Below are 61,624 nucleotides of genomic sequence, written 5' to 3'. Positions count from 1 at the left end.
TGATCATTTTCTTAACTATTTTTTTGAACATTTTAAGCCTAATTTTGATCTTTTTTTAGGAAAATCTTTAAATTTTAATAAATTTGAAATATTGAAAAAAAGAAATTTAACTAAAAATGTGAAATCTTGAATTTTGACATAACGTGAAAACCAAAACCGAACCATGAAACCGTGGCTCTAACGGTTTAAAGGTTTGAAAGACTCTACAACTGTTTCGTTTGAGCTTGAATTTTTTGTAACTGTTTGGTTAAAACGGTTTCGTGTTTTGGAACGGTTTGAGTTTGATACTCTCGAACCAAACCAAATTGTTGCCAATTGTTACCAGCCTCATCAAATCTCGATGGCCACCTCCTCCACCCTACTGGCCACAATCATCTCCATCATCCTAATGTGCAATCCCACCTGGGCCATCGTAACACACACGCATGCACACACTCTGAAATTTTGAACCTTCCATTTTTCTTGGTAAGAAACAAATGCTCACTCTCTCGTTTGCATTCATCGTGATTGATGAATCGGCGACATCATGAGCTTATGTTTGCTTGATCGTACATTGAACACGTTATGTGGTCGAGTTCAAAGATGAATGTTGATGCTTCTACTAATCGTGATGTTTGACCATGGGAGGTATTATATCGTTTTCTTTCAAAGGTACATCAGGTATCACAATGGTAATTTTTGTGGGAGATTTTGACGAGTCACCTCTCGATGAGCGTAAAACCATATAGTAGACGGCAAATCAAGTAAAAAAAATGTATTTGCATTCCATTAGGAATTTGGTCATTGTCATGCCTATAAAGTCTCCTAGAGTTTCAGTGTGTTAGGGAAAATACCACCAATGTTTTATCAAGAGCATATTCAGAGTGCTCCTGATGACAAACTTAAGTCATAAAAAGTTTTATTGTAATTAATGTCAATCTTTACTACTATAACTTCCTGCTTATATAGATTTTATTGTAATATGGAACATGAAAGCAATCATTTGTTGGAAATCTGTCACATAGGACAATGCAATGTGTTACTGGCCGGCAAAGGAGTCCAGAGTGTGAAACGAATGAGTTATTTAATTATTAAAGAATGGTTGTAAGTAAGCTATTAGTGTGGACGGACGGACCGGAATCGATATGTCGTTCCGGATCCGGACCGATCTCGAACAGGTGTGGATGGCACCATTTTGTACTACAAACCGGAAACCTATTTAAAGGCCCGGATACAATGTAATGAGCAGCGGATAATTAATGAAGCTTAGTGTTTTGCATTCATTGTTATATCTTACACGTGTGATTATTAAGGACGATCTTGCTAAGTAACCTAATTAAGTTGGATTAATCGTTGAGCCTAATCCTCTTGCCGTAACACCCCTTTGGTGAAGTGTCTTCCATAGACACCCTGTGTTAGGCCATTGTCCGGCCCTAAGAGTTAACAGGGGGTAATTGGGGTGTTTACAATCACGAGGTTTTAGATGTCAAATTGTCTCAGACCAAAAAGAATGCCTCGTGGCAAAAGGAGAGGAGAGAGACTCAACGATGTTGTAAGAATACTTAGTATACAATACACATATAACTGTATGCTAAGTATTCTTCAAGTATTCTAACTAAAAAAAAGAAACTTAGAATACATATTTATATAGATAAAATATGTTAAATACTTCGAATACGTGTAGAATACTTCATATACGTAAATACTTCTTAAAAGTTTAAAGTTTTTTTTCAAAAATTTTAATTTCTTTTTTGAAATGTTAAATACTCGTTAAATACGTAGAATACGCGAAAAATTATGAAAAACGTGTATTGTAAAAGGTATTCTAGAATCTAAACGTAGAATACGCGGTTTTTAATTTGAGGGAGGGAGGGCATTTCAGGAATTAAGGGGAAATTTAGGCATATGGAGAGGGGTATCGTTTGGAATTAGGGCAAACGCTGTCTGCTCTGTTCTGCTCTGTTCTCTCTCTCTCTCTATATATATATATAAACGCACACACGCAGAAGACGAAAACACAGAATCAGAGAGAAGAAGCGTCAAAGAAAGCAGGAGAAGGAGAAGGAGAAGAAGAAGAAGAAGAAGAAGAAGAAGAAAACAGACAGACAGACAGATCGGAAGACATGGATGCCGTCGATTCCGTTATCTCTCCCATCAAAGACTTCGCTAAAGACAGTATACGCCTCGTGAAACGGTGCCACAAACCAGACCGTAAAGGTAAGCTCCTTCCTTCCTTCCTTCCTGATCGTCTCTTCTTCTGTTCGTGTACAAGATCTCCCTTGATTTCTGTGTGAATTTAGGTTTTTCTTTCCGAGGGTAAGCTTCTTTCATCCCGTTTTCTCTTTCTCGTTCCTTTCTCTTCTGTCTCCGTACTAGATCTGCTTGGTTTCTTCTTGTAAACTAGGGTTCTCATGTGACGGAAGATTCAGTCTTCTTTCATTCTGCTTTATTCTTTGGTTTCTCTAGAAGACCGCTATGAATTCTGTGGACACATAGATTTGTTTTTCTAAAGATTGGCGTTGTTCTCTCTCTCTGTCTTAGAGTTTGGCACACATATAACACATTCGAAATCTATGTACACAATTGGGTGTAAAACTAAGCTTATTGTTTCTTCTCTTTTTTAATTTCCTCATAGATCTCTCCTATAATCAGGAGTTTTTCCTGGAATACTCCTTAGATGTAGGTCTAGGTCCAGGTCTACATTGCAAAGTAAGAAATTTAGGTATCTTTTTGACCTGGTCGTATGCATTTCTGTTTGATATGTTGGACATATCTTTTAGTTGAGATGCGATCTTAAGCAGACATGAGATGAGTTTTTTCCTGCTCATAAGTTTGATTTGTGGTCTTGGATTTTGTCTTAGTCTCAATATAGGAATAAATTCAGTTTTTTGCTCTTCAATTCTTCTTATATTTCTTCGATCCCGAATCTCTTTCTGGATCTAATGTTGATTTGTTTTCTTGGATTTTATTTTAGTTTCACTGTAGATTAAACTGAGAGTCTTGTTTCTGAATTTGATGTAACATGCTTCTGGTCTTTATTTATTTTTAAGTTGGAAAAAGTATGCTATTCTATGTTTTAATATAGTGTGATTGTAATCGGGAGATCTGGGAACACAGGAACCACATTTGGGAGTTCTGGTGCTCTGGGACTTACATTTTGGGAATTATCCCCGGTTTAGCCAAACCAATTAGCCTTAATCGGTTTGGGAACAGGTTTAGCCCAAAACGGTTCCAGCCATCATAAACCGAGTTAAGGAACTCAAGCCAAAACCGAAGTGAACCAAAACGCCAAACCATTTAAAACGGTTTAATGGCTCGGTTCAGGCTTGAACTGAGCCGTTGCCGACTCCTAAGTATGGATAGTTGTGGCTACTCGGATAGACTTTCTTTGGTTATATGGGAACTATGCATGTGAGCACATCAGGTTTTATATGCCACAGTATATTAATTATATAGATCACACGAGTGGCTTTTGGTTGAAATGAAGCGGAAAATTGAAATTCTGCTTGCATCGGGGGTTATGTGGTTTTCCTTACTCCTGATGAGTGATAGACAAATTTCTCGCATTCCAAGTTTTCACCTCTTGGCCATGCAAACAGATTGACAGCATAAAGTGCTGGCTTTCGTGGATTCTGTTTTTACATGTTTTATGGATTGCTCGCTTATGTGGATTTCTTTTTGTGTGTTTTAGTTTTTTTAGGTCTTATGTGTATGTAAATGTTTTCTTCTGGTCATCTCCTGCGAATTACAATCAAAGTTCAGGCTCTCATGGGTTTTGTTTTTAATGTGCAGAGTTCACAAAGGTTGCTTTCAGAACTGCAATCGGGTTCGTGGTCATGGGATTTGTTGGTTTCTTTGTTAAATTGATATTCATCCCCATCAACAACATTATAGTTGGATCAGGATAGTGTTTACTCTACTCCGAATTTCTGTAGAATTTACTTTGAAATTTTAACCAGAGAAATGATAAGCTAGTAGCTACTATCTGATATCTATACTGCTTATGAGTCTCAGAATATAATTGTAAACATCGGAGTTGCTCTTAAAAGAGATTTTCTACATCAATTTAATTTCATGCATTGAATTTGTATAGTCTTAGGATTTGTGTATGGCTATTGTGTAGATGATAATGTGGATGAATTTATCTGTTTTGGGTTAATATATAAATTTTTAAAACTTGATCCCCACTATATTGGCTCGGGCATGGTTCCTGGTGCATGGAAGGAATGGTTGAATAAAAACTCCCTTAGGTGACACGGAAAGTAAAGCTCTGAGCATGTTTTCGAGGACATCATAGGTGTGAGGGATGCTTTGACATATCCAATTAGCTTAATAATTGGGATGGAAACAACCACCTCTGAGGAATGTTCAATTTCACATTATGAGGAGAAAGACCCTTGCCTAGGTTCGACACATTCTCTCCCATTACTTTGTTTCCTCCAATCTCTAACAATATTCACCTCGGTGTAGTGTATGTTGCCAAGTACTTGACATCTTCCTCTAGCCTAGTGAGTATACACCATTAGGTGTAGAATAGTTGAGGTATGGCAAGGGGTGGGGGGAAATGTGATGGAGGGGTTAGATTATTACAATTCTTAAAATCAGAAAGGGTAAATGCTTGAAGCAAGTGAGTGTTTGAGAGTTTTTTGATTTGCCATTTATTAAAGCTCTTTGACATAGAGTTAGGGCCCTTTGGTGGTGTTGAATGTTAAGGGACATGGCAATTGACAAGAAGGGTATTACTTGCATTAGTGTTGGGATCTTAAGATTGCCTCACAATCATTCATGTTGCATCAACAGTGAAGTTCATGGTAATGTTATGGGATATGGCAATTGACAACAAGGGCATTACTTGCATTATTGTTGGGATCTTAAGATTGCCCCACAATCATTCATATGGCATCAACGGTGAAGTTCATGGTAAACCATATGTGTTGACAATAAGCATAATGTAGCAACTGAAATTAGAGAAAATCATACCAAGATGGAGACACGACGTAAGAAAGTTTAAATTATAACAGTAGAAAAAAGGCTATGCTCGAGAGATTGCCCCAAAATTGTCTTAATTGTATTTCAATACTATGTTTTCTTTGCATTTGGAATGCAACCATAACACTTTGGGGTAATGTTGTGAATTTCATGGAAACTTGAAGGGACATGTTGGTAATATTAATAGCAAGATTATTGTTATTATGGAGCGTTCAACATAAATGCATCATACATATGATCTTCAACCAATTCTATGAGAGCATGCTGAATGAGGACAATTTTGTTGTAGAATTCAAAATGACTTCATGAATGTAATAGATGCAACGTATTGTCTCGTAGACCTCTCACTCATAATTATTGTAAATAATGTCGACTAGAGTGAGGGCATGCCACATAAAAATAACTTCACAACTTGTGTGATTAAGTTCAATTGATTCAAACAACAACAACTTTGTTAGAAATGTACTTAACTATATGGGGATGATTAAGACAACCACCCAACTAACATAATCAAACATTTGGGCACTAGCAATTGTATAATGTCTACTATAAAATTAAATGGAAACAATTAGACAATTCACATAATATAGACACCTAAGCGTCGAGACGAGGGTTGTCTCTCCTATTGATTGGACTTGATTCATATTGATTGTTATGTGTTGCACTTTCTTTGCTTGTTTGTTCACATAGATTTCTTGTAGCATCAACATGCCAGGTAATAAGACAATAGGATCAAAATTTATTGTGAAGAATGATGCCATGTCAACAATGATTGATGTGTGGTTGATTGGTTGCCATATCAACATGATCTTAATTGGATCTTGGAATTGACTAGATCTAATCATAACTTTCAAACAAATTGGAAAGGAAGGTGTTTCCCCCATGTTTGTGGTATCAATGAGTTGCCACACTAACAAAAATTTCGTTTAATTCCCCAGAGATAGCCATAAATTGATATTCTTGAGACATCTACACTTATTGTTTAATCAAGAAAACATGGAAACACCTAAATTGATGTGCATTTACACAAAAGAACCTCCACACTTCCCTCGAAGGTTTTCCAAAACACACAAATATTCTGGCTATTTACCAAGAAACATCCCTCTCCTACATTCACGGAAAAGCACATGAATACACATTACGAGCATTGCAAACTTAGTTTCTTATGTTAAAAACTCAGGGGTGTTTTGGTAAAAACACCCAACATTTTGGACACTACTAATGAGGGGATAACCGATAGTCTATACATCTCATGGGGTTTCCGTGTAGGTTTTGTATGGGGATACCCCTATTAGGGGTGCTCATGGCTAGAGCTACCAGCCACCCATCATACGAGGGGTTTGGTCTAGTAGGTTGTGAGAAATCGTAACACGATAAGGGGCATTTAGAGAGCAACAACAACAACAGAATAGAACAGAACAAATGCTCTACATGTTTTGGATAATTAACAGAATGCATACCCTTGAGAGCTTCTACAAAATTATGGAGAGTACCCTCCCCCCCCCCCCCTTTTCTCTTATGTCCATGTTACAGTTTTGTTTGTTTATTTGATTCTCTCTCTCTCTCTCTCTCTCTCTCTCTCTCTCTCTCTATACATACATACATACATATATATATATATTTATTGCCACTATTATTATTATTTTGTGATTTTGCTGTATGTATGTACTGCTTTTTCTTCTTCTTCTTCTTCCTCCTCTTCTTCTGCAGGTACTTGCTGCGAATTAGGGTTTGCAGAACACACACACACTCACGGTCGCTCGCTCGAACGAACGCACAACGTTTTTTATCTTCTCGTTGCTACTGGTTAGCTTCGTTTCTTTCTTTCTTTATGTTCGTGTGGATCTGATGTAATCCGCATTCTTCCTTTTCCTTATGTCTTCATCTTGAAATGGTTGATCCTTTAAAACAGTTTTAATTACTTACTAGAATATCGTTCTGAAGTTTAATTTGTTAAGAGTTTAGATATGCGTGGAGTAATTATAATAATTGATATCTAAAGAGTCCGAGTTTTTCTTGAATTAGTTATAATGTTTCATCTTTAAATATCGTCAAGTTTGTATTAGAACCTATCAACAAGGTCTTTTTTCTCTGTTAATAAAATTGATTAATTTCTGTTCGACCAAAATTATGGATTAATTATAAATTCCATTTTCGTTTTAAGAGTGTGAATTTGTGCTGGCTAGCAGCAAAGTTTAATATCTTAAGAGGGTGAAATATGTCTCGAGTAATTGTAAAGTTTTGTCTCTGAGGAGTGTAAATTCTGTATTTAGAGGCCATGGATCCTTAGGATCATCATCAATCGGGCACTGCTTATTTTCTGAAACGAAATCCCTTGAGCCTGTCCTTAAATGCAATCTATGTATACCTGAAATCTTATTTCAGATTTGATATGTTTTCTGTTATTCGAATACAAAGATAAAAGATAAGTTTTGTTATACCATTGTGTACAAAGTAAGTTTATGTAAGATTTAAGATGTTTTTTAATTCTTCAAGTATGAAGATTCTCGATATGTGTTATTATATCATTATATTATATTCATGAATTGGTGTACTAAAACTCAAACCATATGCATGGCCAGGTCCCTAATAGCAGCACTTTAATCCTAAAGGCAATATCTGAATAGATCATAGTACCAAGTGATAGATGAAAATTATTAGTGCATTACAAAAAATACGTTTGAAAAATACTTTTGAATTCATATAAATAACCTAATTTGGCACATGTCTTGAAGAATTAGCTGCTGAAATTTAACTTCTATCTATGGAAAATATGTTAATCTCTCTTTGTATGTGTATCTATATATGTGTAAAGTGACATATATTAGAGAGAGTGTAATTAGATTTGCTTATGTAAGATAACATGGTAATGTGAAGCATATTAGGGTAATGAGGAAGAAAACATTGTTTCATGTATACATGTAGTACAAGAGCATTCATATGTTAGGTGTATGTGGAAGTTTTTAAAAATTGATATACAGATGTCTATCCATATTTACAAAGAATGGACAAAACCCAACACAACTTCCTATTTCTATTAAACTCTATCCTTTTACGAAACTTGATCTTGATTCTTGTCTCTACTTCACAATATACTTGCACCAATTTTCGCATAGTCTATGGCATTGTGTTCGTCAATAGTCTACATAGTATGGAACACTCATTAATGCACTTGGTTTATGGCCAAAAGATGTTGACATTGAAATTAGTTCACCACATGTTATTTGGATTTGCCCTTGAAACATGCCTGAAGTTCTTCAAATGTGGTGATAAACATGTCAAACCATCATCACCTTTACCCAATTGTTATGACACACTGACTGGTTCCAAAAAGCTTGGCATCACCCTAGGTAGCTTTTTTTTATTACTACAACTAAACTGAGAAGATCACAAGAACAAATTTTTGAGTTTCAACAATTACAACACAATTTCCAGAAACATCAATCCACAATAGTGACATGGCTATGTACTGCTGCTGAAAAGCTTAATATAAGGAATGCGAAAATTCTACCATCATTATACTGATAGGTTTGAACAAATAACCTAAACTAGTTGCTCAACTCTACTTTTAGAAACCCGAAATTTTAAATCTATAAACAGCCAATAGAAACCCTAATTTCTATAAAACAGCCAATAGAAATGCTAATTTCTGTAAAACAACTGTCAGGCTATCTGTTGAACTAATTAGAGTTTCAGAATTTTACTAGAAAGATATTTATATTTTTTAAACAAAATTGTGTTTTAATCTTGGGGTCATTTTTAATATGGTATGTGTAGACACTCCAAGAAGCAAAAGCAAATTAATGTATCTTTGATCTGATCTCAAAGATGGCTGTGTCTTTGGTTGGTGATAAGCTCAAGTTCAGTCTATGGAGCAGTAGTGTTAGTGAGGGTTTCTGGCACTCTCTGGCAGATATGAAGCTTGACTCTCTCCATCTTGATGATAATCCTCTACAAATTCAGGGTATTATACTAATTTTATGATGTGACAACAAAATTCAACTTCAAACCATGTATCAAAGAATGCATGATCTGTGGGTATGGGCTTATTTGAAGGCTAGATTGATATTAGGTACAGTTAGATTGAAGTACTGAGTGCTTACAATCAAATGTGAAGGCTTCAATATATCCTGAACATCAATATTGATTTGAATGAGGTGTAACCACAGATCACATGTTCCTTTTCCCATCGCATCAAGCTCTTAATGGCATATAATGTATCAGATAATAGTACCCTGCTAAGCATATCAAACATTACTTCGTTCATTTCTCATGGTGCTAATGCTTAAGCAGGATTCTTTGCGCCAGCTCCTCATGAGCACTATTTACAGCTTCGGTGTGAGTCATTTCCTTCAAAAGAGGCTAGTGGACAAAGTGAATTTCGTTCTAATCATGGCAACCAAAACCAATGTTTTGTGCCTGGAACACTATACAATTCCAACACTCTAGATAAGTTTCGCACTCTTAATAAGAGAGAACTTATGAAAAAGGAGGCTGAGAAGGTGCATCTTCTTGAATCTTTCATAACTATTCGATGTTGTTGATTATTAATACTGATGGACTTTTCATCTTGTTTGATAACAGATCTGGGATGATATACTCTCAGGGCGTGCCTTGGAAGATTGCTCACTTCTGAATAGATTCTTCATTATTTCGTTTGCTGATCTAAAGAAATGGCAATTCCATTATTGGTTTGCATTTCCAGCTTTGGTATTACAGCCTTCAGCCACGTGCATCAACTTAAAACCTGCTTCACAGGTTTTGCAGGGAGAAGAGGTGCAATATTTTCTTAGTCATTACACCTGTTAGGTTACATTTTCGTTTATCATAACCATTTTTTATGTTCACATGTCTATGTTGCCAGAAGGTCTAGAAATACAACATTTTCCCTTGTCATAACCATCTTTGATATGCACAAGGCTATGTAGCCAGAAGGACGGGAAACCCATCCTAAAATGGGTTCGTCCAATATTTTATTCCATCTAAGAAAAAGGAAAATAGCACATTGAAAAATAAAATTTGTAAACAGCAAATGAATAATATGTATGCATGTGCATGAACGATCTTTGTTATCAAGTTTACAATTTTAAAGCTGGAAGTAAAAAGGTAATGCACTATGTAGGTAAATATACCATGTACAGGTGTGGTCTTCCAAATACTTCAATAGAGTTTAGGTATGTATTGTGGTCTTCTAAGTTGCAATGATGTATGTGTGTACTTCAAAATGTGTGGTACGCTAGAATCTCTCTTGAATTCGGGGAGGAAAGGGTGATCACAAAGTCCACAGCCACTATATTGTGTTTAATACTTCCCTTAATTACTATTGCAAGGGGCTTTCAAACGTCCTTTGAGGTTTGGGAGCATCATCCCTGTAGTGAAATATTTTTGCATGTATTTTCATGTAAAGAAAATTGATAAAGTAGCTTAAAATCAAAGAATTGTTTTGATGCAACGTTTTTTGAATTGTATACCATGAGTGTGTCATCCAGAAATGGAATTCATGATACACATACTTGAGTATATCAAAATATGCATATCAGTAAGAGAAGGAATGTAGCAAATTTTTTGTGCAAGACATGTATGTAATAGAACTGGAAATTTTTGTATGCCTAGAGAACAATGCCTAAGTAAAAGTGTGTAATGTGTTTGGTATGCTATCCTACACATAAAAGATATACAGTGCAGACTTGGCATGTTCTATATTCGTGTAATAGCTGAGAAAATAGATGCATTTTATGATGAAATTCTCATGTACTGAATGTTTTCTCTCTCTCCTCATCTTTCTTTTTTATTTCAGTATCTTGATGGAAAATTAAACACAGAAATAAATGGATTTGTTTTATTTGTTATTTTCTCAAAATATTAGATTTTTCTCCAGCTGGTTGGCTGCATGAAATTCCCTTATTTATCCAATTATAATTATTGCAGCCATATAAAGTTTCTGAACTCACTTTGTCTTCAAATAATAATGTTAAGCAAAGTCATTTCTCACTTGCATCAACTGAAGAGAGGGTTTTGAGGCCATATTATAGATTTATATATTTTCCTAATGTTGCATTGTAGGCTGAAGCCACCATGACGGCATGCCTAAGTTGGCGTGGATCTTCTCAATCTAGAGGTAAGTTAAGTGTTGCAATGTATGACACAACTCCGAGACATTCACGTTGAGCTTTCTCAGCATTTGCATAATGCTTAGGTTGCTTCAACTGTTCACCTATCATTTTTGTAGAAAACACACATTATTGCTGATTCAATGGTATACCATCATAGGCTGCCCATTTTTTCTTCTTCACATGGATGGTTCATCTGTAGAGGCGAGGCCATTAACTGGATGGCCTGATTGTCAACAAGATGGGAAGGTTAGTTTGGAAGATTGAATGGAGGCTTCTGTGAAACAAGAAATAGTATACTTAGCCTTTGATAATAAATTGTTTCAGGTTATGCTAGCTTTCTATGACCCATCTCAAGATCTAAAATTTCCTGGATGGCCACTTCGCAACTTACTTATTTTAGCTGCGATAAAGTGGCAATGTCAAAATATACGCGTTTTCTGCTATAGAGAGAAGAAAGGCCAGGCTGATTTTGATCGCTGCCTAATTGGAGATGTCATTATCCCAGGTGAATTGCTAGTTTGATTGATCAGTCAATTTCTTGCGGTATTATTAATCAAAGGATAGAAGCAAAAGGAATTAGCTTGCTTTGGTTGGAAAGATTATGCACGGCCATGATCTGGATGTACACCTCGGTTTAAATCATATATATATAGTTCTCGCAAACCCATGGAAACATTTTCTTGTTATTTGCATTTAGAGTTTCCTATTATGTTGTAGCAAGGGTAGAACTTCTGCTTGAAGATGTAGTCTTCTTTGTTTGCAATCACTCCACCAAAGAATTTTGTAGTATCCAACTCCATAACTTTTTTGATACTAGGGAATTTGATTATAAACAGATTTGAAAGGTCAAACAGAAGTGCCGGAAGCTGTGGGTTGGGAATATAATGTTCAACAGAAGGGACCACCTAAATTAGTACCTAAAATGGTGGATCTTGCTTCATCAATGGATCCTATGAGGTGCATGCCAGAAAGGTTGCCATGGATTCTTTGAAGTTTTTCTTGAATTAACTTAGTAAAGAATTTGCAGGTTAGCCCAGGATGCAGCAGGATTAAATCTTAGATTAATGAGATGGAGACTTCTACCATCTCTTAATATGGATTTGCTATCCAAAACAAAGTGTCTTCTTCTAGGAGCTGGCACACTAGGCTGCCAGGTGGCACGCGGTCTTATGGTATGCATTTTTTATAGATCTTGAAGCGATCCAGTTGATCTTAGATTGAATTTAATGATTGTACTATGTAACAAAAATCAGGCATGGGGTATCAAGCATATTACACTTGTTGATTATGGCAATGTAGCAATGTCAAATCCAGTTCGTCAATCACTATATAACTTCGATCATTGTTTAAATGGTGGGAGAGCAAAGGCTGAAGCAGCTGCTGAAAGCTTGAGGTGTATCCTGCCTGGTGTGGTAGTTGACCATCCCTCTTTTCCATTACTTGCGTATATTTTTCCTTCTTGATGTCTTCATATTTGTTTGAATATGTTTCAAAACATCACTCTTTATAGGATGCTACTGGAATTGGATTGTCAATACCCATGCCTGGGCATAGTGTATCGGAGAGTGAAGTTATGGATGTAATGGAGGCATGTGATAAATTGCACAAGCTTGTGGATGAACATGATATAATTTTTCTTTTGACTGATACTCGAGAAAGTCGCTGGTTACCAACTCTCCTTTGTGCAAATGCAAACAAGGTAAAATAAATCTGTTTTGAACATGCATGCGCATTTTTCAATTAAAAAGAAATGACTAAAATATATAGAATGTTTTTCTCAGATTGCAATCAATGCTGCCTTAGGTTTCGACACATACCTCGTTATGCGACATGGTGCTGGACCTTTTATACAAAATGCTGATTCAGAGAACAGGGAAGGATGTATAGACAATATTGACATAAATTCGGGAAAGACGAGGCTTGGATGTTACTTCTGCAATGATGTTGTTGCGCCAGAGGATGTGAGTAATCAGATTGAAAAATTGAAAATTCCTTCCCAACTTCTGTCAATATATTTTACAATATTGTCAAAATATTTAGGCCTCGTTATGGTCAAATTTGAAAGAAGAAGTCCTCTATTAAGCATGCCTTTGGTTTAAGGGAAACAGATTATTTTTTAGATCTATATGTTGCACTCTTCAACATAATATAATATGGTCATTCATTTGCAAGAACTTAATGAAACGGTCCTGGAATTTCAAACGCTTGCCTCAATTTGGTGTTTATATGAAGACAAGAATAGGCATTTCCTTCTTTGTCTTCCAAAACGCAGCTTGTGATCAAATTTTTGTATTTTTGTAACATATGGCAGCATTTCATCATTCCTTTTCCTAATAATTTTCGTTACTAAAGGGAGAGTGAATGACAATTCTTTTCTTTGAAATTTTTTCCTGATGAAACTTCCCATGTGAAATGTGTGCAGTCCACAGTGAATCGAACACTGGATCAGCAATGCACAGTGACCCGCCCAGGTGCAGCACCAATTGCTGCTGCAATTGCCGTGGAGCTTGCGGTCTCTCTTTTGCATCACCCATTGAGGCAAGTAACTCGTCGTTTCTTTTCTTCTAGATTACATGTGTAATTCATAGTAAAAATGGTCTTCAGGGAAAAATGCATGTTAAGAGAACTCAAATCTGATATTATATGCATTTTGTACCTAAATACATAATGCAGTTTTTCTATTTTCTCATAATATCCTATTATTTCATAGGTAGAAAGGGAAACACATTCGATTTATAACTAAAACTCTCCCTAAACCGTAAATCGAGCTCAAAACCTTATGACCCATGAAAAATCTATCATCTCAGATGAGTTAATTGATTTTGGTGGTTATCATGTGACATGACATAGCAATTAAATTCATCATTTACTTTTCACAGGATAAATGCTCCGGCTGACAAGGTTGACTCTATCCTGGAACAACCTCTTGGAATTTTACCTCATCAAATCCGAGGATTCATTGCTAATTTTTCTCAGATGATCATCGTTGGTACAGCCTTCAGTAAATGCACAGCTTGCTCAACTGATGTATGCATTACTTGTGATTCTCAAATATATGATACATATAGTGTAGAACATACTTCTACAGAGCAAACTTGATGGGTAATTACCAGAATACCCTTAATGTTTCAAAAATAACCAAAAAACATCCCTCTATACTATTACAGAGGGTGATTGGGTCATTTTTAAAACATAGAGGTATCCTGGTAAATATCTAAAACCTTAGGGGTGTTTCGATGTTTTGCAGTAAATATTAAAACCTCACATTACATCATCTGTTTTGATAATATAGATTATAGATGAATATCGGCGGAGTGGCTTTGATTTCCTTATGCGTGTTTTCAATAATCCAACTTATTTGGAAGACCTTACTGGCCTCACTGATCTACTCAGTGCAACTCAACAGATCTCCATAGAGTGGGATGATGAAGATTCTTTTGATGTTCTGTAAAAATTAGCAGTCTTCAATGATTGTATCCATATTTTATTCATTCATTGATACAATTTTGGGGAAAAAGTTCCTCATTCAGTAAGTTGAATAGAAATGTATAAAACTGTACACAATCCCCTCTTCATTTGTTAGTGTAGATTGATAATTATCAGGATTCAGAATCATTCAATTTAAAAGCCTTCTAATTTATTTACATGATGTAGATGTGGGTTGAAAAAGTTGAAACTGGCGATTATTTTGATGAAATTGTAAAAATGGTCTTATCAAGAAGAAGTTTAGGTGTTCTGTTTGAAGTGTCGAGACAATGCAATTTATCTTGTTCCTTTGGATGTGGTTAAAAGTACAATTAGACCTCATTATTTTGTAAATAGATCTCTCTCTCTCTCTCTCCACCATGGTAGAACAACAATGCCACCAAATACAATTATAGGGAGCCTAGTGTTAGAAGTATGGCTGTTTTACACCGTGGTCATTCTTGCTTTCATATATGGTGCAACCATATGGACTTCTTGTGTACACGTGACCACTAATTATGTTTTGATGGATTATATGTAGCAAAGTCAGTTCTAATAACAAGACTTGAGTTTAGAAGAATGCAAGATGAAGAAATGGTTTCGAAAATGAAAATGTGAAGATTCACCAATGATAAGTTTTCTCCACAACACCAACTTTCAAGACATCATATTACATATGTAGCCCTTCAAACAAGTAGTCCATACTTACCAATACATGTTAGAGCCCATCCCCTTGTGCTGATCTATACAGTCACTTTGATATAACTTAGTAACATCCTCCTTGATGTGAAAATGGGGCATTGGGGCATCGTGACTTTGATATAACTTAGTAACATCCTCCTTGATGTGAAAATGGGGCATTGGGGCATCAACTAGGAAACTAACTAATTGAGATGCAGCTCAACATGTCGTTGAGAGTGTGGTTGAAAAGTTTGGCCAATATGTTCTCCATTTACCCTACTGATGTACGAGCTCGCTAAAAGTGTTGGACGCAGAAGAAGAAGCATAGTGCTCAAAACACAAAAGAAGAGTGAAAAAACACCCACCAACTAGCAACCCAAAATGTGGGTGTCTCAGATGCTTGCTGCTATTACATGAACTGAAAGGAGAATAAAATATTGTGCACCGCCATTTATTATGCACTCACGATTTAACATGTACTAGCACACCCCTTTTCTCTTCCCTCTTTCACATTTCTCCCCTTTTTCTCCACACGCTTCCGCTCTTCCTTTTCCCATTTTCTACCTTTGGCCATGCCACATCACGACAACACTGGTGTCAAGCAAGAATCTCCCACTCTTATTGCAAGCTTGGGTTGGGATGCATGGCCCATAGGGAAGTAACAATAACGTGAATTAAGGATGTCTTGTGATCATCTCCATTGTCTTGGTAGCTTGTACGAAACTTAAAATTTATATTAAAGGTCATTGACAAAATGGGATCTACTCTAGTACATACATTTTCTATGTTAATTCTTTATGTTAAATCATCTGGCAATATTTACAACATATGAGTGAGAAAGTGTAAGCAAGGTTGCACATAAACGGACAATATGTAATGAGTTGATGGCATGTCAGTAGGTTGACCACATGTTGCAGTAATGCCCATTGATTAATATCAAAGATGAATTCAAGGTGTTTGAACTAATGAAGGTCAAGGATTCCAGCCTTTGGGCAGTCACCATATCAAGTGACACTCACATTGACAAACACTGATATATATATATAAGAAACACCCCCTTCTGTAAGAGAAAATTATCAATCATGTGCCTCTTGGTTTCAGAAATATTAATACTACCCCTGTTCTTGAGGTATAATGTGGATAATTCCAGAGTGCCAGGGGTAGGTTTTGTAATATACCATAAATTGAAGAATGCCCTTTTCTAAATGATTATTCATCACATGGATTGATTAAACCTATTCTCTGCAAATCAATGCTTTGGGTATCAACTAAACTTCACAGGTATTTGTTTGTTGTTTTGTCTCTGATCAGTCATTGGTTACTTTGTTTTGAATTGCTCTATCTATGAACAAAAATAGCTCCCCGAAAGGCTATAGATTTGATTCTATGCCTTGTATGAGGTCGTTTTCGGGTTTTTTTTTGAGATTACGGGCTCAGAGGAATCCATTGATTTCCTTGGAAATAACACCTGATTTTTCCCTCTAATGAAAATTATTTCAAGCAACTTGCAATAGACTCACGTGGAGAAAATAAATCCAATTCAATGGCTTGCATGTTTTTCACACAAAGATAGGGTTTTGAGAGCCGTTTGAGATGATGGGTTTAGAGGAATCCATTGATTTCCTTGAAAAAACACATGATCTGCCCTCAATCAAGAACCTCTCAGTCATATTGCAAAGATGTAGGGAAAGAAAAGAATCACTATATGCTAAAAATGTATATGCACGTATTTGCAAATATGGCCTTGATGATCAAAAGGCTCTTGGGAACTATATTGTGCCTATGTTTGTAGATTGCGGAAATGTTTTGGATGCATGGAGAATTTTCCCGAAGCTTTCACACCGAAACGAGTTTTCATGGACATCTCTATTGCATGCATTTATTGATTCTGGAGAAGAAAACCACGCTTTCAATCTGTATGAACAAATGAAGGAAGAGAATATTACACCAAGCAAGTTCACATTTCCAACTTTGATTAATACATGTGCAGTAACCCCCCTTGAACACAAGCACAGCGGTCTTTCTATACATACTGATATAATTAAAGAGGGTTATGAAGGAGACCTTTTCATTTGTAATGCTTTAATTGATATGTATGCTAAATGGGGTGCACTTATTGAAGCACAAGAAGTTATTGATGAAATGTTGGAAAGAGATCAAGTGTCTTGGACTTCACTGATGACTGGCTATATGGATAATGGCTTCGTTGATGAAGCATTAGCTTCTCTTGAACATATGAAACTAGAAGGTGCCTCCCCCGATGAGATCACATATGCTTCTTGTGTGAGAGCATGCAATAGTATTGGATATATAGAACACGGTCAAAGTTTACATGTTGAAATAACGATAAAAGGACTTGAAAAAGACATATTCATTGGAAATACACTCGTTGATATGTATGCAAGTAATGGATTGCTCATAGATGCACAAGTATTATTTGATGAACTTCCGGTCCAGACAGTGATTGCTTGGACTTCATTAATTGATGGATATGCAGAACATGGATATCAGGACAAGGCATTAAATTGTTTTGAGAAAATGCGATCAAGAGGTGTGAACGCTGACTCTATTACATATGTCTGTGGTCTGAAAGCATGCAGTGATTTAAGCTCACTTGGCATAGGCCAAGAGATACATAAAGATGCTTGCATAGAAGGTTTTGATAGAGATCTTTTCATTAGTAGCACACTTGTAGATATGTATGCAAAATCTGGTTTAATGGCCGATGCTCGTGATGTATTTGATGAGCTTTCAGTTCAAGATGTGGTTTCTTGGACGGCATTAATTGCTGGGTATGTTGAACATGGATTTAACGTGGAGGCACTTAAGACTTTCAACGAAATGAGAATGGAAGAGGTTAACCCAAACCTGGTCACATACATTTGTTGCTTAAAAGCTTGTAGTAATCTACAATCTTTGGATGAAGGATGGATAATACATGCTGACGTTGTCAAAGAAGGAATCGAAGTAGATTTGTTTATTGGCAATACACTAGTTGATTTGTATGCCAAGTGTGGTTCATTTATCGAAGCACAAGATGTATTTGATGAGCAACCATTCCAAGATATTGTATCATTGAATGCCCTTATTTCAGGCTTTGCTGAGCAAGGTTTTGGTAAGGAAGCATTATTGGTCTACATGCAAATGCAAGAAAAAGGTATTTCTCCTGATATTGTGACCTTTGCAAGCATTTTAAAAGCATGTGGAAACAAGCAAGCACTTGACATTGGTAAAAAGGTTCATTCTCAAATTTGTTCATCTCGATGCATCGATAATACTGACATGATCATCTCTGTAGCTCTTCTTGACATGTATGGAAAATGTGGAAGCATGTTTGAGTCACAACTTGTATTTGACGAATTGCCAAGAAGAGAGTTAATGCATTGGACTGCCTTAATAACCGGATACACCCGTCAGGGAAAGAGTGAATATGTCTCGTATTTGCTGACAAAGATGCAAGAGGATGGAATGAAACCAAATGAAGTGACTTTTCTCAATATTCTTACCACTTGTGCTCATAGTGGTCTTGTTGATGTGGGTCTTGAATATTTTGAGTCAATGAGAAAAGATCATGGAATCATGCCAGGTGTTAAACATTGTAATTGCATGGTAGACCTTTTCTGTCGAGTGGGTCGGATTCATGAGGCTGTGGAAGTGTTACTTATGATGCCTTCAGAAGAACCAGACCTTCCAGCATGGAGCACTGTGTTGGGTGCATGCTTGAAATGGTCTAATATTGATCTCGGTCAATGGGTGTTTGAATCTGCACTTAAAACATTTGGAAAAAATGCATCATTGTTCACTCTAATGTCAAACATCTATGCCAATGGTGAGATGTGGGAAGATAAAAGAAAAATTGAGGAGATGAAGCAGGTGATCCTTACAACCTCAAGGAACCTGAAAACACTTCAGACCAAGATTCATATCTAATTCTATTTCAAAATTTATGTAAATAAACAACTTGTGCAATCAAAAGGAAAGATTGAAGACGATAAATTAATGCAAACTAATTGGAGCTTCAGCAACTAGAAAATATTTTCAGTATCAATCTCAGAGATTGGAATCAATTACAAAGCATGGACAAGGCAAATAAAGACACAATATCCTATCATGGATGGAGGAGGAAATCTCATTTTTCCATTTCTCATGCTCCGTTTCTCTTGAGGATTTCATAAGCAGAAAACTGAGAAATCTAAACCTTGGAATTTCACCAAATACATGCATATATGTAACATGCTGTAAAACTTCAATTCAAATATTAGATGCCATCCTACTCTGATGTTCCTTCAATATATCGAGCAAATTCAATCTTTATTAATGCTCTAGAATGATAGGATTGTTAGAACCTTTGAGGTTTGTAGACCAATTGAAATCTCTTAATCTTGAAGGATGGGCTGATCCTTCTTTGCAATTCCCTATACATGCAACAATTTTTGTAAAAATGTTTGCCTTATTCTACTGAGGATGTATAACAGATTGGAGATCTCCAATTCATGTGAAATATGAAAATTTTCCACTACATGCTAACAGCTCAAAACAATGATTATTTTTACTACCAAACAACATTTAAGGAATACCATGACATTTTGTGTTGAAATGTAATGTGGAAGCATTGGTTTTATACACAGTATAAGAGGATATCCATATAACAAATGCTTGTGGATTCACAAAGCTGCCTTCTTTGAATTCCAAAAATAAATGTAATGGTGCGGTGGTAAAACTTTTGTGTTCAGTCTTGACCAATGGGCTTCATGTTACATTCAATAAAGGAACTCTTTAGTTTTAGTTTTATGCATACTTAACAATTTGTTCCTAAAAATACGTTTTATAGAATTATAACAATTGGCATGCTTTTAATTTAAAAATGTGTATTTGGTCAACATGATGGCATTGCTCATATTTGTGGTCATTCACAAAACAAGTAGTTTGACTAGATCTTTCCAGCATATAAGTTTATGCTTATCCTATGCTAACAAAACTCTCTCTCAAATACACACATGCATTTAGACCTCTTCCTATCTCTCAATCTTCTTATGCCACACGGACGTATTGTACAAACCCAAGCCCTTGCAAGTTGCACCCTTACAATTCTTAGTACTCACCAATCAAGGTACATCCAAATCCACACAACCTTCACAAACTTCAATTTTGGGTAGCCGTGAAACTTTATTCCACAATATTCGATGGCCCTTTACCACATTGTTTCCACATTAACTATCACTCACATATTGTTTGAGAATTAGATTTAATCAAATTGTGAAACATGAGCTCACTCATTATGCCTCTTCTTCTTGGATGTTTGTATTATCTAAAAACCTTGTTTAGGATCTTTGAAATGAGAAGCATGTTTCGTGGATGGATTTAAAAATAGTGGATCTAGATCAGTGATGGCTAAGAAAATCAATTAGACATTCATACGATAAGATTGAATTGGAAATGCGTATGGCGGCCAGGTTGGCCACATCCAAAAGAATTGATGCACAACAATGTATTATCATTGCGAGACCAGAAATAATGCTTGGATATATGAATAAAGAAAATTAGTTGATATAAAGGTTTGGTGGTAAAGCCTTTCTCTTTAAGCCCTTTGGATTGTGATTCAAGGCCTCTTGGGTGCATCATGGTTTTGGAAATTTTTGGGCTTACATGTGGGTAATTGAAGTGGTGGATTAGTGGAGAGGAGGATCTCTCTAAATTCAAGATTTGTTATTCATTTGGTTTCCCTTGTAAACATTTGAGTGCATAGGCTTCTATGAAAAACAATAACTAAAGGTCTTCTAGGATAAGGGAGAATTGGGATCTCACTATTATTGCATATTAAGCTAATGTGGTTAGCCAAACATATATCATAAATAGTTCAACAATTGACCAAGTTGTAGGCTAGTTGTACATATGGATGAGGTCCATAGATTAGAAAGAACAAGGCAACAAGCAAACATATTAGTGTGCAAAAAATGGACTAGAGTGGAGGATAAACAATTATGGAGTCATCCATTCTAAATAGTGATGTAGAGTTAAAGGTCGAGCCTATGAAGGCCAAAGTTAACATGATATTACCTAGAACCATCAGAATAGAAATAGACACAAGTTCATGGGGATAAACAAGGGTGGGGAGTTCATCACCAGATGGCTATTTTCCAAGCATTTCATAAACTTGGGGCTATATTTATGACCAAGGGTTTTTGAAAGTTTCGGCTAATTTGACTCGATCCAATAGGTGAGAGAACTCAAGAATAGCCTTTGTCTCATCCATTGGGCCAAAGGTGTTGGCATAGAGCTTTTTGAGGTGAATAAGAAGAGATGGGATAAATGGTGGGAACATGATAGCCCTCTCTCTATAAACTCGAAAGCTTGGAGCAACGAGTGAATACCTAAGAGCCATGTCCTTGGGTGGTTTACGAAAGGAAAAACACTTTTTACTTTTCCAAAGGAAGTAGGAGATAGGAAGGTAGGTACTATAGACCCCCCAATCTTTCTCGGAGATGTTCCCATTTGCATCGATTTGTTGTGTCCATTTAGGTTGATTTCGAGTGTGTGCCACAAGTGGAACTAGCCAACAAGTAGGAACTGGGGCAACAGTTCGGTTTTGACTTAACTGGTTTAGCCTTGTCTGAACCAAAACGCTTAAGCCTTTAACCGGTTTGGGAGTTTCCAAACTTGAATCGAACCGGTTCCAAAACAGGTGAAGGCTAGACGGTTTGGCCCAAATCGGTATGGTTCGTCCCGAGCCATCCCAAACGGAGCTCAAACTGGTTAAGGAAGTTGAAGCCTAAACCAAACCAAACCAAACGTCCACACCATGTGAAAACGGTTAACGGTTCGGTTTAGGCTTGAGCCGAGCTGTTGCCAATTCCTACCAACAAGAATGTAATTCAACAATATGTACATATGTACATAATAATGCAAGTTCATTGATATGAGAGAAGAGTCATTTCTTTTGGGAGGAGATAGGGTGTGAGCTCAAATCCTCATAAATGAGCTCTCCTCACCCACAGAGAGCTTAATTCCTTCTTTTCCATCCATATATTGTGTCAGTGAAGAAAGAGAGTCTTTCCAATCTAATCCATACGAAAACACAGAAAGGACGAGGCCGAAGAGGAGGTGGAGGAGGACCCACATCAGAAAAAAAAAAAATCATATATCTACATGGAGAAAATGCTCAGATTTCCTGTATCCTAATTTTTCTCCATGGACCCTGTACAGAGAACTGCCCTAAATTTTCCTTCGCCTTCGCCTTCATCATCGTCATCTTCGTCTCATGCTTTGTTTCTACACAATTTGTTGCCATCATCTACCATCCTATCAAATCGAAACAACCGTCTGGGTTTCATAAAGTTGGCCCCTCATGAGGATCTAACAAAGCGTCATTCAGCTTCTGCTTGTTCTTGTTCTTGTTCCTCTTCTAACCTCTCAACAACTAGACAAGAAAATCCACGTTCGCCTTTGGTTATCAAGGTACCTAAATAATTTATTTCCTCATTGTATGTGGGTTGTGCAAACTTCATTCTTTCTAAATTTTTTATATGAACAAAGTTCTCAAATGCTTGTAGTTTGATTTTGGCCGGGATATTTAACTATAATGTGATAGGAATACTTCTTTCCTTGCTAATTGATTCTTTTTATTTAGATTCTCTGTTCGGTAATTTTAGTAACTTTTAATTTTGAGGGTATAGGAATATAGTCGGTTGCAACATATTTTAAATTAAATGAGACAGGATTACCAGTGTAACGAAGTTTACTTTTTTAATGACGTATGATTACATCAATAATGATTTTATTGGGAGAGGTCCACAATGATGGCTATATTATCTCTAATGGGGTAGGAATACCACTGATTGCGATTTGTACTCTTAATGAGAGGAACACAATGATGGCTATATTATCTCTAATGGGGTAGGAATACCACTGACTGCGATTTGTACTCTTAATGAGATAAGAACACGATGGTTTGTGATATTTGATTGTAAAGCAGTAAAAACAAAATGGTTATGATATCGTTTCTAATTAGGTAGGCATACAATCAATATGATACTTAGTGATCTGTTAGACCCATGGTAATGGTAATAGTGTGAATGGGGTAGGGATGCGATGGTTGTGACGTTGTGTCTTATGCGTGATATATACTTGTAATGGGATATGACCATAATGGTAGACATATTATATTTAATGGTATGAATGTTAGGATAGGAGCAGAATGATGATGATATTTACTTTTTTATTGGATAGGAGCCCAATTGTGGTGGTATTCTACTTTTGATGTGATATGAACACGATGACAATGCGATATTACTTCTAATGGGCTGGGAACATAATAATTTGTCATATTAAATGGTCTATATTGTCACGTATTATGGAAGTTTGTAGGCTACTTCCTTGAAGTCATTTTAGATTGAAAATATTGTGTGATGAGAGTTTAACGGGTTAGGAACGGAATAGGTGTGATATTTAGTCTTGATGGCCTAGGCTGGTTTGCATGAGGAAAATCTGTGAGGATACTTTAGAGTCATTGAAGATGCAAGACTATTTGCTCAAAAGTAAAGGGGTAGGAAACAATTGTTGTGATATCAGTTTTAATGTTTGATATAATTGTTTTTGTTTTTAAATTTGCTGACTTGCCTGATTATCGTATCGGCAGCATTATTCAGATTGGGATGAAAGTGATGCAACTCCTTCAGAAGAACGCAATCTGAGTTCTCATGTTTTGATTGAATGCCGGAATGTTTATAAATCATTTGGAAGAAAAGAGGTTTTAAAAGGTGCTAACTTCAAGGTAAAGACACTAATCAATAATGATTTTTTTATATTAGTGTTTATATATGATTCTAGCATGGGTCTTGATGCACCTTGCTTTTCCTTTACATGCATGATTATCACACCTTGAGCTCTCATGAGAGTCCTTGGATGTTGACACTGGGTAAGATTTTTTTCTCCAGGTAGTGATGTAAGTTTGGACTGATGGCAATTCTTGAATGCAATGTTTGGAACTTTATAAATAAGATCTAACGCTTCAAACTTGGCAGTTGTTGGAATCAGCACTGCTAGCTAGTTATATCAACAAGATCAGAGTATGCTCGAGTGAGAGTGGCAGAAAATAGAATACTTAAATAGATTACAAGAGAGGAAGAGAAACCCAAAGATAGAATATTGTATTAAACAAAGATAACAAAGAACTTGGATAACGCTCAAGTTTTAATCAAGTAGCTATCACTTCTATTCAGTGAGGTGAGGTGTCCCTCAATCTATGTAATTATGTTCGCACAGCCTTGACAGCAAAAGTTATTTCGCATATAGGATTACTACATGGCTTTGCTACCGCATGAATTTTCAAGTTTCCATGGATCATTTGTATTTCTTTTTTAGGAGGATTTTCATTATGTTTCTAACTATTTATATAAGTGCTGAAAATACTGTTGCCTTCTCTACAAGATTTATCATGGTGAGGCTGTCGGCATCATTGGACCTTCTGGTACAGGGAAATCTACAATTCTGCGCATAATGGCAGGATTGCTTTCGCCTGATAAGGTTTGCTCTTCTTTCTGTTCTGATTATCGTTATTATTAAACCAAAAAAATCCACGAAATGTTGATGGATTCCTTTTGTATAACTAGATGCAAAAAATATACTTTTAACTACTGTGTCAACTTGACAATTATTATTATTTGGCAGGGGGAAGTCTATATATGTGGCAAAAAGAGAACTGGGTTGATAAGTGATGAAGGTTCTCTAGGTCTTCGCATAGGCTTGGTATGGATGAATTATTTCTGATTATATCTTTCCTGTCTTGTGCCTTTGTGGAGTTACCATTGGATTTTGAGAGCTTTTAAACTCACATAAAGCACTTATTTATTGGTTATAGAAGGATATAAATAATAATAATAAATATTCCCTAGTTTGGTGAAAAAATAATCCTTTTTATCCTTATTTCTCTTCCTTTTTTATTTGCATTTTATTGAATCTTTTCTGAATAATGCATCCTGATATTATTTCTTACTATTGTTTCAGGTCTTTCAAAGTGCAGCTTTGTTTGATTCTCTTACAGTTCAAGAGAATGTCGGTTTCATGTTGTAAGAAAATGTCGCTATTTGTTTTAACGGTGGTTTATGAAATAAAATAAAATGGTAATTCATATTTTGAAAGCTATGTTAGTGATCTTATCTGCTTTCCTTTTCCTTTTTCTAAAAAATTGTTATAGATACGAGCATTCTACATTATCACAGGAAAAAATATCGGAGCTTGTTGCAGAGAGTCTAGCTGCTGTTGGCTTGAAAGTATGCTTTTATCCTAACAGTTTTTTTAAAAATAAAATATCTATATAGGGGAAAGGAGTTTTTTTGCGTGTATAATTGATATATTTATTGATTTAATGTTTGATTTTAGTTTAAATTTTGTCTAAATAAAGAATTTTTTTTCGTAGAGTTCTCTTGTCACAAAAAGAAAACATTATATGCTTTCTTTAAGCATCTAAAAAAGAGATTGCATGAGGAACCATTTTTCCATAAAGAACATTGATAACATATAAGAATGTTGGAGAATTCTAACTATAAAAACAAAAAATGTACAATGATAGAGGCAACTTTCATGAATTGATACACAAGAAATGCTAAGGTAGAAAATATTATGTTTACAAGTATGAGGATACACAAAAACTTATTTTTCTCTTTTGTTTTTGTTTTCTAATATTATTCATTGAAGGGAGTGGAGAATCGGTATCCTTCTGAATTGTCAGGTGGTATGAAGAAACGTGTTGCACTCGCTCGTGCCATCATTTCGGATGGCAGCAATACAGAGAAAGAACTTGAAGTAAGAATTATTGTAAAAACAAATATGTTGAAAGCATTATATAGCAGTCACTTTAGATCAATCTTGTGCTGTATATGTTTTCTATATGAAAAGTATTTTGTATGCATTGTCTTTTCTTTCAATCTCTTTAATTCTGCAATGATTTTTATTTAACATTTGGTTTGTTTTTTTCACCTTTTTTCTATCACCTATCTGTTTTTGGACAATCAGAAATGCATAACCTTGACAGCCTTTAATATCGCCTTGTCAATGTTTCTTTTTTGTGTGCATGTGTGTTGAGAGATGTAGTTGCTAAGAATCACCTTCATCTAACATTTTTCGTTGTTAGCCGTCATGTCGGATATTCATTGCACAGCCTCATGTCATTGTTAGTTTCTCACCAATAATCATTTCTTAATTAGTGATTACTTCGGGTAAATTTTTATGTGTACTTGTTGGGGTTAGAGAATTCGTAGATGTAAGTCTTTTTTTTTTTTGCACGATAATAAATAATAACATGATGATGATGGTGTGAATTTTGAGGTTGTCATGTACGATGAACCAACAGCTGGACTTGATCCCATCGCATCGACGGTTGTGGAAGATCTTATTCGTTCCGTACATATAAATGGTCAAGATGGAAGGGAAAAACCTGGAAAAATTGCTTCCTATGTTGTAGTCACTCACCAACATAGTACAATCAGGAGAGCTGTGGACAGGTTCTCTATATTTTAACATGTCTCCTTTCACACCCTAACGTTTTTTGCATATTTAACCAGCATGCTTCCTGAAAACTTGGTATATATATAAACATATTTCCTGGAATATTGCAGAATATCCTAAATTTGTGCATATTTACTGGAATATCCCTAAGGTTTTGTATATTTACCAGATATATACTCCTAAGATTTTGTATATTTACCAATATAGAGGGGGTGCTCTGGTCATTTTTGTAAACCAAGTGATATTACTCCTAAGATTTTTGTATATTTATGGAGGGTTGAGGTGATATCCTGGTAAGTTTTTTAAACCTTGGGGGTATTCAGGCCATAAACCGAGTGGTATTCTGCTAATTAAAAAGTTAGCTTAGGGGTATTATTGACATTTTCACCTTTCCATGTTTCTTCTAATATTCCAATGTAACCTCAGAACTTCTTATTCTGAAGTGTCATATTTTGTTTTCTCTATGTAATAAAAGGCTTCTTTTTCTCCACGAGGGGAGGATTCTTTGGGAGGGCACAACATCCGAGTTCGATTCAACAACCAATCCTATAGTCAGACAGGTGGCCAGATCAAATATGATTTCTTTATTTTTGTCTATTTTATTTTATTCTTTTTGTTTTACTTGTACAAAATTCTCTTTTAGTGATTGCCAAGTTGAACTAAGAAATAAGTGTATACTAAGCATTGATGGGGCTTGAACCCCCACCCTCACTCCAGCATATGCCTTCTAGGGAATCCTAAATCCACTAGGCCAACTCATGAAAAAATCATGGTCAAATGTTCATTATACTAGTTAATATTCTCATTTTTATCATATTTAATCAAGTATTGTGTCACAGTTTGTAGAGGGAAGCTTGAAAGGACCCATCAAATACTAAGGAAAGCGTTTGGGGTTTAAGAACAAATGGTCATTATGGTCATGAAGTTGCTTGGGCACCCCCAAGGGAGTTGTTTTTCTCACCTCGGCATGCAATTGGTGTGATTGGGTCAATCTTTTGATGAACACCATCATATGGAATGGTAGACATTTCAAAGGCATAATTTGTAGTATAATCTTCTGGCCAAGTGTTTATTGAAGAATTTTTCTCAAAGCACATTTTGTTACTCCATCCATTTTATTGACTTTTTATTTTTTGTATCTAAGGTGTAGCTTTGCCATTGCACCCTTCTTACCTTTTGAACAAAAAGGTGTGAACCATATTTCCTATTGATGTAAATGGTGCCTAATTATCATTGGGCAAATAATTTCAAAGGTTCTAGAGAAATTTTTGCATGAGATTAATTTCCTATAAAGAGTAGATATAATTTCTCCTTGCCCAACTACATTCTTGCAAGTGGTAATGAAACATCTAGGTGGGAAAAGTATATGAAATTAGAATTATATAGTATTTCAAACAACCAAGCTTCATGCTTGGTTGATACTCAAGACAACAAGGTCATTAGGATGAATTGAACTATGAGCGCCAAAGACAAGGTTAATGGGTTCCTAGATCAATGCAAAGCAAGAGTAATGGCAAAAGAGTGTGTTTGTAATAAGGGCACCAATAATGAAAAGCCAATTGCTCCAATGAAAGAAATGGATTGACATTATCATCAAATCTGGATACTATGTAAAGTTTGCTTAGACATGGAGTGTGGTTTAGAACACCTAGTGGAAATCTAAGAGGACCTTGATGTAGATAACATGAGACAATGAAACTTGCATTACTATTGCAAAGAATTTGGTCTTCCATGGATGGATAACGAATATAGATATTCAATACCACTTCATATGATCAATTCATTTTGGATGAGAATGTGAGGTTGGAATATTGTCCTTTATAGGGCAATTTGTGAACCTCTTTACAACTCCAACATTTTCATGGATTAAGACTTTATTGAGGATGAATGCCATCTAACTCATAATGGTTAGTTTGATGATGTGGGATTTGGGCAATTGAATGACACAAGAATAGATAAGTGGATGGTGAGAGCTCTTCAAACAACTGGTCAATTTAGATGCTCGAAAACATAAGGGAAACCCTATGGATACTTTATTAGCATTGAGGAAGTTGTTCAGATTCAAGAGAATATCACATATGGATATCTTGCCCTTGTTGAGACCAGAGTTTTCAAAACCTACACAATCCTCAACAACTTCAATTGATATGCATTGAGCTTGAGAAAGCCCTACACTTATGTTATACCCCCAAGGTCCAAGACAAACACATTCTAGTGGATGTTCCTTGTAATAGAAATAATATGATATTCGTTGGGATATTATTTCCAACCCTAGAATATGTGTTATAAGCCCAATGTATACAAGAAATATTTTGGTATACCTTCTAATGGAAATAATATCACAACCTTTGGTATAACATTTACAAATCGAGGATATTGGTTATAGGCCCAATGTGTATAAGAAATCTGTTGATGTTATGATTTCCCTTAGGTTGAAATGGTCACTACGAGTTTTTGACAAGTTTTTGTAACACATCCGATGTGTTGAGGGGTTCCGTGATTGGAACTACAACACACCACCTCGGGGTAAGAGTATTGAGCTTCTAAGTCTTCTCGATGGATGGGACGCCCATGACTCAAGGTGTGAGGCACGGGCTTGTGGCATGTGTACCATTGCCATGGTGCACACGGAGAATGGAATCTCCCTAGAGCATTCAATAACCTAATGTACTCAAGTACCTATGTTGAGAATGGAATCTCCCTAGTGCATTCAATAACCTAATGTACTCAAGTACCTATGTTGGGAATGGAATCTCCGTAATGCATTCAATAATCTAATGCCTATGTGAGGAATGGAATCTCCCTAGAGTGTACTCAATACCTTATAATGAATATAAGGTACTCAAGTACTATATGGGGGGACATACAAGAGAATGAAGATGGATCTTCTACTTAAGCTAAACAAAGGGTGGTTGGGCAGAGGTTCAACGTATCCAAATTCTCTCGCCTAGTCATTGATTCCTGTAGAAGCGGAGTGTCGACACGCGAGTCTGAACTGAATGACGATCCACCCTCATCACAATTTTTTGGTGGTGTTACGTGGTACCAGAGCGAACTCGTTATGATTACGTTTGTGACTTGCGGGAATCATGAATTTGAAGGTAACTGTGTTCTTTTAAATAACCTTCTTGAAGTACTAATTTTAGTAATGGTTGTGCTAGAAAATATGGATGCAGCAACCATGGAAACGGCTCCCAATGCCTCCGTTACTTCCAACCCGGCGAATGTGTCGTCGACCTCGGAGGAGGTTCCTATAAATTATCCCTGAAACCTTTGTCTACATGTTAAGGAACTTGAGACGAGAATTGCCTTACTCGAAAGTGAAGTTGGCAATCTTACTCTACAGTCAGGGACCTTAGTGCTCGTCTCGCCGACACTAATGAGGAGTTGGTGCGCCTATTTGCCAAGGAGTCTTGTGCCGAGAATGACGTGGGAAAAGAAGCGGCCCGACGCGTCGATGAAGTTCCACGTGTGAAGCCTTGTGAACCCAAAAGCTACAATGGAGCTCAAGATGCCCAAGTTTTAGAGAACTTCATTTGGGATTGTGAGCAATTTTTTCTAGTTACCTGTATCCTCAATGAGGCAGACTATGTCTTCTATTGCTCCACCTTCTTGGCTGGAGATGCTTGTTACCCGTAGGAGTGTACGGGGCGGTCTAAGGGTGGAACACGATAATGTGGTTGTTGTGTATGTGTAATGTATATGAGTGTGTGAGGATGAGTATGTGTATGAACACATGCACATTTATGTGCATGTGTAACGGTCTTATTTGTAATGGTTATATTATGTAACCGTTACATTTTGATGTACTATATAAACCCCTTACGGGGCATGTATTGCAATAGAGTTTTCCCCTCTCATTTTGTGTCTCATTGTTTTCTCTTTCCTTCTCTCTCTCTCTCCCCCTCACGTGTAACCCCCCTTGGGAGGGGGGTGGAGCCATTCTTGGCTTCACCCCCACCCATTAACAGTGCTAAGCTATAGTGGCGCAACTTCATCAATGATAGCGTTCAACGAAAGGGGCACATGCCCGTGAACATGTGGGAAGAATTGATTGAAGCTCTCAACAAACAATTTCTTCCTTCTAATTCCGAGTGGAAGACTCGACAATAACTTTACCTACTTCATCACACGGGCCATATCAAGGATTATATTAAATCCTTTCGTGCTCTTATGTTACAAATTCGGTCCATGGGAGAACAAGATTGTTTCTTTGCATTTACAAACTGGTTGAAGGAGTGGGCTCAAAACGAGCTTTGCCGACAAAATGCAACAACTCTTGCAGCCGCATATGAAGCAGTGGATCGTCTCACCGATTGGCATTCTCAAGGTGGCTCCTCCGATGTCAAAGGCAAAGAAAAGAGGGGTCCTCCAAATTTGAAGGCACACAATGCTCGTTCCTTCAAGAAGGCGGCTTCTAATTCACAAGGAGGTGGATCTCGCCCCCTAATTATGGCAAAAATGTTGCAAAGAAGTTTCATCCCGAGAAGACTACGAGTGTGAATCCTTTCAAGCCCAAGGATGCTACCGTGAAAAGGAAGCTTGAGTGCTTCATTTTCCAGGGTAACCATTTTGCAAGAGATTGCCCCTTCAAGGGCCAACTCCACTCGCTTGTTAAGGCTTTGAACGATGACGTGAACAATCAAACCATGGGCCACATCAAGTGTTTGTGTGCGGTTCTTGAGGTAAAGAGTGAGCATTTATTACTTTATGTTAGCGCTCTAATTGATGGTCATTTGTGTCAAGCGATGGTGGATACGAGTGCGTCTTGTAAGTTCATGAAGCTAACCCTCGCCAAAGCTTGTGGGCTTGTGCAAGTTCTATAATCTATTTATGAAAGATAAACTTCATGTTGTAAAAGCTTCTTCCTCTCGCCCCAACCCCCTCCCAAAAAATCTCTCCTCCATGCAACTCAAGAAGGTAGCCCAAAAGGGTTGCCTTATGAGAACCGCTATTTTTAAGGATACCAATGATCATGGCAATCCCTTGTCCGTAAAGGACATTCATCCTAACAATATGGTTTTGTTAGATAGGTTTCAAGATTTCATGCCAAACGCTTTACTAAAGGAGTTGGCCCCAAAAAGGGAGGTTGATCATCGCATCGAGGTGGTGCCGGGGGGCACTCCTCTTGTGAAGAAGCTTTATCGCCTAAGCATTGCCAAGAATACGGAGTTAAAGCGTCAACTCAATGAGCTACTAGAGGCGGGATTCATACGCCCTTCTAGATCTCCTTATGGTGCACTAGTGCTCTTCATCACGAAGAATGATGGAAACTTGAGAATGTGAGTCGATTATCGAGTGTTGAACAAGCTCCCCATCAAGAATCGCAACCCTCTTCCTAATCTTCGAAAGATGTTTGATCAACTTGGGAAGGCACGATACTTCACCAAGATGGATCTTCGTTCAGGATACTATCAAGTGAGGATCGCCGAAGGTGATGCAAAGAAAACCGCCATGCAAACTTGCTATGGCTCATATGAATGGCTTGTAATGTCGATGGGCTTAACCAATGTAGTAGCAACCTTTAGCACACTCATGAATCAAGTGTTTGGATCGGAGCTTGACAAATGCATTGTGGTCTACCTTGATGACTTGCTTGTCTTTAGCCCTACTTGGGAACAACACTTGAAGGATGTTGAAATGACTCTCTAAAGATTAAGGGAGAACCACCTATATGTGAAGAAACCCATGTGCGACTTTGGTGTGGAAGTAGTGTACTTCCTCAACTTCAAAATAGCTCGCGGTGAGCTACAACTCGAAGAGGAAAAGCTTCATGCAATCAAGGAATGGCCTACACCACGTTCAGTAACGGATGTCCATTATTTCCTTGGTTTAGCTTCCTTCTATTGTATGTTTATTGATGGTTTTGCTTGTCTCTCTACTCCTCTCTCTCTAACCTTACTAAAAGTGGGAAAAAATGGTTTTGGTGTGATAAGTGTGCTTGTGCTTTTGATGCCTTAAAAGAGGCATTGTCCATAGCGCCATGTTTGGCACTACCCGACTTTGACAAGCCCTTTTTGCTTCATACGGATGCATCTGATTATGCCATGGGTGGAGTGCTCATGCAAGAAGGAAGGCCGGTGGCCTTTGAGAGCAAGAATCTCATGGATCGAGAGACGTGATACCCCACACATGAAAAGGAGATGGTGGCCATCGTCCATTCTCTTCGTACATGGAGACATTGCTTGATGGGGAGGCACTTCACCATCCACACGGATAACATCACATCAACGTACTTTGTTTCACAACTGAAACTCACCGCAAAGCAAGCTCGGTGGCAAGACTTCCTTGCCAGTTATGATTTTGAACTCAAGTACAAGTCCAAAAAGCGAAATGTGGTAGTTGATGCTCTTAGTCGAAGAGCCCATTTGATGGTCATGCATGTGGTGGTGGATACTAATATGTTGCCAACCCTCAAGAGTGCGTATCATGGTGATGAATATGCACAAAAGTGCCTTTGTTCCTTTGCTAATGGTGAAAAGGTGGCCCATCTATCTCTCAAAGATGGGGTGATCTACTTCAAGCAACAAAGACTTTATGTACCTCAATTAGCGAGGAAAGAAGTAATGTACGAGTGTCATGACACATTGTGGGCCGAACACCTTGGTGGGGATAAAACCATGGAAATGTTGACTCATATGTACTTTTGGCCACACATGGACAAAGAAGTTCAAGCCTATGTGAGAGGATGCCAAGTGTGCCAACAAGACAAAGCTGAAAGATGCAAGCCCGCTGGATTGCTTCAACCATTAAGCATCCCAAATCAACCATGGCAATCCCTTAACATGGACTTCATCATAAGTTTGCCGGAAAGCCAAAACTACACAGGACCTATCTTTGTCGTCATGGATTGATTTACGAAGTATCCTCACTTTGTGGCCTACGAAAGCCCCGTGAATGTTGAGTATGTGGCGAAACTTTTCTTTGCGAATGTGTTCAAATACCATGGGCTCCCAAGAGAGATAATTAGTGATCGTGACAGTCGCTTCACCGGTAAATTTTGGTCCACACTTTTCACTTTGATGGGTACTAACCTCAAGTTTAGTAGTTCCGATCACCCACAAATAGATGGCCAAACGGAGAGGACTAATCAAATCTTGGAGGATTATCTTCGCCATTATGTGAGCTTGGACCAAAAGGATTGGTCCCAATACCTCTACATAGCAGTGTCGGGGTAGTTGTGGTTCGTGCGGCGAAGTCGCAGGGACTAAGGTTAAAAGGAGTTGGTTATATATTTTATAAGGCTTGTGCGTTGATGTTAGAAAAAGTAATGTGTGTGAGAGAGAGACGAGTATAGATAAAAGATAGAGACAATGTATGATTTAAGAAGTATATGATATGAACATGATTTATATTAAGAAAACATGATTTTACCGACTTTACAATGCTTGATAGCAAAAAGAAACTTTTATCTACCGACTCTTGATTTGAACTCTCGACTTCAACTCCAAGAGACAAGACACTTGCCCAAATGGGCTAGCTTCTTTACTTGATAAATTATTTGATTTCTTACTTTCTCTTGATTTCCTGATTGCCTCTCCTCTTTTCCCCTTTCACTCCTTTTATAGGTGCCCCCATGCATACAATGCATGTGAGGGTACAAGGCATGCATGTAATGCATTAACCATATCTTCAATTTGCCACAAGGTTGCGCCTTGTTGCCATGAATTCTCTTCCGTGGGTTTGCCTTTCCATTGGCAAAGGTAGAGCCTATTAGGTCCATTTTGGTTTGGCCGATCCCCATGACGAAGGATGGCCTCCAAGATGAAACGAAGAGGGGACAGGGACGTCTTCTTCAAAAAGGGGGGAAATGGTAACCCATCCGATGTGTTGAGTGGTTCAGTGATTGGAACTACAACACACTACCTTGACGGGTAGAGAAGAGGCTCCCATGATGCATGATAAGAGTCGTGGGCTTCTAAGTCTTCTCGATGGATGGAGAAGTCACCCATGACTCAAGGTGTGAGTCATGGGCTTGTGGCATGTGTACCATTCATTGGCAAGGTGCACACGGGGAATGGAATCTCACTAGAGCATTCAATAACCTAATGTACTCAAGTACCTATGTTGGGAATGGAATCTCCCTAGTGCATTCATAATACAATATATGTATGTACATATAACAATCCGCAACGCTTCGGTTTGAACCCTCCAATGGAACGGTGCAAAAGAAACAAGTACTGGACCCCAGTCCTCGTCTCTTTAAGACTGAACCTAATGGGAGCCCACCAATCATGACTCTCCATATGAATACCTTTGCACGAAATGGTAGATGGGAATGCCAACTACGTTGTAATATTTTTCACCACCTTGCATATGACTTACATACATTCCACAACTTCGCTACTTTAGGAGATAGCCAAGATAATGATGTCATCGCATGATGATACAATATATTTGTAGTGACCTATAACAAGCGTGTACCATCTGCAAAATTTGTTTTCAATGGCCGCAAAGATCCTTGCAACAATGGCATAGGTTGTAATTTCTCCCAAATAAATCCATAATTTGGGGGAATACATAACCATCACTAGGCATCTTCAAAATCCGACAACCTTTGAGATTTATTATCAACCACATCTTCTAAATGTACAATCCCCAATCGAAATAAATGATTGAATTGAGATCTCAACTTCTCTTTCCCATGCCAAAACAACACTCGAGAAGAAACAAGCAATTCATTTTGTAATGAATTATAATATTCTCGATCACTTGATGGCGCCCATTCAAAAAGAGATGATGCAATTTGCCACAACCTTATCAAATGTTGTCCACATACAGAATGTCGAATCTTTAGAGGAATACTTCCATTGAGTAATGACCACCAGGATGCTAATTTTGTGTAGCATAATAGATTAAGACATATAGTATGTGTTGTGTGAGTGAGTTGGAGAGAGAGAGAGAGAGAGAGAGAGAGAGAGAGAGAGAGGGTCAAACCGAACCGCGAAATCGCGGTTTAATGGTTTCAACGGTTTGGTTTGGTTTTAACAGCTAGAAACCGTGGTTTAAACTGTTAAATGGTTTTTTTAAAAATTTATTATTATTATTATTATTAATAATTTGTAAAAAAATTTAAAAACTATTTTTAAACAATCTTTTTATTTTTAGACCTTATTCTCACATTTTAGTAAATATCTTAAAAATTTTAAAAATTTTAAAAAATGAAATATTATAAATTTAAAAAAATTAAAAATTAAAAATTAAAAATTTGACCTATGTTGAAAACCGAAACCAGCCCACGAAACCACGGTTTTTACGGTTTAATGGTTTAACGATTTGTAATTGTTTAACGGTTCGGTTTAACGGTTTCGTGGTTCGGTTCGATTGAGGTTTCAAAAATGTTAAATGGTTCGGTTCCAAACCGGTTCGGTTTGGACCATCTCAAAACCGAACCGAACCGAACCGTTGCCGATTGTTATGTACATACTTCACACAACCACAAATGATCGATAATTACCGGAATACCCCTGCCCCTAGGTTTTTGAGAATTCCCGTGCGGTACCCCCGGCGCCTTAGGGTTTTGCTTTATTTATCTATTTATCGTCGCATAAAAATTAAACTGTAATTTATTATGATCTCCAGATTTTGCTGCTCCCCCTCCCGCAGGTTTCTGCAGCGAATTTAGGGTTAGGGTTTGCAGAGCAGGCGAGCGGAACGAAGGAAGGAAACCAGAAAGTCCTTTCTTCCATCTTCTTCCATCTTCGCTGCTTGCAGAGGAAGTTGTTTCACCGGCCAGCTCCTCCCCCTTGCTTTCCATTCCTCTTCTGGTCCTCGTTCTTCATCTCTGTCGGAGTTGCTCCTGGTAAATCTTCCTTCCTTCTCCTTTCTTTCCATGCGGATCTGATCTCTCATTCATCTCCGCTTTTGCTCCCCTTTTCCTGCTTTTCTTTCTTCATCTTGAAATGCTCGATCCTTCTTGACATCGATAGATCGTTTCCTTTTTGCAGACCCTTTATTTCGGATTTGAGTTTCACTTTTTGCTTTTCGTTGGTTTACTTTCGTCTAGAGTTCCTCGGATCCTGCAGGAACGATGAAACCAATTTATTTCTAGGTTTACTGCGCTCCCTTTCTCTCTTGTATTTCTTTTTCTCTTTGATCGATTGGATGCCGTCAAGTAACCGTGAATCCTGCGGAAATGTTTTCTTTTCCTACTTTGGAATTTCTGCTCCCATTCCCATCCTTGAAGTTTTCTTTGCCCTTAGTCCTTCCGAGTTTTGGGAAATTATAGTGTTTGGTATTCTGAATCTCTGATATATTTTCTTTCCATGTGCTTACATGGAGACATTCTATTTCTTTTGGCTTGTTCATGTTTAACATGAAGATCTCTGCCAAATTCTGCAGAAACATTCCTGTTTCGGCTTTTCCGCTCAATCATATTTCCATGGATTCTTCTGGTTTAGAGCTCAACAGTTTTGTCGTTTTACCTTAACTTCCAGGAATCTAGCTGAATCATATTTGTATGTTTCTAATCACGTGTGTCCAGATGGATTCTCTCAAATTGCGGGGGCTTTTGTTTGTTCTGGTCCACTCTTTAGAATTCTTTCATCTACGTGGATATACCTTTGGATTTCTGACTCTTATCTATTTCTATAGTTTTGTCTGATTGCGATATAAATTTTTTGAGACTGTGCTTAGGTAGGGCGTTATCATATCGAAATTCTGAGCAAAAATTCTAGTTTTAGTATTCCATGGGCTAATCTTTGTTTTACCAATCCTGTAAAATCCTTTTGATCAAAAGAACTTCCTGTTGAAGAGTTTCCTGAATTCTGCAATAAATTTTTTCCTCCGCATCCATTTGATTCGAAAGATAATGTGAACTGCATTTTGTCCATTTTTCTTATCCTTGTCATAGCTGATCGCAGTTGTTTTTTGTTTTTATTGTAATACATAATTGGATATAAATGCTTCAATTTTTCAAAATGTTTTTCTCAATTCTGTAGCAAAATACCATATTGCTTTATTCTTCTGCCTTCTTTCCAAAAATTTCCTTTATAAAAAGAATTTCTCTAATCCACTCATGTTTACTACATGAGAGCTGTGTTCTGCAGCAAAACTCTGTTTTATTCTGTTGTCTGCTTCTCTTCTTCCCACGACATTCATATGACATCAGTGGCTTTGTCATGTTTTTCTTTTTTGATGCTTCTCTTTTATAGATTTTTACCTCTTAGTTCTCATCCTAAGGCAAGTTCAACGTGATATATTCTTCTTCACTATCAGGACTTATTCAATTCTCTTCTTTGTGGTTTTCCTGCTTCCATTCTTTCCTCTGATATACATACACACATATATAATTGCTTCTTGATCATGGTCTTGGAACAAGTTAGCAACACGGATGTTGTTAGAACTGCAAGTGTAGGTACGAGCTTGAAAATACATGATTTATATATGGCTGAGCTAGGAGTCACTCCTTGTTGTTTAAATCGTATGCAGTATATTGACATATTCAAACAACCTGAAGATGAATCCTGAAAAAGTTGTGAAAGCTGAAAAGTTGGTCAAGGCAAATGAAAATCCTAGAGTGTTTTTTGATATAGCAATAGGTGGAAAACCAATTGGAAGAATTGTGATGGAGGTACCTTCTTTCTCAACGTTGTTATTATTTGTCTGTTAAGCTGCATCCTGAATATTATCGATTGGATTCTTTCAGCTTTTTGCAGATGCTGTTCCGATTACAGTCGAAAATTTTCGGGCTCTTTGCACAGGTATTTGAATTCAGATTGACCCAACTGTAAGACTGAACTTTCTGAACACATTTATTTTTGTGATCTATAGATGGTGAGATATCCTCTAACTTTGAGAGAAGCCAAAATTAGCTATGTCACTGGCACAATTTTTTTAAATAGGGTACTGTCTTAGTACTGTTTAGGAACAAAAAAAGTCAAGAGTGGTGGTTCAATGGATTCTATATTCATCACTGTGTCTTAAATATCTTTCAACACGTTTTGTGTGCATGAATGAAGTTGAGGATGCTGGTTCACATCCTTATAACTATGTTATATTTGGTTCCATGATACAGATGTTAGTTGGAATTAGGGTAATTGTACAGGTAACTAAAATATTTTATTTGAAATTTGGCTCCAATTTATATATCTATTCTTTATTTTTTGTGAAAATATATGCAACTGTGGACAATGTATATTGCAAGTTTATGCTTTTATAATGTCTCTATGCTTTCTCTATGATTAGGCGAAAAGGGCATTGGACGAAACACAAAGAAGCCTTTGCATTACAAAGGAACTGTCTTCCACCGTGTCATCAAGGGATTCATGGCACAAGTACATTCTTTGTTAATTCTATGTTTTATTTAAGCTCAGTTCATAATTGCTGAGAACTTAATAATGTCTTATATTACAGGGTGGCGATTTCTCAAAGAAGGATGGTAAGCACTATGTCTTACCTGTGTCAATATGGGCTAATAATGGGTATTTTGAATTTTAAATGACAAAGAAAGTCTTCTTTGTCTAATTATGTTTACTTTAAACTGTAGGAACTGGGGGTGAAAGCATTTACGGTGGAAAATTTGCCGGTATAGATATTCATTTATATTTCAGTATGCTTATTAGAGAACCTGCTTAAACTTGATGCTTATTGTATTGCAGATGAGAACTTTCAATTCACTCATTCTGAAAGAGGTGTTCTGTCAATGGCTAATGCTGGTCCTAATACAAATGGTTCTCAGTTCTTTGTTACATTTGCACCAGCTCCACATCTTGATGGGTAAACAACGCAGCTTGATTTAATATTTCCTTTGTGTTTTATATCCTTACCCACCTGTATGATGTTAACATAAGCTTGCAAATCAGGGTGTTGCTCTAGTGCTACAAAGAAGCCTCTTCTCTGGTTTTTGGTGACTGGTATAATATACTGTCTGTGTATCCCCCAAAAATAAGATTTATATTCTGGGGCAGAACAGGTCGCCTTTGAATATTTGTTAGTTGTTTGACTAGTCTGTATTGTTATAATTTTTTGTAGGACAGCAAGACATATACATATCGTCATTCACATGACCTAAGTGATGGGGTGAGGCTAATACTTGTTTGCATACATTTAGAATATGACCCATTAATTTCCCTATTTGTATGTGTGAATCCTATGAATGCATAGCTTTTTAATTTTACGTTTGAGCTATCTCTGAACTGTGTAATTTTGCACTTTTTTGATTAGTGCTATGTGGATTCACATAACATTGTGGGTGTAGGCTGTTAAAGGAAATTTTGGTGGCATTTATATTGGCAGGAAGCATGTTGTATTTGGGAAAGTGGTAGATGGAATGGATGTGTTGAACAAAATCGAGCAATGTCCCACAGGAGAGAGGGATAGGCCTGACAAGCCTATCAAAGTTTTGAGTAGTGGAGAGGTATCTCGAGGAAAATCAAATGGAGTAATTGAAAATGGTAAGGGCAAAATGATTCATAATGTATGATGATGGGATTAATATTCTGAAATAAACTATTTCACTTCAATATTAGAGAAAAAGAAAGGGAAAAAGAAAGCGAAAGTGGTAGATTCAAGCGAAGAGGATAGACATAAGAGAAAGAAAAGACATAGGAGGTCTACAAGAGAACGTAGCAAGAAAAGAAGGAGACATTATGAATCTGATTCTGATAGTTATGACTCTGAATCAAGTGATGAGAGTTCTGAAAGCAGCTCTGACTCTGACTCCTCTTCAGAGCTCAGTTCTTCCACTGAAAATGATCGAAGACGCCGCAAAAGAAAGTCCTCTCGAAGAACAAAGAGGAAACACTCAAAAAGAAAGAGAGACAAGCGTAAGAGCAGAAGGCGAAGCAGGAGGGAAAGAAAATATAGAAGAAGATACAGGTAATATGTGTCTATATAAACATTTTTGGTGCTAGATAGTTTTGTGAATGTTCTTTTAACTGACTGTATTATATGTTCTCATAGCAGGAGTTCGGATAGTTATGACAGTGATGATAGTGATGTTTATTCTGATAGTACAAGTGATAGTGAGAGCGATTCTGAATCCGACACTCATAGCGATAGTAGTAAACAAAACGGTGCAAAAAAACATAAAAAATCTGCTGGAAGATTGCCTTCACGAGTCCCTGTAGATACTGGTGAGGGAACAGTAACAGCATCTCTTTATTTCTATGTGTACGTTGTTTAATATTTTCAGATGTGTGATACACGATTATTCAAGTTACATAGTCGGCTTGTTCAATATTTTTGGCAGTGATTAAAAGAGTTATTTTTGCAGGAAAAGAAAAATTACCAGAGAAAGAGTTGTTGATTGCTAAAAAGCAGGACGTTAGAGAGGGGAGTATGAAAGAAATCAGTGATGAATGTATAGCTAAAGTTTCTCAGGATGAAGATAATGGTGAAATTAGAGAGGAAACGCAGGAGGCTATGCAAATTGAGGCTCCCAGAAGGAAGAGCCCATCGCCTATAAGAAGGAAGAGCCCATCGCCAGTAAGAACTGAGAAGAGTCCATCACCAGTAACAACAAAGAAGAACAGATCACCAGTGAGAATGATAATTCGAAACAAGAAGAGCTCACCATTAGTACGAAACAAGAAGAGTTTATCACCAGTAAGAAACAAGAGGATCCCATCACCTGTCGGAAACAAGAGCCCATCGCCCATAATAACCAAGAAGAGCCCATCACCTGTAAGAAACAAGAGAAGCAGATCACCAGCAAGGTTGGTTGTACAAAACAAGAAAAGTGTATCACCACTGAGAAACAAAAGTACTCCATCACCTATTTTCAAAAGGAGCCCCTCACCTGTGAAAATGAAGAGCCCATCTCCCAAACATACGAAAGATAGTCCATCTCCTGAACCAAGCGAAGGAAGAAGTCGATCCAGGTTTTTATATTGATCCATTTTCTAGTCTATCTAATGTTCTGAATTATGTAACTACATTTTCAAACTCCATTTACTTGTATAATTAATCATGTAGATTAAAGTACTTGTTCTATACATCCCAATATAAAATTTGGCATGTTCTGTGCAGTAGTAACATATATAGTAATTTGCAAACCCAAAAACAAAGATTTAGTGGCATAATTAAATTGAAAATACAAAATATTTTTTGAGTTCTAGCCTTGTACAATAAAAATGCGAGAAAATAACTCATCTAAATAGGAAGTTCCACATTTACATAAAAAGGAGAGAAATTTGATTGATTGATGCTCTTAAAGTTCAAAAAGCAACTAAACTCTTGTGGGATGTTGCAGCTCAAGGAACTAATTATTCAGACTATATTCTTTCTATATTTACTACTCCTGCTTAAATATGAATCATAAAATCGTCTGCATAAAAACCATACTATAATTCCAATTAGAATCCATTTTCTGTGTTAACTAATATGCTAGCTTAGAAAACTAGTTATTTAAACTAAAACATGGTTCTGCATCTGATCTAATTAATCATTTAACTGAAAGAAACTGGGTATTCATAGCACTGTGTTAAGTTTCACTGTAGGAGGTGAAGCATAAATTTTCCAATTAGACCTCATTGGATTGTCTAATTAATGTCGTAACTAGTTATCACAACTTCAATATATATATATATATATATCCTCCAACTTAAAGAATCTTTTGTTCAGACTAGACTACATTTACATGTATGTTTGATGTCCAAACTTAATTGAAACTAGCAATTCATGCTACACCATACAACTTGGCATGCTATATTTAGGAACCAAACATAAACAAAGATAAAACTACATATACAAGTATGTTTTAAGATGAATCTAATTTGAGTGACTATCTAGTCATTCATACTACAGCATAAATAAAACTTGGCATCTTTTATATTATGTTCTAACTTAGAGATCAATATAAATTGAGAGGCTAGTCAGATATTTATGCTCCAGCATAAATCCTGGCATCTTGTATGTAGGAGCCAACATAAACAAACACATATAGGCATGTTCCAACCCTAAAAGAGAAACATAAATTGAGAACTAGCTATTCACACTCCAGCACAAATCTTGGCATGCTATATGTGTAGGAGCTGATATAAACCAACATCGATAGGGTGTGTTCTTCCAACTTAAAGACCAACATAAATTGAGAAACTAGCTGTTAAGACACCAACATAAATTGTTTTATATATGTAGGATCCATCATATATAGGCATAATTATAAACAAATAAATTTTGAAACTAGTTAATTGCTATCCACTATTAAGTCTCTGTATTTATTAACATAGGAGTCGAAGCAGGAGCCTTAAAAGAGGAACAAGGAGTATAAGTGGGAGCTTGAGCAGGAGTCTAAGTTCGAGTCCTGAGAAAAGACTGTCTTCTAGAAGCATATCACGTTCAAAAAGCCGAAGCATAAGCCCAATAGTAGATAAGAAGAACTCTCCATCTCGTGTTATTAGTGCAAGACCAAGAAGCATAACTCGCAGTCCTGAAGGTTCATTGAAGAGAGTAAGGAGAGGTAGAGGTTTCAGTGAACAGTATTCGCATGCTCGTCGTTATCGCACACCTTCTGCAGAAAGGTCTCCACCTCCTGCTCGTTCATATCGCTACAGTGATCGATATAGTGCCAGGCTGCCGATTGATCGAGATCGTGATCGGTATTTTCCCACTCTTTGATTATGTGTCCACATATTTCCTTCTCCAACAGAATTAATCATTACTGATTGAAGAATGACATGTTTCTATTTGTCAGACTTATAAGGAAATACCTGTTAATTGTTAGAGTTCTGTTTTTGTTTTCTAGCCATGTATTAGTGACATTGATTTGTTTTACCTTTGTCTTCATGCATACCTTTAGTAGTTGAAGAATAATTCGTTTTTTATTCCCTTACATATGCTTTTATGTTTTATTTAGCCCTGCTTATAGGAGCTATAGAGACAGAACACCTAGGCGGTATAGGACTCCTCCAAGAAGAAGATCTCCTCCAAGGTAAACAAATTCTAATGAAATTTATTCTTGAGCCGATCACCCTGCGTTATTTGTTGCTATAATTTCAGTAAAAACTGTAAATTTCATGCAGATCATCTATGTAGGTACTTTGGCCTCAAATAATATGCTTCTGATTCTCAGATATAAAAAATGTCATTAACATTTCTTAATTCCCTACTCCCAGATTTGCGAATTAGAACTCCATTAAGATCCCTCTCACTTTTTCTTTCTTTTAAGAAAGAGACATACCATAATATTTCTGAAATCCCTACCATTAGATTGGGGACCAGAACTTTATTAAGGTCTCTGTGTCCTCAAGAGAGATGTATTTAGTGATTCAAAGTTCTAAAGATCCGTAGTATGTTTAAAGATCAAGATTATGATCAGAGATTAATTGATGTGATTGGATCTTGATTCTTAACATAAACGGCAGGAGGTTAATCAATATTATCTAAGAGAATATATTAAACTATATCATCAAAAAGATTATATCAACATGAAAAGTTCATTTACATGGTCGAATATGAAAGGTTAATCAATATGATAAAAGATCAAGCAATATGGTTATAATATATCTTGAGGAATTGGCTAGGTACAGGAGAAGTCCAAGCAGAAGCCGGAGTATCTCGCGATCTATTAGTCCTATTGGTCGTCGGCGTCGAAGCAAGAGAAAATATAGCCTCAGTCGGAGCAGAAGCATCAGCAATAGTAGTCGTAGTCGGAGCCTTACTCCTAAAGCTCGAAATCATTCTCGACCAAGCTCCATTAGAAGCCATTCCAGAGAAGTAGATGGAGATAATAGTAACGTGTCTAGAGGTAAAAGAAGTCTTAGTAGTTCTCATTCAAGATCTCCATCAAAATCAGTTTCTGGAAGCCTATCACCTGTTGAAAGAGGAGTTTCTAAAGCTAAATCTGATATACCTTTGAAGAAAAACAATAATTCTCCTCCAGGTGGATCTCGTCATCCGAGCTTGGTATCTTACGGAGATGGTAGTCCTGAATCACATTCGAAATAGCAAAAAGAAAATGCTTGCTGCTTGAAATGCTTGTTATTCAATCTCAATGCTTAGTAAATGATCAATGAAAATGCTGCTTTTCAGCTTAAGGTTGAGCTTAAATGTTGGTAGCAGAAAGGACAGGCAAAATGTGGGTAGTATTGAAGGGGACTAAATGCTGAAAGTGCATACTAGAGGACAAAAAAGTGCTCTCTATTCTCGACACAAATTTCAATGGTGTATTATTCTTTGATAAGAGCACAAATCGTTTATCTAATGTTGATCACTTAGTAGGTAGATAGATATAGCTACAGCTTCAACTAGTTTGTGATTTTCTTTAGGATCTTAGTTCATTAATTTTGGTCTAATCATTATATCTTTCATTGCCAATGAAGTGACAGTTGAAAGGCTCTGTATTGTTGATGCCATGGTTTTTTGAAATGAATTGTGAAGTTCCCATTATTGTATTCATTTCTACAGCTCTAACATCTGCTTTTAAAATTTCCATGTTTTGGATTTCCATTAACATTATTTTAAATGTTCTTGGGGTTCAGAATTCTTGAATTTAATAAATTTGTAGTTGTCGGTGAACAGGGTATGATAAATAATACAGGAAGAGAAGGGAATAAATGTAGAAGAATTGTATGAACAGCCTGAATCAGCATGGATCCTTAGTGTTCTTTGCAAGGCTTTTGATTTTTTCGGTTAAAATGCATGAATATTGTGTTCAACACTGAACTACAATTGTCTACGTTGGATTTGATCATAACTTATAAGTATAGCCTTCCAGAACTTACCAAGTTGACAGTGTACCAAATTTTGTCTTTGTTTAATTCTTTCTTAAAAGCTGTCAAACTGAATGTACCTACAATGACAATACATCAATACTAAATCTTATATAGTACAGAAGTATTCTCATTAGTGCCAAAGGGGGTTTGTCAAAACTAATCAATTTTAGGTAAGGGTGGGGTTTATCTAAGGTGGCAAAACACTATATTTTCGTTTCTAATCAATGTCTGAAATATGATGTAACAACTTGAATGCACCACCTTTTGAGGTCAAATATGACCTATGTGACTGAATGTATTGCATTTTCACATTATACATGTGAAAGTAAGTAGTGCTCTTGATGTTCAAGAACTTCACTAATGAATGTTGTGATTAAGGCTTGAGGGTGCTTATTGTGATTGTAAAAGAAACTTGTGTGGATTGGCTTTGGATGAACATTTGTAGAAAGTAATGTTTTGGATTGTATCAAATTGTAATGCTTAGATTATCAAATTGTTAAGGGCAAAAGTGTACATGATGGACTACTCTCATCACTTGTACACAAATGCCCCCCTTTCCCTTAAAAATAAGGTTTACAAAAAGTGATTGCAATGGTGAATGCAAGAGGTGATTACAAAGAAATAGTATTAGGAAATAGGAAGTAAACTAGGAGGAAGGACGCTTGAGTTTGGTGGCTTGAGCTCTTAAGCCACAACCATCACGACTTTTATTGTGAAAGCATTCCATGCCCTCTTTTGTGTCACCCTCTTCAAGATCCTCCTTTTCTTGTCTTTTCCCTTGTCTTTGGAGGAGAAGTGGCCTAATATCCTTTCCCACACACCACAAACCCTTGAAATAAATGAAGACCACAAAAAAGCCTAAAACTAGGGTACAACATACCCAAACACTAATATGCAAGGAGAAGAAAAAGTAGAAATCAAGCTTTTCAAAACACCAAAAATTCAAACCCTGAAATGAGCCATCAACTCTCCTCCTTATATTGAGAGAAGAGGCTTGCACATTGCATTACTCCCCGTTCTAATCAAAATGCTAAAAAAAGGATTGTTAGTGCCAACACACTTGTGCTAGCCTTACCACTAAGCCATTTGACTTATTATTATATATTTGTTAGATTATATTTACATATTCACATAATTTTCTTAGATTATATTTACATCTCCTCCCTCTCTATTTTTTTATTCCTCTTCCCAATATTCTATCTTTGGACTCGCCTATTAGATTTATGGATGGATTTGCTAATGAGTTTCTCGCTTTTGCGTGAATCACAAACGGATCTGATAGATAGGAGATTGATGAGTTGGTATAGGCTTATCCATATCATTAAATACACTTCGATAAGGAATTTATGGCTACATCAAGACAATATGCTGCATCAATCTCCATTGGAGTATAACCACATTTTATAATTGTATTAAGTTCTTGAGCAAGGCTTGAACGTGGGATTGCCACCGCACATGCATAAGTTTGTACTATCTTGGAGCGTAATATTTGTTGTTTTTTAGAATGGACCCCTCACGTAATCAATTATCACATTGTATTGCTTGACTAACCATTACCTCCGCAAATGATTTTTTTTCCTTCACATTATTGTGTAGCCCATGATGGAATTCATTCGTTATTGCTTCTTCATCCAGGGAATATCAGATGAAAGAAGGTGAAATTTTAAATATAAGCCAAGGCAAGGTGATCTCCTTACCTCAATCTTCAAATCTTATTGATTGTTGGTCTTACAATATCCGTATCCCCAAACCATCCTTGGAATTGTGATGAAACTATCAAAATTGTCTAGCATGGGACACTTCATTTTGATAATGGTGCAAACCATGAAAGTGTTGTACCTATTAGTAGTGTTCCCACCAATGTAACTCGGGCAATGTCTATTAGATATATATTGGGATGCATCCCTATGACAAGGCACACTTGATTTATAAATGTGCGAATTTGAGATTGTGTACCATCAAACTTTCCTACTATGTTAATGATTGGTTACTTATGAGGGCTTTGGAAACTATGCTAGTCTTCTTGATGCAAAGATAATGCACTTGCTTCAAGTTGGAAAACGTGTTTTGACAGCTCATCACGCTATTGCGATTTCTCGATGCTAATTGTTGCAAATATCCAAACAATCTTTGGTTTACTTGCTCTAATGTGACTGGTTTACAACCAATTGAATTAAGAGAGAACATGCATGCACTCTTGCTTATTAACGAAATTCATTCCGATGATAAAGCTTAAAAACGAGAGAGAGAGAGAGAGAGAGAGAGAGAGAGAGAGAGAGAGAGAGAGAGAGAGAGAGAGAGAGAGAGTCCCTACGTAGGCATATGATAGGTAGAGGAGACTAGGAAGTATTGTAACTAAGTGGATTTTAAATACAATTAATATAATTGTGTGCTCTTACCGGAGAGAGAGAGAGAGAGAGAGAGAGAGAGAGAGAGAGCGAAAAAAAAAGCAAGAGTGGAGAGGGGAAGAAAAAGCAAAATTGTTTTTATTGATGCACTCTCTATCGGTAACGGAATCGAGCATAAAGACATGCGTTGGAAATCCCTCGATTAGAGCTTCATAACGAGATATAGCAAGTTAAATTTGGTGGTCTGTGCGAGAAGCAGCAATTAAAATAAGGAATCTTGTGTTGTTGGCATCCACATACTCAACACACATTGCGGGTCTTCGATTGTATTCATCATCTTCGACCTCTTCAATCGGGTGAGTTCCAGTTGTCTTTCTTGTTCATCGAAAATTGTTTTTATCCCGGATTACTATCACATCAAGATTAATGGATATAAACATGAATTCCTCTCAAATTGTGGGGGATATCGATATGGAAACAATTGATCCAAAAAAGAGTAATGTGATGGTTGAATGTAATCGTGAAAGGGAAGACATTGGAAGCTCTAAGAGGTTTAAGGGCATTGAGGAAATTAATGAGAAAAAAGCGACATATGCCGAAGTAATACATGTAGATGAGGTTGACAAGGATAATTGTAATTGGGATACTTTATGGGGAATTGCTAATACCTTATTGTCTGATATTGTAGAAGAAAATGAAAATGCAATGAAAGAATGCAATGATGAGGATGTACATGATGTGGATGTTGATGCTAAGGATGTATTCTATGATCGTGCAGTTATATTGTTTTTTACTTGGAAACTCCCGTACATTAATTGGATTAAACATTGGTTGAACACAATCGTGTCACCAAATTGTGTTGAAAATATATATGCAGGACCACGAGGGTTTTATGATGTAGTGTTCCGTTCATCGGAACATCAAAGTGCAATGTTGGCTAAAGTTCCAGTGTTTTTTGATAAATGATTGGTGCATGTAATGCAATGGTTCCCTGTTGTGGACTATCATGCTTTGTTGAAACAAGAATGCCATGTTTGGGTAATAGTGGATTGTAAGCATGCTTTTTTATGGCCACTTTTACCATAGTTAATGAGTCAAATGGGTAAAGTGTTGGTATTTCCACATGCAAATGCTACAAATAAGTGCAGATTTTGTGTGTTATGGGATACAAGTCATAAGAGGCCAGGATGGGTGCGTATAAACACACTTGGAAGGAGAAGACTTTGTTTTAAATTGAAGTGGGAGACATTTGCAGGTCACTGTTTTGGATGCGGTGAATGGGGTCACTTTATGGCGGAATACCATTATCATTGTCCTTCAACTATAGAGGTTCCTAATGAAGGGAATGGTAAGGAAGGAATTGGGAGAGATGTTGGTGTGTCAAATATGGTGGTTGTTATGGATGAAGGAACATAATCTAGAGCAGGTTATAAAGAGGTCTCACTTCAAGGTTTGGGCCCTAAGAATAAGGGAACTCAATCTATGGATATGGAAAAACAAAATTTAGTGGTTATAGATAAGAGAAAAAAACCATTGGATAGAACTAGTAATGATGTTGTTGTTGAAAAAGATTGGCATCAAGTTAAGGGCAAGTCGAAGGGCAAATCAATGAATATGCAATGTAATAGTTTGCCCACTACTCGTGAGACTACTTGGAAAAGTAATTCAGGAACTAGGGAGGGTCCTCGAAAAGTTCCTTGGCAAAGACAATTTAGGGATAAGGGATTACCCCTTCACCTTCAATTTGATTCATTGGGACGGGTTGTAAATTCATTGAATTCTCGAGGTTTTCGTCAAGCGGGAGAACCTAAACAAAAGAGTTTGATAGACAACTCTAAGGATGCGGTGCATGAAAATCCATATGCAGCATTGGAACATGCTTTGACTAGTTTCATGACATCAGTTGCTCTAAAGGAGCAAGTGCACCCATAACATTGTTGATTGAATGAAAGTGGTAACATGGAATGTGAGAGGGGCATGTTCTCCTCATAAGAAGTATATATTATGGCAAACTTTATTAAGTAAAGAATGGGATATATTATGTGCAGTTGAGCATAAGTGTCATGAGTCAACAGGATCCACAGTTCATTTGCGTGGATATTCATCATCCTATGCAGGACATCTTAATAATCATTGTTCAAGTGTGGTATTAATCGTGCAGGACAAGTATTTTCCTCAGGTGGTGCATAATGATCCTTATGGTTGGTTTTTGGTTTTAGAAATCACTTTTTTTGGCGAGGTTGTGTGGGTGATTGGGATTTATGCCCCTAACCAAGTCACTCAACGTATTGCATTATGGCGCTCACTCCATCAAACCCTATGTGTGGGCCGTCCAGGATTACTTATGGGTGATTTTGACATGTGTGTTGATGCATCTCAATCTACGTCTGAACATTCAATCAAGGATGATCCTGAACAACTTGCTTGGGATTCATTGGCTATGGAGGTTTTCAAGTTGGATGTTTGGACATGGTTGCATGGGAATGATCCAGGTTTTACTTTCCAATCCGCTCAACATAGACAAACATGGAGTCGGTTAGATAGAATGTATGTGATGCACAATGATTCTTTTTTACCGACATCACTTCGTATGGCAGTTTTACAAGATGTAGGAACTTCAGATCACTTTCCTATTTGTTTGGAGATTTGTGGTCATGCAATTGACATGTATAAATCCTTACTTAGAAAGCCTCCATTATGCTTTAACTCTTCTCTTTTGCTTCAACCTCACTTTGATTCTCTAATGGAGCATGGGATATCACATTACGAAATATTAAGATCGTTCATCGTATGTATGGAGTAACTAATGCTCAACGAAGAAGAGGTCTTCTTCTAAAATTCTCATAAGTTCTCTCTAGGTGTAATGCATTATTGATACGTGCACCTTTAGATGAGGAGGTTTTGGATATCCAAAGTCAATTACATGTTATTATTTCTCAGTTGCAATGCCAAAGCTATCGTTATGTTATTATTTCATGTTATTATTTCTCAGTTGCCACCAAAGTTATCGTTATGCGAAGATGCGACAATTGAGGGATGGGCTCATAGATAATCAATGTCAATCCCATTTGTTTTTCCAAGCGTTACATCCTACTTATACTCAATCTAATGTGGTACATGTGAAGCAAGGTGATGAATAGATAGTGGATCCTACGAAAATAATTGACATATGTGTTCATTACTTTAAGGAGTTGATTGGCCCACAATTGTTAATGACAAATGAGGTGAGTAGAGCACGCCATGAGTTTTATGATGTGGTTGGATGTGTTGTGCATGAACTCATTAGTCATGAATTGGATGCGGATTTCACTGAGGATGAGGTGGACACAGTTTTAAGGCATCTTCCTAGTGGTAAGAGCCCTGGTTGGGATGGCTTGACAAATGAAGTTTTTAAGCAATATTCACATATTTTAAAGGGGCCCTTAACTTTGATGTTTCAACATTCTTGGGATTCTGGTCGTATGCCTCAAGCTTGGAAGGTTGGTCTAATTAAATTAGTTTCAAAGGTGGCATCTCCAGAGTCATTTCATCAATGGAGACTTATTTCTTTGATGGGGGGGTTGTATAAGATATTTACAAAGGTCTTGGCAAATAGATTACAAAAGTATTTTCCAAAGTTGATACATCCTGCCCAATATGGTTTGATTGCAGGTAGGAATATATTGCATAATGTGTTGAATGTTCAAATGGCCATGGATTATGCTCGAAACACTCATCAATAATTGATTATGGTGCAATTAGATTAGGAGAAAGCTTATGATCATGTTAATTGGTCCTTTGTTTCTGGGTTAATGCATACAATGGGCTTTGAACCTCGTATGTCTTGCCTCATATTTTTATTAGGACAAGATGCGGTGTCTCGAGTCATGCTTAATGGAGGAGTTACATCAAATATTGCCCTTACAAGATCTGTTCGTCAAGGATGCCCTATTAGCCCGTTGTTGTTTGCGATTGTTACTCATCCCTTGTTAGTGATGTTATCAAGGCTTGCAACAAATGGTGATATTGCAGGTCGACACCTTCCGTCTAGAGGACAACTAGTTGCACAAGCTTTGGTTGATGATTCTTTCATGTTTCTATAAGCCTCACGAGAGAATCTTGAGAAGGGGATGCTTGTATGGAACCAATTTGCATTGGCTTCTGGATTACATATTAATTGGAGGAAGTCTGGTCTCATATCATGTTTAGGATGGCAAGGATCCGTGGTGAAGAAATGCTCTATTTTTCGACACTTGGGCTATCCATTAGGAATGAATGTTACAAATGGTCAATTGATTGAATGGATGTCTAGTAAGTTGAGGGATAAGTTCATGTATTGGAAATCACAATCTTGGCCATTTCATGAGAGAATCTTGAGAAGGGGATGCTTGTATGGAACCGATTTGCATTGGCTTCTGGAGTACATATTAATTGGAGGAAGTCTAGTCTCATATCATGTATTGAAAGGGATTTGGAATGTTTAGGATGGCAAGGATCCGTGGTGAAGAAAGGCTCTATTTTTTGATACTTGGGCTATCCATTAGGAATGAATGTTACAAATGGTCAATTGATTGAATGGATGTCTAGTAAGTTGAGGGATAAGTTTATGTATTGGAAATCACAATCTTGGCCATTTCATGAGAGAATCTTGAGAAGGGGATGCTTGTATGGAACCGATTTGCATTGGCTTCTGGAGTACATATTAATTGGAGGAAGTCTAGTCTCATATCATGTATTGAAAGGGATTTGGAATGTTTAGGATGGCAAGGATTTGTGGTGAAGAAAGGCCCTATTTTTCGATACTTGGGCTATCCATTAGGAATGAATGTTACAAATGGTCAATTGATTGAATGGATGTCTAGTAAGTTGAGGGATAAGTTCATGTATTAGAAATCACAATCTTGGCCATTTCATGTACTTTTGAAGGTTGTACAATGTATTATGGAACCTATGATATTATATTACTTGCCATTGCTGCTGTGGACAAAGAAGGCTTTGCATTCTATTTTGCAACCTCTTCGATATTTGTTGTGGAAGAAAAGGGATAAGATAGGAATCACTTGGGTTGCATGGAATCATCTAGCAACTCCTAAGCACTTGGGGGGAGCTAGAGTATTGAACTTATCTAAGCATATGATATCTCGTAGATTTTCATTATTACAAGACATGTGTTCAAAATCACAACCATGGATATCTATTGTTCAATATTTCATTGAGAACAAGGGTTTAACACATGGGAGGACAAGAATTAAGGCTTCATGGTAGCAATTACTAAAATGATGTATTTCACTTAGGATTTCGGGCTCTACATGTGTTCAACACTTGGTTACCTCGTGGCAAGAAGCACTCTTGTTATGTGTATGGAAACCATCATCTAGTAGAGAGCATTGTAATTCTTTGCAAAAAGAGTTACTTGTGTTTTCTCGGTTATTATGTTGGCTAGGAAAGGAGAGATTACGCTCTCAATTTAATCGTTTGTCTGTTTGGGGGTCAAAGAGGTGAAAGATATAGTTGAGGCCCCATTTCAGAGAATTTTGGAGTTTGTTAAAGCACGGCAATTATTACGCATTCCTCTTAATTATGGGTTTATTTGGCAACAACTACGAAATATTCCATTGATGCAAGGTCCCTTACCTCTACAAACAGGGGAACAACCGTGGATTGATTGGTGTTTAAAGGGTCAAACATCGGTGTTACAAGTGACTACTAATCTTTTGTATCATTGCTTTGTTGAGTCTCTTGGATGCTTATCATCTAAGGTTGAAGAAGAATGGAGATTACACAAATCTGATCATGGGTGGTGGCAAATCTTACAACGTAGTTGGCATTCTAAATTGCCACTTGTAGCAAAGGTCTTCATTTGGAGTGTTTTGATTGGAGGATTGCCTTTGGGATTAGCTCTAAAGTGTCGTGGACTAGCAACAGGTAATTGTTTTTTTTGCATTGTTCAAATGGAAGATATTACTCATCGATTTATACAATGCTTGATTGCTTCTCAGATTTGGAGTTACATTTCTCAAATTTGGCAAGTTTTATCACGATGTTATTTGACACCTAGAAAGTGGGTGTTTGCACAATTTACACAGGTGGACCCAAAGTCTGAGATGGAGATTGTTTTTCTATTTTTGAGATATTGGGGATTGCGTCATAATTGGAATATGCGCAACACTTTGTATTCGATGGGTGACATGGAGTGAAAGCATATCTACGACAGTTGAAGGGAGTACTAATGTGGCAATTTTCTTTATTGGAGCAAGTGGAAATCCTTTCCTCAGTGGAATGTCCGTCTTGCCTATTGGCAATTCAACATGTTCCATTACCCATGTAGTGTAGTGTAGTTAGTGGGTGACCATACTTCATGGTCACACCCATTGTAAGTAATGTTTTTTACACACATTTATTCATATAATTGTGTGTTTTCACCAAAAGAGAGAGAGAGAGAGAGAGAGAGAGAGAGAGAGAGAGAGAGAGAGAGAGAGAGAGAGAGAGAGAGAGAGAGAGAGAGAGAGGTTATTTCAGTTCAGACTATTAGGGTTGTAGTAGCGAACAAAAAAAAAAAGAACAAAGACATAAGAGGATAAACCCTAATTTTGCTAATTGTCATGCACCACTCTCACAAAGACAACATTAATAAGGAGTTTCTTAAAGCCCTTTAGAGGCTTCAACCTTAACCATATTAAGGCAAGTAAGTAATTATACATGTGACAATATGTTTAACCACACCTCAATTACTAAGTGGTCACAATGCATACAATGAAGAGAGTGATTAGGATGTGCAAACACTAGTGTCTTCCTAACTTCTAAGTCATGTAAGGTGTTAGGTATTGTGGGGGGTTAATAAACATACAAGAAGAAGGTATTAAAAGGTCTAGACTTGGCATTGTTGTTTTAACCAAATGGTGGGAGACTACCAAGTCATAACATTATTTATTATTTATTATAAGGTAAAACATTTTTGCAAGGTAAGAAAGTGAAGGGAAACAACGTCAAAGAAAACATAAGTATGTTTTCATAACATATGCATTCGTTTGCAAACGAATGAAAACAAATGTTTTCAAATGCATTCGAGGATGTTACATACTATGATGTAGGCCATGAATAGTATTCTAGTAATGGAATTGGTTAGTGACATGTGTGTATTGTGCTTGCATGGCCACATGTAATGTAAGGGTGGATTGAGTAACGTTAATCCAATCCATGAGGAGACGATGTGCACGGGAAGACATATTTGTTTTGTTGACCAATCACCCTGTGTTATGTATATCTATACAAATTTTGAATGTCATAATCATGTGCCAATGAGAGCTTGTGCTATGCCAATCCTGGGCATGAAGAACAAACACATCTTTCATATCATGGGCATTTGGAGCCTATAAAAACTACTTACGCTCATGAGAACAACACGTCCTTCTCTCACCAACATGTGCATTGCAACATATTAAATGACAACATCATGTGCTAATACATTTGTTGTTCCAACATTGGGATTAAAAAACCCTCCATTGTTAAATTAAATAAATAAATAAATATATATATATATATTACTAAATGAGGTTGATTATTCAAAGGAAAAAAATGAATGGGTAGAGTTGTGACATTGCTTATATTGGGAAATGCCCCATAAAGTGCTTAATCTTTCGATTATTGTTTTCTCCTTGGATTATTTTGTTAAAGCTTAATGGTTATATCAATATGTATACATATCACATGAAGGGACAACCCTATCCAAAAGTTATGATGTAAAAAATGTTTGCCATTCTGAAAACAAATAGGTTATGCCTAAGAATATAATTGGAATGAGTTAGTTTTTCAACATTTTAGAACGAAAATAAAGGGTTGATGTGTTTACTGTATAGTCACATGATGCGTGATTAATGTACCGAAATTTTAAGATAAGATAAGATAAATTATGATCGTGGTTATGCGGTTGATTACAATGTGTTGGCGTATCATCTTTATATATATGGTTGTTAAATGGTTGTACTTCGTCACAATACACAACTCGTCATAAATATATGACCAAATAAACCGATTTATTATCATTTCATTTTAAAGAGTGAAGCAACTATTTTCACTCTTTGTATTGTGGAGAAAATGACAACGTCAATGTCATGAGGCCAACCAAGTATATCTTATCATATTAACTCATTAATCATTTTCACTCTTTGTATTATGAAGAAAACGACAATTGTCAATGTTGTGATGCCATTGATCATCACATTGATTTATTTATCGTTTTCAGTCAAGATGACAATGTTGTGAAGCCTTATGGATAGCTTCAAGTAAACTTATGAAGACTTTTGTTTTATAATGAATGCAACATCAAGCGAATGGCTCATGATTTGAACCCACAATCTTAATGTCACGCATGACAAGCTTTCTTGCTACCACACAATGTTCACATATTTGTTGAAAGTAAACTATAATGTATGAAGGAAATGCCATCATGTCTTGTTTGTGTTCACACATTCCATAAATTTACTAGCCAATTAGCTCACATTCACACTCATCTTTCTTTATAAGGAATGTAACTACAATTGTCGAGCCAATTGTAAAACGACATTCTTCATGCAGTACTATCTTAGTTAAGAAATAAAGTTACCGATCTACCTTTGGTATGAATGACGATTGATTTAGTACCTTCATATTGAGTAATTATGACCCCTTTTGTGTAGTGAGAGAGACTTATTTTCTAATTTTGTGCTTCTAGCTATCATGGGTGTAAATATAAATGTCTCCATGCTTTAGCTTGATAACGATGCAAAAGGCATGTTGTGGACAGAGTTAACATTGAATATCGAACTACCATTTTGGAAAAATGGCTAGAGAAAAGAAAGTGTTGTATTGCATGCAACGGGGAAATACACACTATTAAGCGAAAATGATTGATATCATTGTCACATGAGTGCCGATAAAGTTTATTATTATTTACCTAAGGTTACTTCTTATGTTAGGATATCAAGAAAGAAAATGTATGCTACCCTCTCTCATTGGTTGTGATTCGTGAATGAATTTCCCCTACTTATAATAGGTGCAATTTATTTGAAAATTGCTAGGCCCTATGGTGGGAGAAGAGTGAAGCAATTGTTTTGATACGTTGCTAGTAATGGATTCTAGAAGTTAACTTTAATATTACCAAATTTATATTGAAGAGCGATTTTGGAAAGAAAAACCCCATTGAGTTCTTATAAGAATACTTCAAAAAACTTAGCTTCTTGTGTGAGGATACCAAGAAAAAATAGAATATGGGTATTCTCGATTTCATTGGTTGTGGGTGCACTTTCTCTTAGTTTTTTACTTGGTGTAGCTTGAAAGGACCGAAGTTACAAAGACATGTGCTTTTGAATCAGTTAGGAATCAGGTGTGGAGTATTTGAAAAATGAGACACGTGGATGAAGCACGAAGGAATGTTGTGTTTTTTTTTCGGAGTTTGGAATGAGTTTTGACTTTCAATATTACCAATATGCATAGGGTAATGAGGAGAGAAAACGCGTTAGACATTGCATGCAAAGAGAAATTTATTGTTGTTAAGTGAACATGGCCCTAACACTAGTGCCATGTGATTGAGTGCAAATAAAATTTTCTTTTATCGAACTTAAGCTTCATATGTTTAAATATCAAGGAGTAATATGTATGACTATATGTTATCCAATTGGTTGTCGGCACATTCTATGTTGAATATTATACCAGTGGGTTGAAAGAACTCAAATTACGAGGACATGTGTTGGTAAGTTAGTTAGAATAGATGTGGCATATTTGAAACCTAAGCCATGATTCTTTGGATTGGGAGATCAAGAGTTAATTTCGATAATACTACGGACAAAACACATTAGAAATGGTGTTGTTTTAAGTGAAAAAAATATTGATACCTCGAGTGCCACTAAAAAAAAGTACCATACAAAACTTGACTTCTTCACCTAGAATTTCAAGAAAGAAGATGTATGTCTAGTCAATTGTTTCATCGATTGTGGAGAAATCAGATCTTGAATATTATACCAAAGGGTGGCTCAAAAAGGGATATAATTTCCAAGTTACAGAGGAGGAGAAGGGAGAACACATGTGGTAGTACAGCTAAAATAGGGTGTGGAAACTACCACGTCGAGAGGTTAGATGAGAAGTGAAGAAAATGTATTAATGGATGTCCAAAAAAGACAACGTGGTCGAAGTCAATGTACCAGATGCCAAATGCTGACACACCCCAACATAGAGAGAGAGAGAGAGAGAGAGAGAGAAAGAGAGAGATGGATAAGGATAAGTTAAAAAAGTAGGGGGGAAACGAGTTTAACTTGTGAGTCGTGACGAAATTGTATCAAAGTTTGTGGCTATTGTATGTAATGTATGATGTACTCAGCTCAAACAAATTTCATCGACTGGATTTTTTTGATCTTTCTATTCGTTTTCTCGTGTATTAATAAAGGCTATTTTGTCTTTACTCTCAATTCATCGGGATTCACATTTTTTGTTGATTGGGGGGGGGATGGGATAAATGCACAAGCTCGTTGAAACTCCAAAGTGGATGAATTAAACACACACCCTTGTGGGGAAATAGAAAATCCATGTAAAAAAAAGTTAAAAGGGAAGTCGAGCATAGAAGTAATGAATCATGATATAGATATTAAGTTGCGTCGCAATATGCGATAGCAAGGTGACTCACGAATGGGTATGTATGCATGCATGTAAAAAAAAGATGCGGGGTGTGTTTTTTGTTTGTTTGTTGAGTGCCATGAATGTGTTGCATGTGCGCACGTAATGTGTATATATAATATATTTTTGGTATCGACAATGTTCACATTTAGTGAGGACGGACAAAAGTGTGACTGACCATAGGCGATATTAGCATTCATATGCTCTAGGCTAGGCCTTCTTAAAGGGTAGCGTTCCTCAAAGGGACAAGGCACCTCTTTTAGTACACACCTTTTATCTTGGTATAAATAATCTATGCACACATGTCACACACACACATATGTATACATATACATATACATATACATATACATATACATATACATATAATATATATAATACATATACATATACATATACATATGCACATGTAGAGCTATGTGTGTCTAATCCTCTATTAAAAATCCATTCACATGGGTCACATTACATGACTCAATCATCATCATCACCATCATGCTCACTCTATCAATTGTGTTTGGGATACAATATTCATACAAAAATCTCATGTGTTTTTTTTTTTGGATTTTTTGTTTTTTGGGGGTGGGGGGTGGTTCTTTTCTTCTCTTTTTTGTCTTCAGCACAACAAAAGAAGTGAGAAAACACATACCTAGGTCAGGCCTATATATATACATACATATATCTACATAGCCAAAAGGTCTTTTCATTGATATGGTTAGCATCAAAGGTTAGTGAAGTAGTGAGGTTTTATTGTAACCAAAAGAAGAAGAAGAAAAAACCATGAGTTAGTTGTAGTTAGTGACAGGGTTATATCAATATGAGTGTGTTGTGTATTATATATATGTCATAGGGGGAGGTGAGGAATGATTCATACATAGAGATAGAAGTAGTGCTACACTAGGCCTAGTAATGGACATTCATGGCTGAGTTCTGCTTAGTTAGGGACACAATTTACACATTGGTTGGTTGGTTAGTTTATACTTAGGGATATATCCATTTCTACCTTGGCGGGATTTAGTCATAAGTGAGGGTTATAAATATGTGTTTTACATAGATTAATTTGTGCACTAGGTACTAAAAGTAAGGTAGAGTGTTTTTTTGTGTGGGTTAGGGAGATTGATTTTGTGTTGAGTTAGTAGCCCAATCAGGAGAGGATTGATTAGCTAGGTACTACTAATTTAGTTGAATTTTGTTTTGGTGTGTGGGGTTTGGGACTAATCAAGACAGGTCCATTTGTGGGTTAGGGACTAATTAGGGGAGATTTCATTGGTGTGGATTAGGCAAGGGGGGGCTAATTAATTAGCAAAGATTGGTTTTGGTGGGGTTAGGGGGCTAAAATTGGTTTGATTTGTGGGGTGTAGGCATTATTAATCTGGGATAGAATCATTGTTGTGGTGTGTGTAGCTTCAAGTTTTAGAGGGAAGATCTAATTTGGTGGTGGGTTGGGGGTTAGGGGCTAAGATTAGGGAGGATTTATTTGTAGGGGGGGGGGGAGAGGGTTAGATAGAATGTAGGAAACAGAAGAAGAAGAAGAAGGTAGAATTTGGGAGGATTTTTAGGGTAGATTAGGGTTTTTTTAAAAATTTTTAAATTTTTGGTTTGGTGATAAACTTAACTTGAAGCTAAATTGTTTTTAGGGTTAAGAAAAAGAGAGAGGAAATGTCAGAGTATTATGAGGGTGGAGGGAGGTATGAGAGGGAGGAGTTCTCAGAGGAGGAGGTGTGGGGAGGAGGAGGAAGTAATGAGCAGCAGGAATTCATGAGTAAGAAATCGGCGACAAGGCAGGGTAAGCAGAAGCAGAAGCAGAAGCAGAAGCAGAAGCAGAAGAAAGAAGAAGAAGAGGAGGAGGAGGAGGAGGGTGAAGGAGAAGGGAGGTATGGCTATGGCTACTGCTATTATAACAGATCGGAGCAGGGCAGCACAGAAGCAAGATCTGCGCCCATGGACGTGCCATACGCCTTCCAAAGGGGGAGGGGAAGGGCCTCTTGTGGAGGAGGGGATCGATCCTGTGTCTGCACAGATGATATGGTGGGAAGCCTGCACCTTGGAGATGGCTATGGCGATGGCTATGGCCATGGAGATGGAGATGGCTATGGGCATGGCTATGGGCATGGAGATGGGCATGAAGCGGGTCACGTGACCGCGACCACGCCTCCACACCTCATGTCCTACACCGTCCGCCAGCCGTCTTCTTCGGTGACCGAAGGCGCCGGCCGGACACTCAAAGGCCGAGACCTCCGGGACGTGAGGAACACCGTGTGGAAACGCACCGGCTTCCTCTGATGATCATGAAATCATGATGATTCCTTCCTTCACTTATTAACCCCCCCCCCCCCCCCCCCCCCCCCACCTAAAACCCTCGCTCTCTACCGAGAAACCGAAGAAACCAAAACAAAAAAACCCAACATGGATTGATTGGACACCCGCCCATTCACCTCACTTTTGAAAACTATGCCCACCCCCTTACACTCTTCTATCCAACTAACTATGACTACTACCCTCTTCTCGGCCTTTTCTACCGAGAAACCGAAGAAACCAAAACAAAAAAACCCAACATGGATTGATTGGACACCCGCCCATTCACCTCACTTTTGAAAACTCTGCCCACCCCCTTACACTCTTCTATCCAACTAACTATGACTACTACCCTCTTCTCGGCCTTTTCTGTCCGACCAACAATGAACATTGAATACTAGTAACTACCCTCTTCTTGGCCTTCTGGTCAGACTAACTATGACTACTTACTACTTACTACCTATACTACGAAGCTCTCTCTCGTAATAGCCCCCCTCCCATGACCACTCTTTGGTTCTATCACCATCCGCCTTTTCCTTCCCTTTTTGTTGGTTATAAGCATGGCTTGACATTGGCATCATGCACGCTCACTTGCCCACACCTCTTCGACCCCCAACCTTCGGGTCCCTCCCCCCATATCAATTGACTCATTGGAACAACGTATGAAGACAACTACTTCCTTTTGGGACCCCCCCCCCCCCCCCATTCCACTATCGACTTGCATCATTCGACTTTGAAGGTATGGAAGCCACACCTATCAACTACATATTTTCCTTTTCTTTCCCTTTCCAACCCGTCGCCCCATCACTTTATTTTATATATTCCATTATTTTTACCCCCCTTGACAACAATCCGAACCAAACTCTTGCGGCAATCATCCTGGTGTTATTAATGTACAGCTCCTCGTGACCGTTTGTGTCGTTCGCTCGCCTCTTGCCTTCATCCTTGTGTAGCTTCTCCCTTTCTATCACCGATC

General features: G+C 37.1%; 5 protein-coding genes across 6 annotated transcripts; all 5 read left to right on the top strand.

The window, feature by feature from the left end:
* Positions 1-2,030: 2,030 nt before the first annotated feature.
* LOC147859227 (protein transport protein Sec61 subunit gamma) lies at positions 2,031-4,063 on the top strand. The gene is made up of 2 exons (XM_087325222.1): positions 2,031-2,196; positions 3,772-4,063. Exons 1-2 carry the CDS (start codon positions 2,103-2,105, stop codon positions 3,885-3,887), a joined length of 210 nt encoding a protein of 69 aa, XP_087181348.1. The 5' UTR covers positions 2,031-2,102; the 3' UTR covers positions 3,888-4,063.
* Positions 4,064-6,646: 2,583 nt separating this feature from the next.
* Positions 6,647-14,723, top strand: APG7 (ThiF family protein). The gene is made up of 15 exons (XM_087326066.1): positions 6,647-6,774; positions 8,746-8,932; positions 9,262-9,470; positions 9,553-9,744; positions 11,032-11,086; positions 11,239-11,327; positions 11,406-11,586; positions 11,918-12,038; positions 12,109-12,253; positions 12,335-12,493; positions 12,592-12,780; positions 12,863-13,042; positions 13,504-13,619; positions 13,961-14,108; positions 14,374-14,723. Exons 2-15 carry the CDS (start codon positions 8,797-8,799, stop codon positions 14,530-14,532), a joined length of 2,079 nt encoding a protein of 692 aa, XP_087182192.1. The 5' UTR covers positions 6,647-6,774; positions 8,746-8,796; the 3' UTR covers positions 14,533-14,723.
* A 1,645-nt stretch (positions 14,724-16,368) lies between these two features.
* LOC147859225 (pentatricopeptide repeat-containing protein At5g27110-like) lies at positions 16,369-20,016 on the top strand. The gene is made up of 2 exons (XM_087326098.1): positions 16,369-16,508; positions 16,729-20,016. The coding sequence occupies exon 2, from the start codon at positions 16,821-16,823 to the stop codon at positions 19,155-19,157; it is 2,337 nt and encodes a 778-aa protein (XP_087182224.1). The 5' UTR covers positions 16,369-16,508; positions 16,729-16,820; the 3' UTR covers positions 19,158-20,016.
* A 2,270-nt stretch (positions 20,017-22,286) lies between these two features.
* Positions 22,287-28,005, top strand: ABCI13 (non-intrinsic ABC protein 11). The gene is made up of 10 exons (XM_087325893.1): positions 22,287-22,682; positions 23,863-23,997; positions 24,654-24,749; positions 24,894-24,971; positions 25,230-25,291; positions 25,420-25,495; positions 25,920-26,027; positions 26,550-26,725; positions 27,205-27,289; positions 27,569-28,005. The coding sequence occupies exons 1-10, from the start codon at positions 22,416-22,418 to the stop codon at positions 27,605-27,607; spliced, it is 1,122 nt and encodes a 373-aa protein (XP_087182019.1). The 5' UTR covers positions 22,287-22,415; the 3' UTR covers positions 27,608-28,005.
* Positions 28,006-38,159: 10,154 nt separating this feature from the next.
* LOC147859223 (uncharacterized) lies at positions 38,160-45,059 on the top strand. 2 transcript variants are annotated; one of them, XM_087326408.1, is made up of 13 exons: positions 38,160-38,301; positions 38,377-38,431; positions 38,916-39,004; positions 39,084-39,108; positions 39,217-39,255; positions 39,329-39,446; positions 39,966-40,123; positions 40,199-40,547; positions 40,635-40,804; positions 40,945-41,551; positions 42,902-43,270; positions 43,528-43,602; positions 44,195-45,059. In XM_087326408.1, the coding sequence occupies exons 1-13, from the start codon at positions 38,188-38,190 to the stop codon at positions 44,616-44,618; spliced, it is 2,592 nt and encodes an 863-aa protein (XP_087182534.1). In that variant the 5' UTR covers positions 38,160-38,187; the 3' UTR covers positions 44,619-45,059. The 2 variants fall into 2 exon arrangements, with proteins under 2 accessions (XP_087182534.1, XP_087182535.1); XM_087326409.1 differs by lacking the exons at positions 38,160-38,301; positions 38,377-38,431; positions 38,916-39,004; positions 39,084-39,108; positions 39,217-39,255 and adding an exon at positions 39,707-39,749 and having other exon boundaries at positions 39,350-39,446.
* Positions 45,060-61,624: the final 16,565 nt, after the last annotated feature.

This window comes from Azolla caroliniana, unplaced genomic scaffold, assembly GCF_043228905.1.
Source record: "Azolla caroliniana isolate FFs.n. ecotype wild unplaced genomic scaffold, voAzoCaro1.0.p SCAF_10, whole genome shotgun sequence".
Classification (NCBI taxonomy): domain Eukaryota; kingdom Viridiplantae; phylum Streptophyta; class Polypodiopsida; order Salviniales; family Salviniaceae; genus Azolla; species Azolla caroliniana.
The sequence above is the reverse complement of the archived record's forward strand: the minus strand, read 5'-3'. Positions and strand labels throughout refer to the sequence as shown.

Excerpts from the sequence above, each read along its gene's own strand:
- ABCI13 (XM_087325893.1), top strand. The coding sequence starts at position 22,416 with ATGGACCCTGTACAGAGAACTGCCCTAAATTTTCCTTCGCCTTCGCCT. Across the intron at positions 23,998-24,653 it reads TAAAAGGTGCTAACTTCAAG|ATTTATCATGGTGAGGCTGT; the intron begins GTAAAGACACTA and ends CTTCTCTACAAG. Across the intron at positions 24,750-24,893 it reads GATTGCTTTCGCCTGATAAG|GGGGAAGTCTATATATGTGG; the intron begins GTTTGCTCTTCT and ends ATTATTTGGCAG.
- APG7 (XM_087326066.1), top strand. The coding sequence starts at position 8,797 with ATGGCTGTGTCTTTGGTTGGTGATAAGCTCAAGTTCAGTCTATGGAGC. Across the intron at positions 8,933-9,261 it reads TAATCCTCTACAAATTCAGG|GATTCTTTGCGCCAGCTCCT; the intron begins GTATTATACTAA and ends ATGCTTAAGCAG. Across the intron at positions 12,254-12,334 it reads AGGTGGCACGCGGTCTTATG|GCATGGGGTATCAAGCATAT; the intron begins GTATGCATTTTT and ends AACAAAAATCAG.
- LOC147859223 (XM_087326408.1), top strand. The coding sequence starts at position 38,188 with ATGAATCCTGAAAAAGTTGTGAAAGCTGAAAAGTTGGTCAAGGCAAAT. Across the intron at positions 40,805-40,944 it reads ACGAGTCCCTGTAGATACTG|GAAAAGAAAAATTACCAGAG; the intron begins GTGAGGGAACAG and ends TTATTTTTGCAG. Across the intron at positions 41,552-42,901 it reads GAAGGAAGAAGTCGATCCAG|GAGTCGAAGCAGGAGCCTTA; the intron begins GTTTTTATATTG and ends TTATTAACATAG.
- LOC147859225 (XM_087326098.1), top strand. The coding sequence starts at position 16,821 with ATGATGGGTTTAGAGGAATCCATTGATTTCCTTGAAAAAACACATGAT.
- LOC147859227 (XM_087325222.1), top strand. The coding sequence starts at position 2,103 with ATGGATGCCGTCGATTCCGTTATCTCTCCCATCAAAGACTTCGCTAAA. Across the intron at positions 2,197-3,771 it reads CCACAAACCAGACCGTAAAG|AGTTCACAAAGGTTGCTTTC; the intron begins GTAAGCTCCTTC and ends TTTAATGTGCAG.